Source organism: Bos mutus, chromosome 14 (assembly GCF_027580195.1).
Source record: "Bos mutus isolate GX-2022 chromosome 14, NWIPB_WYAK_1.1, whole genome shotgun sequence".
NCBI classification, from domain to species: Eukaryota; Metazoa; Chordata; class Mammalia; order Artiodactyla; family Bovidae; genus Bos; species Bos mutus.
In genome coordinates, this window is record NC_091630.1 from 42665420 (window position 1) to 42737508 (window position 72089).

The 72089-nt window shown below is 38.0% G+C and overlaps 1 non-coding gene across 1 annotated transcript; it reads left to right on the forward strand.

Moving 5' to 3' along the window:
- Positions 1–32877: 32877 nt before the first annotated feature.
- Positions 32878–32980, forward strand: LOC138990825 (U6 spliceosomal RNA). Its single transcript, XR_011466938.1, has one exon. It is a non-coding gene; the product is annotated as a U6 spliceosomal RNA (small nuclear RNA).
- The last annotated feature ends 39109 nt before the right edge of the window (positions 32981–72089 follow it).

Sequence of the window (72089 nt, forward strand, 5' to 3'; positions counted from 1 at the left end):
TGCAAAGCAACTGAAAATACTAACTGTGGTATATATAATATTTGAACATCTTTAATTATCTAAAAAAAATGATCAACTTTATGCATTATGTAATACTTAAAATACCTATTTTCAAGTGGAGCTATAAAGGAGCAGGAGAATCTTATAATTGTCAACAATTTACTCTACATAATAAATCTTGCAACAAACATAACTACAAATAATATACTATCATATATATATATCAGTGATAATTTTACTTTTCACTGAAATTAAACTAAAATTAATCATTAGTGACTAAAATGCAATATGCAAGATCTCACTCTTCACTGAACAATCAGTATTTGTTTCAAATTCATTAAAATTGTAAGAAATATATGTATTAGACAAATGTCTAGTCTTTTGCTCTGAATCTGCAAAAACACAATCCTTCTTGTGACATATTTCTGTGTTGTGAGTTTATATTTTTAACTAACTGATAATTAAGCAAACTCTGAAGTGAGACTTAAAGATTTCAGACTCCCACAAATTTATCACACTGTGCTGTTGACATATTAGGGAAACACATTGTTAATAATTTTTCTATAGACATTTCCATCTTAATAAGCTTTGTTTATTAAGACAGGGATCAAGACCATCCCCAAGAAAAAGAAATGCAAGAAAGCAAAATGGCTGCCTGAGAAGGCTTTAAAAAGAGCTGTGAAAGGAAGAGAAGTGAAAAGCAAAGGAGAATCTTTCCTTTTCTCCTTTGCTTTTCACTTCTCTTCTTTTCCCAGCTCTGCAGAGTTCCAAAGAATAGAAAGGCAAGATAAGAAAGCCTTCCACAGTGATCAGTGCAAAGAATCAGAGGACAACAATAAAATGAGAAAGATAGAGATTTCTTCAAGAAAATTAGAGACACTAAGGGAAAATTTCAAAAATTTTCTTTGCAAAAAATGTGCAAAGAGGGGCACAATAAAGGACAGAATGGTTTGGACCTAACAGAAGCAGAAGATATTAAAAAGAGGTGGCAAGAATACACAGAAGAACTATACAAAAAAGACCTTCACAGCCCAGGTAATCATCATGGCATGATCACTCAGCTAAAGCCAGACATCCTGGAATGTAAAATCAAGTGGGCCTTAGGAAGCATCACTATGAACAAAACTAGTGGAGGTGATGGAATTCAGTTGAGCTATTTCAAATCCTAAAAGATGATGCTGTGAAAGTGCTGCACTCAATATGTCAGCAAATTTGGAAAACTCAGCAGTGGCCACAGGACTGGAAAAAGTCAGTCTTCATTCCAATCCCTAAGAAAGGCAATGCCAAAGAATGTTGAAACTACCGAACAATAGCACTCTTCTCACACACTGGTAAAGTAATGCTCAAAATTCTCCAAGCCAGGCTTCAACAATACTTGAACCCTGAACTTCTAGATGTTCAAGCTGAATTTAGAAAAGGCAAAGGAACGACAGATCAAATTTCCAACATCTGTTGGTTCACTGAAAAAGCAAAAGAACTCCAGAAAAAACACCTACTTCTAGTTTATTGACTATGCCAAAGCCTTTGACTGTGGATCACAATAAACTGTGTAAAACTCTGAAAGAGTTTTGAGATTGGAATACCAGACCACCTGACCTGCCTCTTGAGAAATCTGTTTGCAGGTCAGGAAGCAACAGTTACAACTAGAGATGGAACAACAGACTGTTTCCAAATAGGGAAAGGAGTATGTTAAGGTTGTATATTGTCACCCTGCTTATTTAACTTATATGCAGAATATATCATGAGAAACGCTGGGCTGGATGAAGCACAAGCTGGAATCAAAATTAATGGGAGAAATATCAATAACCCCAGATATGCAGATGACATCACCCTTATGGCAGAAAGTGAAGAAGAACTAAAGAGCCCCTTGATGAAAGTGAAAGAGGACAGTGAAAAAATTGACTTAAAACTCAACATTCAAAAAACTAAGATCATGGCATCTAGTGCCATCACTTCATGGCAAATAGATGGGGTAGAAGTGGAAACAATGAGAGACTTTATTTGATGGGCTCCAAAACCACTGCAGATGGTAACTGCAGCCATGAAATGAAAAGATGCTTGCTCCTTGAAAGAAAAGCTATGACCAACCTAGACAGCATATTAAAAAGCAGAGACATTACTTTGCCAACATATATCTGTCTAGTCAAAGCTATGGTTTTTCCAGTAGTCACGTATGGATGTGAGAGTTGGATTATACAGAAAGCTTAGCATTGAAGAATTGATGCTTTTGAATTGTGATGTTGGAGAAGACTCTTGAGAGTCCCTTGGACTGCAAGGAGATCCAACCAGTCCATCCTAAAGGAGATCAGTCCTAGGTGTTCATTGGAAGGACTGATGCTGAAGCTGAAATTCCAATACTTGGCCATCTGATGTGAAGAAAGGACTCATCTGAAAAGACCCTGATTCTGTGAAAGACTGAAGGCTGGAGGAGAAGGGGTTGACAGAGGATGAGATGGTTGGATGGCATCACTGACTCAATGGACATAAGTTTGGGTAGGCTCTGGGAGCTGGTGATGGACAGGGAGGCCTGGAGTGCTGCAGTCCATGGGGTCACGAAGAGTTGGACATGACTGAGCAACTGAACTGAACTGAGTGAGTGAATGTGATATTCACCCAGTCGTGTCCAACTCTTTGCACCCCATGGGCTATACAGTCCATGGAATTCTCAAGGCCAGAATATTGGAGTAGGTAGACTTTCCCTTCTCCAGGGGATCTTCCCAACTCAGGAATCAAACTCAGGTATCCCACATTGCAGGAGAATTCTTACCAGCTGAACCACAGGGGAAGCCTGAACTTAACTGAAGCTTTGCCTTAATATGAAAACAGCAAGAAAAGAAAAATAGGGAATATATACATTATATATGCTTTGTTTTCAGTGTTTGCTTCAGTTGGTTGCTATAACAAAATATCATAGAATGTGCAGCTTATATGCACAGAAAAGCATTTCCCATGTGGAGACTGGGAACTTAGAGATCAAGGCACTGGCTAACTTGATAATGGTGTAAGTCAGTTTCCTGATTCATAGACAGCCTTCATTTTACTGTGTGCTTACAGAGCGGAAGTGGGATCTCTTTTAAAAGTCACATCATCAAATCTCAAATAAGATGTCCTTTTCATTATAGGGGACTGGAATGGAAAATTAGGAAGTCAAGAAACACCTAGAGTAACAGGCAAATTTGGCCTTGGAGTACAGAATGAAGAAGGGCAAAGGCTAATAGAGTTCTGCCAAGAGAACACACTGGTCATAGCAAACACTCTCTTTCAACAACACAAGAGAAGACTCTACTCATGGACATCACCAGATGGTCAACACCGAAATCTGATTGATTATATTCTTTGCATCCAAAGATGGAGAAGCTTGATACAGTCAGTAAAAACAAGACCAGGAGCGGACTATGGCTCAGATCATGAACTCCTTATTGCTAAATTCAGACTTAAATTGAAGAAAGTGGGGAAAACCACTAGACCATTCAGGTATGAACTAAGTCAAATCCCTTATGATTATACAGTGGAAGTGAGAAATAGATTTAGGGACTAGACTGATAGACAGAGTACCTGATGAACTATGGACGGAGGTTCATGACATTGTACACAAGACAGGAATCAAGACCATCCACAAGAAAAAGAAATGCAAAAAAGCAAAATGGCTGTCTGAGGAGGCCTTACAAATAGCCGTGAACAGAAAAGTGAAAAGCAAAGGAGAAAAGGAAAGATATAAGCATCTGAATGCAGAGTTCCAAAGAATAGCAAGGAGAGATAAGAAAGCCTTCCTCAGAGATCAATGCAAAGAAATAGAGGAAAACAACAGAATGGGAAAGACTAGAGATCTCTTCAAGAAAATTAGAGATACCAAGGGAACATTTTATGCAAAGATGGGCTCAATAAAGGACAGAAATGGTATGGCCCTAACAGAAGCAAAAGATATTAAGAAGGGGTGGCAAGAATACACAGAAGAACTGTACAAAAAAGATCTTCATGACCCAGATAATCATGATGGTGTGATTGATCACTCACAATACCTAGAGCCAGACATCCTGGAATGTGAAGTCAAGTGGGCCTTAGGAAGCATCACTATGAACAAAACTAGTGGAGGTGATGGAATTCCCGTGGAGCTATTTCAAATCCTGAAAGATGATGCTGTGAAAGTGCTGCACTCAATATGTCAGCAAATTTGGAAAACTCAACAGTGGCCACAGGACTGGAAAAGGTCAGTTTTCATTTCAATCCCAAAGAAAGGCAATGCCAAAGAATGCTCAAAATACCTTGCACTCATCTCACATGCTAGTAAAGTAATGCTCAAAATTCTCCAAGCCAAGCTTCAGCAATACATGAACTGTGAATTTCCAGATGTTCAAATAGTTTTAGAAAAGGCAGAGGAACCAGAGATCAAATTGCCAACATCCACTGGATTATCGAAAAAGCAAGAGAGTTCCAGAAAAACGTCTATTTCTGCTTTATTCACTATGCCAAAGCCTTTGACCATGTGGATCACAATAAACTGTGGAAAATTCTGAAAGAGATGGGAATACCAGACCACCTGATCTGTCTCTTGAGAAATCTGTATGCAGGTCAGGAAGCAACAGTCAGAACTGGACATGGAACAATAGACTGGTTCCAAATAGGAAAAGGAGTACATCAAGGCTGTATATTGTCACCCTGCTTATTTAACCTACATGCAGAGTATATCATGAGAAATGCTGGACTGGAAGAAGCACAAGCTGGAATCAAGATTGCCAGGAGAAATATCAATAATCTCAGATATGCAGATGACACCAGGCTTATGGCAGAAAATGAAGAAGAACTAAAGAGTCTCCTGATGAAAGTGAAAGAGGAGAGTGAAAAAGTTGGCTTATAGCTCAAGATTCAGAAAACTAAGATCATGGCATCCGGTCCCATCACTTCATGGCAAATAGATGGCGAAACAGTGGAAACAGTGGCTGACTTATTTTGGGGGGCTCCAAAATCACTGCAGATGATGATTGCAGCCAGAAATTAAAAGACACTTACTCCTTGGAAGGAAAGTTTTGCCCAACCTAGACTACATATTAAAAAGCAGAGACATTACTTTGTCAACAAAGATCCATCTAGTCAAGACTATGGTTTTTCCAGTGGTCATGTATGGATGTGAGAGTTGGGCTATAAAGAAAGCTGAGTGCTGAAGAGTTGATGCTTTTGAACTGTGGTGTTGGAGAAGACTCTTGAGAGTCCCTTGGACTGCAAGGAGATCCAACCAGTCCATCCTAAAGGAGATCAGTCCTGGGTGTTCATTGGAAGGACTGATGTTGAAGCTGAAACTCCAGTACTTTGGCCACTTGATGTGAAGAGCTGACTTATTTGAAAAGACCCTGATGCTGGGAAAGATTGAGGGCAGGAAGAGAAGGGGAGGACAGAGGATGAGATGGTTGGATGGCATCACCGACTCAAATGACATGGGTTTGGGTGGACTCTGGGAGTTGGTGATGGACAGGGAGGCCTGGCATACTGCAGTTCATGGGGTCGCAAAGAGTCAGACACGACTGAGCGACTGAACTGTAACTGTAACTATAATCAACTCTCAAACCCCAATTCCAAGTAGCATTACGCTGGGGACTGGACTTCAATACCTAGTTGGGAAACTAAGATCCCACGTGCCACTGAGCAACTAAACCTCCATGCCTCAACTAGAGAGGCCATGGATCATAATGAAAGGCCCTGCATGAGGTAATGAAGACCCCATGCGCTGCAACTAAGATTCAATGCATTCAAATAAATACTTTTCAAAATATGAGCAAAGCAGATTAGTGAAGTCTAAATGATGGCTTGAAGATGGTTGTGGAGTAATTGCAAGTGTTTGGAAAGAATTTCTGGAATAGGAAAGACATAATGAAGGGACATAAACATTCAGTCTATAGCAATATTTTATCTGCTATTCAAAAAACATAACAGCAGGGCCTGTATATGAAATAGTTGTACCATTAAAAATTAGGTATGTTCTTTAGAGCTAAATGAACAACAAATATCCTTCTATTACTGATTATTGAATAGAAAAAGAAAATGTATTAAGCCTTGATTTGAAGCAGGCACCATACAGTATTAGAGTGCTTCAGAAAAATATCATGATATTTTTTATGCACTTGATTTAATAGAAGTTTAAGAACAATAGTTGTATGTGGACACAATAGCCATTTTCTATGCTGTAATATTTAACAGCATTTTAAAAAGCTACTTTAAACGTATTAAGTGGGTACATGTATGTGTATGGCTGTTCCCCCTGAAACTATTACAACAGTGTTATTTGGCTACATCCCAATACAGAACAAAAAGTTCAAAAGAAAATAAAAAGGTATCAAACAATGTTACTACAGATTATGTGTTAGCATGCATATACAAACTGCTGAGAGCTGGGAATTAGCTGCACTTTACCTTTTAATAGTAAAGCGAAACTAATCCCTTTAACTCTGCTGAGATGCTGCTCACTGCCTAGTTCCTTTTGTAATATTTACAAATAATAGATTAGTAGTTCCCACTTAGTAGGTGCATGTGTTATACTTTCAACATATGTTTAGCAACTAAAATTTTACTTTAATTCTATTTTATGTAATCAATTGTAGGATAATTTTCTAGCCTACTGTTTAAAAATCATGTCCATTTTGAAATGCATAGTAATTGCAATCCTTTTGTTGTTCAGTCGCCAAGTCGTGTCCAAATCTGTGATCCCATTGACTGCAGCACACCAGGCTTCCCTGTCCTTCACCATCTCCTAGAGTTTGCGCTGGTTCATGTCCACTGATAGCATCATGTCAGTGATGCCATCCAACCTTCTCATCCTCTGTCTTCCACTTCTCCTCCTGCCCTCAATCTTTCCCAGAATCAAAGTCTTTTCCAATGAGCTGGCTCTTTGCATCAGATGGCCAAAGTATTGTAGCTTCAGCTTCAGCATCAGTCCTTTCAATGAATATTCAGGGTTCATTTCCTTTAGGATGATGGGCTTGATCTCCTTGCTGTGCAAGGGACTCTCCAGAGTTTTCTCCAGCACCACAGTTTGAAAGCATCAATTCTTAGATATCATCCAATAGGAAAAACAGATGTGAGAGTATCAAGACCTGACCATCCCTGAAGAACCCTTTGAACTCCAGAGCTCCATGTGTTTATCAATCAGACAGGAATCTCTTCTGTACACTCTGGCTTCCTTCTCCTCTTCTCCATAAGTGTTGGTTCCAAGGCACTCCTTCATAAATATCCTGAATGTGAGACTCTCTCATAGTTGACTTTCTGATTAATCCATCCTGTATCTGATTGCTTATTGTGCAAAAGTATTTAAGATAGTAGGTACATAGGAGAGGATTCAAACTCAAGTTTATACAGCTCCAGATCAGCTCTTTTATACTATACTCACAGCCTCCTCATCCCACAAACTAGAATTCTGTTTCATTTGGTCTTCAATCATTTCAGTTCACTCCCTCAGTCGTGTCTGACTCTTTGTGACCCCACTGACTGCAGCACAACAGTCTTCCTTGCCCATCACCAACTCTTGGAGCATGCTCAAACTCATGTCCATAGCGTCGGTGATACCATCCAATCATCTCATCCTCTGTTGTCCACTTCTCCTCCTGCCTTCAGTCTTTCCCAGAATCAGGGTCTTTTCAAATGAGTCAGTTCTTCGCATCAGGTAGCCAAAGTATTGGAGCTTCAGCTTCAGCATCAGTCCTTCCAATGAATATTCAGGACCAATTTCCTTCAAGAATGACTGGTTTGATTACCTTGCAGTCCAAGGGACTCTCAAGAGTCTTCTCCAACACCACAGTTCAAAAGCATCAACTCTTCAGCGTTCAGCTTTCTTTATACTCCAATTCTCACATCCATATGTGACTACTAGAAAAACCATATCTTTGACTAGATGGACCTTTGTTGGCAAAGTAATGTCTCTGCTTTTTAATTTGCTGTCTATGTTGTATGGAGAAGGCAATGGCTACCTACTCCAGTACTCTTGCCTGGAAAATCCCATGGATGGAGGAGCCTGGTAGGCTGCAGTCCATGGGGCTGCTAAGAGTCGGGCATGACTGAGTGACTTCACTTTCACTTTTCACTTTCATGCATTGGAGAAGGAAATGGCAACCCACTCTAGTGTTCTTGCCTGGAGAATCCCAGGGATGGCAGAGCCTGGTGGGCTGCCATCTATGGGGTCACACAGAGTTGAACGCAACTGAAATGACTTAGCAGTAGCAGCAGCAGGTTGGTCATAGTTTTTTTTTCAAGGAGCAAGCATCTTTTCATTTCATGGCTAAAGTCACCATCTGCAGTGATTTTGGAGCCCAAAGAAATAAAGTCGGCCACTGTTTATACTGTTTCCCCATCTATTCGCCATGAATTAAGGGGACTAGATACCATGATCTTAGTTTTCTGAATGTTGAGTTTTAAGCCAACTTTTTCACTTTCCTCTTTAACTTTCATCAAGAGGCTCTTTAGTTCTTCTTCACTTTCTGCCATAAGGGTGGTGTCATCTGATCTGAGGTAATTGATATTTCTCCCAACAATCCTGATTCCAGCTTCTGCTTCATCTAGCCTGGCATTTCTCATGATGTACTCTGCACATAAGTTAAATAAGCAGGGTGACAATATATAGCCTTGACATACTCCTTTCCCTATTTGGAACCAGTCTGTTGTTCCATGTCCAGTTGTAACTCTTGCTTCTTGACCTGCATACAGATTTCTCAAGAGGCAGGTCAGGTGGTCTGGTATTCCCATCTCTTTCAGAATTTTACACAGTTTATTGTGGTTCACACAAAGGTTTTGGTAGAGTCAATAAAGCAGAAGTAGATGTTTTTCTGGAATCCTCTTGCTTTTTTGATGATCCAACAGATGTTGGCAATTTGATCTCTGGTTCCTCTGCCTTTCCTAAATCCAGCTTGAACATCTGGAAGTTCATGGTTCATGTACTGTTGAAGCCTGGCTTAAAGAATTTTGAGCATTACTTTGCTAGCATGTGAGATGAGTGCAATTATGCAGTAGTTTGAGCATCCTTTGGCATTGCCTTTCTTTGGGATTGGAATGAAAACTGACCTTTTCCAGTCCTGTGACCACTGCTGAGTTTTTCAAATTTGCTGGCATATTGAGTGCAGCACTTTCACAGCATCATCTTTTAGGATTTGAAATAGCAAAACCAGAATTCCATCACTAGCTTTGTTCGTAGTGATGCTTCCTAAGGCCCACTTGACTTCACATTCCAGGATGTCTGGCTCTAGGTGAGTGATCACACCATCATTGTAATCTGGGTTATAAAGACCTTTTTTTGTATAATTCTCCGTGTATTCTTGCCACCTCTTCCTAATATCATCTTTTCTTGAAGAGATCTCTAGTCTTTCCCATTCTATTGTTTTCCTCTGTTTCTTTGCACTGATTACTGAGGAAGGCTTTCTTATCTCTCCTTGTTATTCTTAGGAATTGTGCATTCAAATGGGTATATCTTTCCTTTTCTCCTTTCCTTTAGCTTCTCTTTTTTTCTCAGCTATTTGTAAAGCCTCCTCAGACAACAATTTTGCCTTTTTGCATTTCTTTTTCTTGAGAATGGTCTTGATCACTCCCTCCTGTACAATGTCACAAACCTCCGTTCACAGTACTTCAGGCACGCATCACATCTAATCCCTTGAATCTATTTGTCATTTCCACTGTATAGTCATAAGGGATTTGATTTAGGTCATACCTGAATGATCTTGTGGTTTTCCCTACTTTATTCAGTTTAAGTCTGAATTTGGCAATACAGGGTTCATAATCTGAGCCACAGTCAGTTCCCGGTCTTGTTTTTGCTGACTGTATAGAGCTTTTCCATCTTTGGCTGCAAAGAATATAATTCAGTCTTCAAGATGTTGCCAAATTCTAAAGCATTTCAGTGGATGACTAAGTTTTCATGGACTTTGCCATACTCAAATTCTCACATAACTGCCTAATTACAGGGACATGGCAATTTCAGTTCTAATTCAATTACTGTCTTCCCATAGCCCCATTTCTAATTAGCCTTCTCATTTCTTTGAAGCTTTATTTTAACTTACAAGTGGCTAAACTGTAAAATAGTTGTAATTGTGCACACAAATTTAGTGCGGTCTAAAGAGATGATCAAGAAACGTGCTTTTTAAATACATCAAACACATATTATAGATATTATATTTTGTCATTTGTACTTTATCATTTCAAGACTTACTAGAAAAATCTCTGGCACTCTTTAATAACCGGATTTGTATTTTCTGTAGCCTGACAGCTCTCAAAATAAGGTTTTAAATATAAAAGCAATTTCTAAGCTTTCAGCGAGATCATAACAATAGATCCATTTGCCTGTGGAATTAACATCGTACCTCAAGGCTATCAGTATGTCTGCATAGGTTAGCAAAAACATATCTTGATTGCAATGAATGTTCCACATCTCAAAATGACTGTTACTTTGCATGCATCATGACTAATGAATACATGCCTCTTAGCAAAGAGCATTGTTTCTGGAGGAAATAAACTGTCGCTAGTAATGTGTGTTGATTGCTCAGATCCCCTATTCAATGAAAAACGTCAATGGTTTTTATTTGTTATTTGTGTCTGATAGAAAATAATCCCAGAAGCCACTGTTCCTCAGATTTCTTTCCCAGAAAGTCTCTGCGAATACAGCAGCATCTACATGGCTAAGTGCCCTGTGATCTGGGAAGTATTTTACCAGAGCTGCTGCTGCTTCTTTTACAGGGAATGGGCGGGGAAATTCTTTTAAATTAATTCTTTGGGCTGTTCTGAACCCAGACCTCAGCCCACCTTCAGATGTGTGCCTCTGTCCTGGACACTAGAAGGGCTGTTTGAATTTGGACTCAGCTGTCAGCTTCTCCCCCTGGTGTCATCTCTTTCTCTTTTTCTCTTTCTTTTCTTTTTTTTTTCCTTTTTTTTTTTTCTTTTTCCTTTTCAAAGCCCCATTGTTGCAGAAGCTCAGCAATGGGCAGGGACCGAGGCACTCTCTGAAAGGAGACCTAGCTCTACTTTGCCACGGGGCTAAGTTGCGCTAAGCACAACCCACCCCACATCTGTCTAAATCACACTGGAGCGAATGAACTTTTAAACAAATGAGCTGCGTGTTTTTCTCTAATGCTTATTACTAGCTGTGCAGTGAGGCTGCACCGATTTCAAAGGCTTTTCAGTTCCTGCACAGAACTGAGAGACTGTAGCACTGGTTCTTTGAAGAGAAAACACCACTGTTGGGACAGGCGTGCAGCTTGGGCTTGGCTCAAAGACCTCCAAAAGTGACAGGGAACAGCAGAGGGGATGGTTCTGGCGACAAGCAGCTCAAGAAATTAATATAAAAAAGACTTTTCTCTGTCCCCTACTGCAAATATTTTCTCTTGCAAGAAGAATCCTTGGAACCTGTCATATATATGAAGTCTCTTTCAACTCCAAGGGGCCAGCTTTCATACCTGCCTTTTGGCATCTCTCTGGATTTTAGACATTTTAATCACTACCTTTGATTTAAAAAACAAAAAAAAAACAACTTTTGCTGCAGCTAAGCCTCTCTGTTTTTGCTTTTCCTGATTTGACATTTGTTAAGCATTTCTAGGAGAGGATGATTTATTTTTTATTTTATTCTTTTTATTCTCCAAAAGTCGATTCCTGAATCAGGTATAGTATATATATTTTTAATTTAATTTATGGATAAAAAACTAAATAAAACATTTTGGTGTGTTTCACATGAAAAGAATTCACAATACAAGGTTCAATCAACAGGATTTTGGAGAGTGCTTTGGTATGTTAATTAGAAATCATTCTAATCTGTTCAACTACAGAACTTCTATTAGGTGGCCTTGATTAGGACAGTTCAAGTTACAGTCTTTGCCTAGAAGTGATGAAGCTATATTTCTTCAAGAATATCTTATAATTTGGACTTTTCACTCATTTATCCCAACTATTATCTCTTTGATCCAAATTAGTAAGGTTTAATGTTGAAATTTTGGACAATTCAGAAATTCTGATCTAATTGGGATGGGGGGAAGTCTAAAGAAAAATATAAAAAACCCTTGTTAAATATTTCTAAAACCTATAACTGCCCAAATGGTTCATAGAAATCCTGGGAACCCAGCACATTACTTCATATTATAGAGAACATTCATAAAAAATTCCAAGTTTAAATGAATCACTTTGTGGAATTAAATAGACAGCTTTATTGCTAGCTCTGTCACTTTACAAAATGGAGATCTTGGTCAATTTTCTTAACATCTCTGAGTCTTGAATGTTTCCTTTGTAAACTAGGGAAAAGATTTGTGAGGGAAAATGTGAAAATAATTCACTAGATAGTACATAGTCAGTAAATATCATTGCTCCATTTTTCCCTTTTAATTGAACTCTTTAGAGTTAGAATTCAAGGATTTCGCTGGTGGTCCAGTGGTTAAGACTGGACTGCTTTCCGGTGGTTTGCTTTCCAATGCAAAGGACAGGGGTTCAATCCCTGGTGCAGGAAGATCCCACATGCTGTGGGGCAATTAAACCTAAGTACCACAGCTACTGAGGCCACACTCTACAGCCCATGAGTCACAGCTACTGAAGCCTGTGAGCCTAAAGTCTATGGGCCACAACAAGGGACACCAGCTTCAATGAGAAGCCCACACATTGCAACTAGAGAAAGCCCTCACACAGCAACAAAGACCCAGTGAACTAGAGAAAGCCCTCACACAGCAACAAAGACCCAGTGCAGCCAAACATAGTAACAATAATAATAAAGCAAAATAATAAAATTCTTTAAAAAACAGTTCAAATGTATTTCACTTAAATTCTCAGAAAGTGAGTTTGTCTCATGTTTTATAGTCTCTGTTCAACTTCTTCAGAATTGTCCCTGATGTTCTCAGATTGTTGTAATTATTGTTACTATATCACAAAATTTTTGCAACTTTGAAAATCAATTCTACTGATACCTGCTGCTGCTGCTAAGTTGCTTCAGTCTGTCCCACTCTGTGTGACCCCATAGAAGGCAGCCCACTAGGTTCCTCTGACCCTGGGATTCTCCAGGCAAGAACAATGGAGTGGGTTACCATTTCCTTCTCCAATGCATGAAAGTGAAAAGTGAAAGTGAAGTTGCTCAGTCGTGTCCAACTCCCAGCGACCCCATGGACTGCAGCCCACCAGGCTCCTCCATCCATGGGATTTTCCAGGCAAGAGTACTGGAGTGGGGTACCATTGCCTTCTCCGCATTTCTAATACTCCTCAAATTCCCTCATCCCCCTTCCCCATCAACTCCCTACCTCACGATCGACTGAATGTATACCCCCAAAATTCTTATGTTGAAATCTAATCCTTAATGAAGTGGTGGTAGGGAGTAGGGTTTTTGGAGGTGATTAGGTTATGAAAATGAAGCCCTCATAAAGAGGATTGAAAGTGAAAGAAAAAACACGAAAGTTGCTCAGTCGTGTCTGACTCTGTGACTCCATGGACTATACAATCTGTGGAATTCTCTAGGCCAGAATACTGGACTGGATAGCCGTTCCCTTCTCCAGGGGATCTTCCCAACCCAGGGGTCAAACCCAGGTCTCCTATATTGCAGGCAGATTCTTTACCAGCTGAGCCACCAGGGAAGCCCAAGAATACTGGAGTGGGTAGCCTATTCCTTCTCCAGCAGATCTTCCCAACCCAGGGATCAATCCCAGGTCTCCTGCATTGCAGACAGATTTTTTACCAGCTGAGCCACATGGGAAGCCCAAAGATACTGAGTGGGAAGCCTATCCCTTCTCCAGTGGATCTTCCCAACCCAGGAATTGAACTGGGGTCTCCTGAATGCAGGCGGGTTCTTTACCAGCTGAGCTTAGTGCCCTCAGAAAAGAAATCCCAAAGGACCTCTCTCACCTCTTCTGCTATGTGAGGACACAGTGAAAACATGGCTGTTTTTGAACCAGAAAGAGGGCTCTCACCAGAGACCACGGGTGCCTTGATGTAGGACTTCTCAGCGTCCAGATCTGTGAGAACGAAACTTCTATTATTCATAGCTTCCAGTCTATGGTATTTTTTATTATAGCAGCCTGAATGGAATAAGATACCCCAAACCTAGGAATGATCTGTTTTCTTTCACAGAAGATTAGTTTTGCCTATTCTAGAATTTCATGTAAAAGTAATACTACAGATTCTCTTCTGTATCTGACTTCATTCATTTGGCATAATTTGAAGTGTTCAAAATTGTTATGTTTATTAGGTTTCCTTGGTGGCTCAGACAGTAAAGAATCTGCCCACAATGCGGGAGAACTGGGTTCAACCCCTGGGTCAGGAAGATCTGCTGGAGAATGAAATGGCAACCCACTTCAGAATTCTTGTCTAGAGAATTCCATGGACAGAGGAGCCCAGCAGGTTAAGTTTATCGCTTTTTAATTTATGTTTACTATATTATATTTATTATGGAAAAGATCCTGAAGCTGGGAAAGATTGAAGGCAGGAGGGCAAGAGGGAAACAGAATAAGATGGTTGGATGGCATCATTGACTCAGTGGACGTGAGTTTGAACAAACTCTGGGAGATGGTGAAGGACACGGAAGTCTAGCATGCTGCAGTCCACGGAGTCACAAAGAGTCGGACATGATTGAGTGACTGAACAACAACAGCAACAAGTTGTTATGTGCATCAAAGGACTTGATTACTGACTAGTATCCCAGTACTGTATATAAGTACACACTTATTTATCTATTCACATGTTGAATATTTGTAATGCTTTTAGGGATTTTATGAAATAAAAATACTCTGAAAATTTTTGTACACTTTTTTGTAGACATATATTTTTGCTCTCGTGGTTAAGTATATAGGAGTGGAATTGCTAGTGTGCATGGTAAACTGTTAGATTTTTCGAGAATCTGCCAAATAGTCTTTCAGTGATTATAACAGATTGTGCTCCCACCACCATTGTGTAAGTGTCCCATTTGTGCTAACCTCAGATGTGGAGGATTTATTCATTCATTTCTCAAATCATGGCATAATATTAGTATTGTTCCATTTTATTTGTTATTTACTAGTCTGTTTATTATTGCTGATGTTTATTTATTCTATTTTATCACCATACCTCAATCCCCTTATCCTCCTCTTATGAAGAAAACCACTTTATTATGTTTAATGTGTATGTTTTGTGTTTGTATTCTAACAAGATTTCCTGTTGCTTTCTTTGCATGTATTTTTAATTTGTCTAAATCATTTCATCTGATGTGACTTTTCTTACTTTTTTCAAACCACAATGTATTTTTTAAGCTCTCTCCATGTTGCAGGTAGCTTGAGTTGCCTTACTCAACAGTGTGTATTCATGACATTTAGTTTACTCTCCTCCTGAGAGACACAGAGATTCTTTCTAATTTCTGCCACTACAAATGACATTTTCGTGAATATCCTGCACATGATCTGGGTTTGCATCACTTTTCTCTGGAATATGAATATTCTGGGTAGAGTTGCTCTCCTCTCCCTAAGAATGGTAATGATTAATCCAATGTGCTCCCCAGGCTAACTGTACTGGGCTATACTCTCATCAGCAACACGAGGGTTTCTTACTCCCCACACCTCCACCAACACTTGGCATTAGCCATCTTTCCAGTATTTTTCAGTCAGTTGATGTAAAAGCATATCTTCTTTAAATTTGCATAATAATAGAAATTTATAGTGATTTCACGGAGAAGGCAATGGCACCCAACTCCGGTACTCTTGCCTAGAAAATCCCACGGACGGAGGAGCCTGGTAGGCTGCAGTCCATGAAGTCGTTAAGAGTCAGACATGACTGAAGTGACTTAGCAGCAGCAGCAGCAGCAGCATAGTGATTTCAAGCATATCTTCATGAGATGTTTTTAAGTTTGTTTTTTTTTTTTACCACAATTCATCAAAAGATAAACAGAATTAAAATGACATTTGATAACTTTTTAAATGAAGATAACCAAGCCCATCCTCCAAATTCACCATAGACTTTAAGTCAGTACTACTATTTCATTTTTTAAGCTTCACTTCACATACAAATTTAATTAGAGAATATTTAAGTTAAAACTTATCTCAGTCACTTAGACCAAGCTTTTGGTTTTAAGCATGGGGACAGTTTCAGATTTGGCGGGAAATTTTGGAATTATAATAAAAATCTAGAGGAATTTTGTCTTGGAGAATAATATCACTACTGATATAACTATGTTCCAGTATTTCTCAGTTCTTTGCACTTCTGTCTAATCTACTAGTTACCTACTCTTTAGCAATTAGTCTATATAATCGACTCTAGTTGCCCTCTTAATTTTTTCAAGTTTTTGGACAGACTCACTTTTTTAAAACCTACTTTTAAACAGCAATTTTAAAACAGACATCAATATTTCACTTCTGTCACACTCATTTTGAAAGGTATGTGCTATAGAAGTGATTTTTTGAAAGAGTTCTGACATCAGATGGTGGGCTCTTTGTCATATACCTAAAGGTGTTATGGATAAAAACGCAAAGGTAGATACATACTTGCAGTTTTCTGTTTATGGGGTAGATTGAATTTCAGTTTGGAGTGTAATTTACACCTTTCTAATTTATTGAAGCAAAACACCCCAAGCAGCAAGGAAATCTGGTTTGCTTGATTTCTTGCTACTCTTCTGTCCAATTAGCTTTTTATTTATTTCTTCCCCATAGCCTAAACACCACACAATTACTTAATTTTATTTTCTAACTCTATTTTTCTTTAGTAGATTCCAAAAAGGAAAATTTCTCACTCTGAATGTAGGATCTTCATAAGTTTCTGATGGATTTTTGTTTGCCCAGTATGGTCTATAATAAATTATATGTTTTTAATATGTATTTAATTCTTCACCAGTTTAACTAGCAAGATGTTCTCTCTATAAATGTCAATGATTCATTAGATGTAACAGCTGCATCATTAGGCTTGTGGATTTTGTTTTGTTTTGTTTTACTTTTTCTCTAAACAATAGAATAATAATTGTGTAAAAAATTATGTCAAGAATTTATTCCCTCTAGTTTCCCTCCCTATCATCTTTTGGAGGGGTCCAACTCAAATTCCTACAGATACTAAAATTTATTTTATACTGTTGACTGTCAATATATGTGTTGATTGTGTATAATTGTACTATTGCTTTATATATTTTATAAGTTTCCTGTCAACCATTACTTAAATTCCAAGTAGAATTACAGATGACTTGTCATGATACAAATAGAGGTGTCTCTCAAAGAGATAATTCCCAATTGAAGTACTTCATCAGTAATAGAAGTAGAGGACTAAATCTGTTTTAACTTTCTTACTATCACTTGGGGGTAAAAGAGAATAGTGAAGACCAATATCTCAACAAATAACATGAATCTCTATTTTTTAAATAATTTTACGTATACTGTCAAATCATAAAATCCAAATGATAGAAAATTTATTTTAAAAATAGTTACTCAACAGATTAGAACAGAAGTAAGTAATATAAATTCTATTTTAAAGTGTTCAAAACTTTCTGCCAACCCAAAGACTGTTGATTGAAAGAGTGTTTCTATAGATCTTTATGAAACTGGACAGTTGACGTAGGCTTGGATCTGAGTTCTGATGCAGTTTAGTTCAGTCACTCAGTTATGTTTTTTTGTGACCCCATGGACTGCAGCACGTCAGGCCTCACTGTCCATCACCAACTCCTGGAGTTCACTCAAACTTAAGTCCATCGATTCCCTGATGCCCTCCAACCATCTCATCCTCTGCCATCCCCTTCTCCTCCCACCTTCAATCTTTCCCAACATCAGGGTCTTTTCAAATGAGTCAGTTCTTTGCATCAGGTGGCCTAAAGTATTAGAGTTTCAGCTTCAGCATCAGTCCTTCCAATGAACATTCAGGACTGATTTCCTTTATGATGGACTGGTTGGATCTTCTTACAGTCCAAGGGACTCTCAAGAGTTGTCTCCAACACCACAGTTCAAAAGCATCAATTCTTCAGCACTCAGCTTTCTTTATAGTCCAACTCTCACATCCATACATGACTACTGGGAAAAAAACCATAGTTTTGATGAAGTTTAGGGCCTCAAAAAACAGGTAGAAGAGGAACAGCTTCCAGTTCACAGTTTCATCACAACTGAAACCTCTACATTTTGCATAGCACACTCCATTCAATATTATCATGAAGAGACATGATATTATATTGAGTCATGGTTTTTCCTGTGGTCATGTATGGATGTGAGAGTTGGACTGTGAAGAAGGCTGAGCACTGAAGAATTGATGCTTTTGAACTGTGGTGTTGGAGAAGACTCTTGAGAGTCCCTTGGACTGCAAAGAGATCCAACCAGTCCATTCTGAAGGAGATCAGCCCTGGGATTTCTTTGGAAGGAATGATGCTAAAGCTGAAACTCCAGTACTTTGGCCACCTCATGTGAAGAGTTGACTCATTGGAAAAGACTCTGATGCTGGGAGGGATTGGGGGCAGGAGGAGAAGGGGACGACAGAGGATGAGATGGCTGGATGGCATCACGGACTCGATGGATGTGAGTCTGAGTGAACTCCAGGAGTTGGTGATGGACAGGGAGGCCTGGCGTGCTGCGATACATGGGGTCGCAAAGAGTCGGACACAACTGAGCGACTGAACTGAACTGAAGAGGATCCAAGGAAAGAGAAGTGTTTTGTGTCCTAAACTATCTATCCCACACTCATTTATTAACATATTGCAAGTTCTAGTAGACATAAAATCACCAAGTCTCTTCTCTTCTGTTATCAGGACTCTCAAAGAATCAGGTTTTGTTTTTGTTTTAGTATTTAAATGCATGTCTTTGATATGTATACAAGCCATAAGGTAGAACATTTAGTGTCAACCGGTCTGTGATAATCCAGATTTTATACATAAATATTGTTATATTTTATTTCAGTGAAAAGAATTCTTATGTCCTTCTGTATTAATCTGGTTACAATGAAAACAATGATGTCTTTTTTTTATGACTTCTTATCTCCAGTATTCTTGCCTGGAAAATCCTATGGACGGAGGAACCTGGTGGGCTGCAGTTCATGGGGTCGCTAAGAGTCGGACACGACTGAGTGACTTCACTTTCACTTTTCACTTTCTTGCACTGGAGAAGGAAATGGCAGGCCACTCCGGTGTTCTTGCCTGGAGAATCCCAGGAATGGGGGAGCTTGGTGGGCTGCCGTCTATGGGGTCGCACAGAATCGGACACGACTCAAGTGACTTAGCAGCAGCACTGCCTTTCCTCAGGCTTCCCTAGTGGCTCAGATAGTAAAGAATCTGCCTGCAATGCAGGGGACTAGTTTAGAACTTTGAGTCAGGAAGATTCCCTGGAGAAGAAATGGCAAACACACTCCAGTATTCTTGTCTGGAGAATTCCATGGACAGAGGAATAGTCCGTGGGGTTGCAAAGAGTCGAACCTACTGAGTGACTCTCACACACTCACATACATAGCCTTTGTCTTAACTGGTTTTTGAAGATTAAAAAAAAATCATTTCTGAAACAAACAAATAAAAGCATTTTTGTCTTCCAACAGAAAATGGCTCTTTGACAATGAAATTAAGCTTATTAGATGTGTCAAATATTCTCTACTATGATGTTTTCATTTTTGTATCCTTTAACTGAGAATCTATGCTACTGTTGATTTGTAGAAAATGTTCTTAAAATATTGCTGTCAATATAGAAATCCAGAGTCTGACCAGTACTCAGAACACTTAATGGTGCTAGAGAACCCTCTGGGTAAATATCTGTATCTGTACTTCATAATTCAGGCAATGTTGACAAGTTCATTGAAGCAGACATTTTTACTGTACTTAATATGTTTGCTTCTTTCCATCTCTATGTTCATCCATATATTTTTTGATAATAAGAGCTGAGGGAAAGCTATGGTTTCAGCCTGGGTAAGTCTATTCTGAGTGACCCATTTCACTACAATCCACATGTCCTTCTAGTTACCTTCATTGTGTCATTAGACTTCCCAGGAGAAAACTGAAGGGGGTACATTTCCTGTCTTCTGAGTTACAGTAGATATGAACTAACTCTCATACCATCATCTTGTTTCCAGTGAAGATGAACTTGAGTGGTATAGTTATGGAGTGGCTCTTGTGGGTTAATTAAAATCTAGATGAAAGATGAAAATTTGTATCTTTCTCATCTGTGAACAGGGAGAAAAATGAGTACTCTTTAAGTTTGATTATTAAGGCTTTTAAGCTTTGTCAGATAATAAATCTTTATTCTTTTAATACATTCTACATGCATTGGTCAATACTTTTTTCATGAATTAAGAAGACATTCACAAACTTGATAATATACTCAATCTTGGTATTTAACTGTTAAGTAAATACTTAACACTGTTAATACAGCTGGTTTCCCTTTGTAATTAGTAAGAGCATCATTTTATTAGATGCTTAAAAGCTGCTTCTGCTTCCTCAGAATATAAATAAATTTATTTTTCAAGTTGATTGGCATAATTATCTTTTCATATTTGAAACAACACCAGCTACTGTTTTAAGCTTTTAGTTCTCTGTAATATATCCTGGCAAAACTCTTGACAATATGTTATAGTTACAATACTTCTCACTTTGGTATTAAAATGGAATTAATCCCAAATATGCTAGGATTTTTATTGTGTGTAATGAATGAATTTCTATGTATCTATTTTAGAAAGTGAAAATGTTAGTCACTCAGTCATATTAGACTTTTTGCAACCTCGTGGACTGTAACCTGCCAGGCTCCTCTGTTCATAGAATTCTCCAGGGAAGGATATTGGAATGGGTAGCCCTTCTTTTCTCCAGGGGATCTTCCTGACCCAGGAATCAAACCTGGGTCTCCTGTATTGCAAGCAGATACTTTCCCCTCTGAGCCACCAGGAAAGCCCATCTATTTTAAAATGTTACTAGTTATTTCTCATTCTGGAGATAGCTGAGAAAATAATCACTCAAATAATATCCAATAGAGCTTAATCCTTTGTAAAAATCCATTTGAAAAAAGTTGGATTTAAGTATTTCCAAACTTTTTTTAAAAATCAGAATAATTTTTCTTCAAATAATATGCTATGTTAAAGCAGAACGGAAAACAGATAAGGGCTGGGTAGTTCTAGCTATACTACAAGAGGGGTGCTTGGAGATTCTGTGGGTACGTTTGAGCAATGTCCGTAAGTATATGTTATATCATTACAAACCTGTGATATTTTGAGTGGTATAATTCCCTTAAATAATGATAACCAGGAATATTATGCAGTGTATACCTAAGAGACTTCTATCATGTCCTTTTGGAACAACGAGTTAAATTTTCTCGGAAAAAGAAACACAATATATATTCACAGCTCCAGAAAGATAAATCTAGTGGTAGCTAGTTCTGGAATTATGGAATAGATATACTTTTTTCCTCTTCTTTCTATTAAGTACAATTCAAAGCTCTAGATATTACATGTTTAAAAAAGAAACATAGAAAGACTGGAAGCTGGAAAGATGAAGGCAGACGAGCTAGTGGCATTGGGACCCAAATAATGACACAGTGGTGCATTTACCAGATATTCTTTTTTGTTTCATATAACCAAACCTGGAGCTAAAGAAGGTGGTGACCTGGAAACACCAACAAATACAAACCATAAAGTGTCCATTGAAAGGCTATTCTCACTGCCAAATATAAGCAAAATGGTACCCCAGTAAGGGTCTTCCCAAGTAGCTCAGTGGTAAAGAGTCTGCCTGCCAATACAGGAGATATTGGTTTGATCCTTGGGTCGGGAAGAGCCCCTGAAGGAGGAAATGGCAAACCATTCCAGTATTCTTGCCTGAGAAAGCCCACAGACAGAGGAGCCTGGCAGCTACAGTTCATGGGATCACAAAGAGCTGGACACGACTAAGCGACTGAGCACACAACCCAGTAAAACAAAAAATGTTTAGGCAGTAACCACTATATGCCAACCAAAAGATCACAGAACAAATGACACACCCCCAGTCATGCTAGCCAAGGCTGATTGATGACCCTAGACTTCCACACTTACCAGAATAAAATGAGGTGCCTCAATCCACCTGCTACTGTGATGTCAGACAAGACCAGGTAGAGGGCTGTGGATCATTCCTGACAGTTGGTAATGAGTCCTCTAACACTTTGGTATAAATACTGCGCTGAGGGAATCCTGGAATTCCAAGGTTATATAGCAGTAACAAGGTACTTCCCCCTCCATAGTGGACAATAGCAAAGGAGGAATAGTGTAAAGTCAGAAATTTTGCATTTGTTTAGTGTTAATGAAGTCACATCACCATTTCTGCGGGGCTAGTGTAATGATGTTAATGAAGACCCAACAAGGTGCTCCTACTTCTTCCATTCAAAGAGGGGCCAGTGGAGGCCTAGTGAGGAACATGAACTCCCAACCCTACCCAGCAATAATGATGACCCATTTCCTTGAGTCTCAAAGGAGGCAACAGGGGAAGCTGTACTGCATTTACTGCCACCTGGCAAGCAGGAGCTTTTGTCTTCTTCTCTTGTTAGAGAAGTGTCAAAGGAAGGCATCCAAAACTGATTTAAAGAAGATCCAGAATCCCATTACATAATGCCTAAGTGCTCAGGCTTCAGTATGAAACTGTCAGACAAGAACTAAGAAGATCTCAAACTAACTGGGAAAAAGAAAAAAAGGCACTCAATAGATGCCAACACCTAAATGACAGAGATGTTAGAATTATATGTTAAAGCAGTCATCATAAAATTCCTTCAGTAGACAATTAAAAGGTGTTCAAAACAAATCTGAAAAATAGGAAATGTCTACAAATGGATTTTTTTAAACTGATAAACACAATAATTGAAATAAACACTCAAACAGATGTGCTCAAAAGCAGAAGGGGACAGAGGAAGAATCTGAGAAGTCGAAGAACAATAGAATTTCCCAATGTGAGAAACAAAGAAAATACACTTAAAAAATGAACACAGTTTCAGAGATCTCTGAGACTTTGATAATAGAGTTAACATTTGTGTCATTAGAGTCCAAATAGAAAAGGGGGAAGCTGGGAATTGGAAAATAATGGCTGAAATAAGTTTCCAAATTTGGCAAAAGACATATGAATACATTTACAGATTCAAGAAGTTGAGCTAAATGGGATAAATCCCCCACATCCAAAATAAGACACACTATGTTCAAACTTCTGAAAACTAAATCCAAAGACAACATTTGAAAACATCAAGGGAGAAATGATACCTTATCTAAAGAAGCAGAACAGTTTGACAGCAGTTTTCTTGTTAGAAACTATGAAAGTTTAAAGGAAGTGGCACAACATTTTGCAAATGTTGTGAGAAAACTGTCAGCTAGTTATCTTAAGTCCAGTGACACTGTCCTTCAGAAATGCAAGGGCTATCCAGACAAAGGAAAACCAGAAGAATTTTTGCCAGCAGACCTACACCAAAAGAAGGACTAAAGGAAGTTCTATAAACAGGAAAGAATGATAAAGAAAAAAATTTGGAAATAATGGAAAAAGGAATAGAGTAGGCAAAAATATGAAATTATATAATAAACTTTCCAAATAATGCTTGATAGATGGAACAAAAGTTATAATACCACTTGACATGGCTCTAAATATATGCAGAGGAAATATTTGACAGTTATAAATGAAGGAGGATAAAGAGATGTAAAGTGAAGTAAGGATTCCACACTTCATATGAACTGGTAAAATGATACCACCAGTAAACTGTAAGTTATGTACATATAATATTTTGAGAAACCATTGAAAAAAACTACAAAAAGATATACTCAAAAATCCCATACATAAATCAAATTGAAATTCTAAAAAAGAGTTGAAATATCCCATAAAAAGAACATTCAAAAAAAGGAGAGAAATTAAAAAATAGAAAAAAACAAAAAATAAAATGATAGACTTAAGCATAAATATATTAATAATTAAATCAAACAAATGATCTAAATGCATCAATTAAAAAAACAGAGACTGGCAGAATTCATTTTAAAACATGAGGCAACTGTATAATGTCTATAAGAAACTAATATAAATATAACAATGCAGGCAGGTTAAAGTGGAAGGATGGCAAACGTTATATCATTAAATATTAATTAAAAAAACAGAATTGACTAAATTAAAATTACTAGAGATCAGGAGGGATATAATATAATGAAAAAGTGCCAAGCTATCATGAAGAACAGTAATCAAAAATGTGTATGCACTAGGAACAGAGCTGCAGAATATATGATGTAAAAACTAATAGAACTAAAAAGAGATGCAGACAAATTCACAACTATAGGTAAAGACTTCAGAGGCCTTCTCTCAACAGTTGATAGAATAGTCAGCAAGAGATAGAAAATCAGCAAGAGAAAAACTCAGTGGTGCCCATGGAGCATATACCAAAATAGTCCATACACTTACCATAAAAAAAAGCATCAGAAATTTAATTTGAGGTTTAATAATTGATTTCATTTGTAGTGTGTCCAAAACTGAGCATTCAAAAAACAAAGATCATGGCATTTGGTCCCATCACTTCATGGCAAATAGATGGGGAAAATGGAAACAGTTCAGTTCAGTTCAGTTCAGTTCAGTCGCTCAGTCATGTCTGACTCTTTGCAACCCCATGAATCGCAGCACACCAGGCCTCCCTGTCCATCACCAACTTTCAGAGTTCACTCTAACTCATGTCCATCGAGTCAGTGATGCCATCCAGCCATCTCATCCTTTGTTGTCCCCTTCTCCTCCTGCCCACTATCCCTCCCCCTCCTGCCCACAATCCCTCCCAGCATCAGAGTTTTTTCCAATGAGTCAACTCTTCGCGTGAGGTGGCCAAAGTACTGGAGTTTCAGCTTTAGCATCATTCCTTCCAAAGAAATCCCAGGGCTGATCTTCTTCAGAATGGACTGGTTGGATCTCCTTGCAGTCCAAGGGACTCTCAAGAGTCTTCTCCAACACCACAGTTCAAAAGCATCAATTCTTTAGTGCTCAGCCTTCTTCACAGTCCAACTCTCACATCCATACATGACCACAGGAAAAACCATAGCCTTGACTAGACGAACCTTCATTGGCAAAGTAATGTCTCTGCTTTTTAATAGGCTATCTAGGTTGGTCATAACTTTCCTTCCAAGGAGTAAGCGTCTTTTAATTTCATGGCTGCAATCACCATCTGCAAAACAGTGACAGACATTATTTTCTCAGGCTACAGAATCTCTGCAGATGGTTACTGCAATTATGAAATTAAAAGACACTTGCTCCTTGGAAGAAAAGCTATGACAAAACTAGTCAGCATATTAAAAAGCAGAGACATTACTTTGTCAACAAAGGTCCATATAGTCAAAAATATGGTTTTTCCAGTAGCCATGTATGGATGTGAGAGTTGGATCATAAAGAAAGCTGAGCACTGAAGAATTGATGCTTTTGAGCTATGGTGTTTGAAAAGATTCTTGAGAGTCCCTTGGACTGCAGGGAGATCAAACAAATCAATATTAAAGGAAATCAATCCTGAATATTCATTGGAAGGACTGATGCTGAAGCTGAAGCTCCAATACTTTGGCCACCTGATGCAAAGAACTGACATTGGAAAAGACCCTGACACTGGGAAAGATTGAAGGCAGGAGGAAAAGGGGATGACAGAGGATGAGATGATTGGATGGCATCACTGACTCAATGGAACTGAGTTTGAGCAAGCTCAGGGAGTTAGTGATGGACAGGGTAGCCTGGTGTGCTGCAGTCCATGGGGTCTCAAAGAGTCAGACCCAACTGAGCAATTGAACTGAACTGACTGATAATGTGTTCTCTGACCACGAATGAACCAAACTAGAAATCAATGGTAGAAGTATAATAGGAAAATATCCAATCACTGAGAAACTAACCAATACACTGCATCAAAAAAGGAACAAAATTTTTAAAAATATATTGAAGTGAATGAAAATACAATATACTAACATTTGTTTGGCACAGCTAAAGCAGAACAGAGAGTGACATTTATATCACTAAATTCATATATTAGAAAAGCTTATAATCTAAACTATCTCAAGAATCTAGGACAACAAAAGCAAAATAAACCCAAAGCAAGTCACTAATCATGCCTAGTGTCATTTAATATGGATGTGTGCCAAAATTAAATACTATCTTACTATGATGTATAATTGTGTTCCCTGCTGAAGAGTGAGTCTCACTAAACATATCTAGTGATAGAAGACAAATATTACTAATTGTGTCATCAACTTACATTTAACTCACACACATTTTTCTATTGCCTTTTCAGAGATAAAATGTTTTCAAAGTACAACATCGTATATACACTTTCCCTGATGGCTCAGTAGTAGAAAATCTGCCTATCAGGTAGGAGACTCAGATTCAATTCTTGGGTGGGGAAGATCTTCTGGAGAAAGAAATGGCAACTCATTCCAGTATTCTTGCCTAGGAAATCCCATGGATAGAGAAGCCTGGTAGGCTACAGTCCATGGGTCACAAAAGAGTCAGACATGGCTGAGCAACTAAACAGCAACACACATTTTCACTACATATGTACTTGTCTATTCAATTAGTAAAATGCATTGAACATGCAGTACACACTTGTGTAGGCAGAAAAACAACCATTGTATTTAGGCTTCTTTAGTTTACAGATAATAAAAAAGTCAATGATGCTAGAAATATACCATTTTAACCAAATTAAGACAAATTAAACAATAAAGTTTTGTACTACACAATGAATTAATTTTATTTTAGCAAATCTTGAAGAAAGTATGTGCTATGATCTCTAGACTAAAATATACTTTAAAAATAAAAATAAAGACATTGTCTCACATTTTGAAAATTGATGTCAAATTAAGCGACTAAATTAGAGTTTCTATGATTACATAATTTTCTACTTCACATATTCAAGAGCAATGTTATGGCATAGAGGAAATTTTTCTTTGAATACTTGAAAAACAATATGGCATTTAATGCCTTCAAAGTTATCCCTTTATCTCTGACCAGGGTATGTGCCAAAGAAGATTAAAGGAAGAAAGTAAGTGAATACCACCATGGGCAACATGATTTGGTAAAGATCACAATTTGAATTAGATCAGTTATGCCCTATTGAAAACCATAAGACAATGGTAAAGCTATTTACATTTGAGCATTGCTGAAACATTCTTCTTCAGTTTTCACTGGATTCTAGGGAAAATTATGTAATTATTAAGTATAATGGTGCTTTTTTAATAAGAAACTGTTTCATAGGATCAAAAGACAGACTGCTGAATTTCTTATTCTTTCCTTTTTTTTTTTTTGGTCCATAAAGCAAAAGTAATTGCTTTCTGTATTCTTTGCCTATTCTATGAAACTTATTTTGAAGGTAGTCATACAAAATTCTGGCATGGACAGTAAGAGGTACTTTGTAGGGTAGGTGTTATTTAATTAAATATAAAAAGCAAATTTAAAATAATACTATGCTCACAATAATGAGACAGCTCTAATTGAAGGCCACTAGAGTGCTTTTAGCACACTCCTCAGCATCGAGCAGCCATGGCAAAGTAGTTGTTCCTTCACAAATCATCTTTCATCAGTTCTGTCTTATCCTCTTATCCTGAGAGACATATTCAATATAGTTATATCTTCCATTTCCCCATTTGTCTTTAATTGGTTAGAATACTATCAATTGTCTGAAATGAGGGTACTTTAAATATATATATATATGTTTAATTTATGTATTAATATATATACATAAATTTGTGATGTAGAAGAGCCAGAGAGAATATTACAATCTCAAATTGGATCTTTCTTTTATTAAGACAATAAAATACAACTCAGAATATTTTTGAGTCACCATCATTAAATTATTAGCTCAATATTACAGGAACAATAGAGCAGAGCACTGAGGTTATTAAACAGTATAGATCTAGATTATCAACTTAATAATAAAATCAAATTTTTGTTCAAAATTAAAGAACTATATAAATCGGTTTTCTTTGCCAAATTCTACTACATCCTCTTCCATGTTCTGAGTTATATTTGTCAGTGTAGGAAAATATTTAACACCAAATTTAGACATCTTTGAGTTATGCTGTCTCGAATACTAATATCTCTCAGCCAATTTGCATTTAGATACTACTATTAGCCACAGAGTTATTGATCTATGTTAGGTATTAATTCAATGATCAACATAAATACTCTAAGTAGAGCTATAATTACACAGCTAAGTGGATGCTTTCTCTTGAAAAGATTTTAAAACTATTTTAGAGTTATAACAGGATCAGCACAATACCTCTAACCTAGCACCTTGGGACATTAATAAATGTAAAGTTTTAAAAGATTCCATGGGCAAATAAGTTAAGCAAATACAAAATTAAATACACTCTTGTTTTAGCGTAGTATGTCTCAGCATTTTTATTATGTTGATGAGTATATTAAGTGGGGCAAACATTTAGAAATGCTAATCTTTCAATAGGATTAGTGAAAAGATTTCTGTAAGTAAATATATATAAGAAATATTCTCTTTTCCAACAGACATAAACAGGATTGTCTGACAAAGTCGTCTGGCCCAGGACATAAGAATAATGCATTTAAAAGAATCATCTGCTGCACGTTTTTCATTTGTTGTGATATTTGATCCAAACTATTTCATGTTTCCCATTTAACTTTTGAATAAAAAATTAAAGCTAAAAGCAGGTTTAGTACAGGAGAAGAGCTGCAGAGGGCCAGAGCTAAGCCAGTGGGCTCTATTTTTGAAGCAGCCTTTTATTTCTGCATCTCTGATATCCAAGGCATAGCTTTCAAAAACACTTCTCTTGTGACTAGGTTGCTTTTATCTTTCCCATTTTATTAAAGGAGTTAAATGGAAGGTATTCTGAAACTCCAATTTAGCTTTTATTTTTCAATAAAAATGACAGTCGAAAAACAGTATAACCACAGGAGAGGCAGGGCAACCTGGCACAGAGGGGGTGGATGCCCGCTGAGCTGGGACTACAAAGTGTTTGGATAACACACTCACCAGGCTTTCTAAATACCTTGGTGAGACACTGTCAGAGGAGGGCAAATAATGGTCTTTATCTTTGAATTCACCCCAGCTCTTTTTACTGTCATGAAATTTTTATTTAAAGAAATCTAAAAAGAAGACCATTTGAATATGGTTCTTAAATACTCTAATGCACTTATTTGGGTTTGATGTGCCTTTATGCCATAACTTAGAAAGTATAAATTTCTCATCTTCATTATAAGTAGAATAGGCTATCCCCAGGCCTCTCCCATTAATCATACTGCTCATTCGACAGTATATCCTTAAGTAATATTTACTGAATTTATAGTGAAGTCCTAAGTTGTGAGCATGAACTGCCTCCATAAATAACCTTCTAAAACATCATGTATTTAGAAAAGGTTTAGATTGTAAAAAGTGCCATAAACCTTGACTAGTTTTAAAATAAAATCTCAAAACAGGCAGCAATTTCTAAAATATACCATAGATACATTAATATAACTGATAGAGAAGAATGTGCTTCATTGGTTTATTTTACTTTTTGCCAGCATCATGCAGGGTTAAGGTGCTCCTGTTCACTTATTTATTTTAAGGATGGTGTGTGTTCATTGATGATATGATGATACTAATACTTGGTAGATTATGGTGTGGAGGTTTATATTGAATCCAATATAACAATATAACTTGGAATTACACAGAACAAATTATGTTAATATTGTTAGTCTTATTTTTCAAAATCCTAAGTGAGAAAGGAATTTACGTTAGTATTGACCAGTAGAGACCTGGAGGTAAATGATAGAGGTTGAGGTGAAAGAAGGGGGAGCTTTCCATAGTATATTTTGGGAGAGGCACAGAGTCAACAGCTCAGATTTGTGGGTCTACTATCCTAAGCTGTAAATTCCATGATCTGAGGAGCAGATCTTAATATTCTGCCTGGTTTTGCCTTGGTCCCGGGTGGAGATATTCTGAATTGATTTAAAGCTGAATAGCACTGGGTTTTGCAGTGAGTGGTCCCCTCCAAGTCTTTTCACTTAGATGAGTCAAGTTAAAATATTAGTGAAAATGATTTTCTATAAGAAACATGAAATGAGATACTTAAGAAGCTTCAGAAATGGTAATGTGTGCCCTAATTGTTAGATGCTATTAAAATGTGATATGGAAGTTCTTTTCCATATTCACACGGTTATCAGATTAATACATTAGCGCATTGTCCTCTCAATCTGAAATAGTAGTAGCTGCTCTAGAGGCATAATGCTAATCTAGCCTTCTTTTTACCAGTAGTTACAAGTTCATCAAAATACAAAAATAACTAGAAGGTTAAAATAGATAGATTTGGGCTGAGGGCATGGGAAGTTCCATGATAACAATGTCTGAATCTTCAGGGTGTCTTCACATCACTTTAGAGGTATGTTTTCCTGGTTTTCCATTGGTTTCCCTTTTATCATGAACCAGATTAACCAATAGATTTCATTTGATAAACTTCTGTTGAATTTGTGACCATATAAATTGTTTTGATAAGTATGCTTTATGAAAAGTATTTAAAAAGTGGCTTTATATTTACAACAAAAGAACCTGTCCCCATATTTAAAATATAGTTATAAATCTGAATATTTAAAATTTACAATTAGTTGAATCACATTACTGAAACTCATAATGCATCAAGAAAAAAATTTTAATATGTTGTTACATTTTGGGTAACTATTTAAAGTTAAAGAAAACAGACATGCCAAGTAGATAATACCTAACTTCCATTTAAGAAATAAGATTAACTGTTACACGCCTTTTTTCATAATGAAGAAAGCCATCTGCTTTATCCAAAAAGATTCCTGGAATTGTAACTCTTATTGGACTCCTTTATTATAGTTTCCATTTGGTAACATTGACTAATTAATAGATTGATTGCATTTTGTCTATTTTGACTTTACAGAAAGAAAGCTTCTTGAGAGATGTGATAACACCAGAAATGGTATTCCAAAGGCCCTGTGATTGCATGACCTGGAGATAACTCATTACTGAGGCAGAAAGAGTTGCTTTTAAGGATGGAATATAAGATGCAGAACCTTTATGACTATGTTAAAAACGTTTATACTTCAACATATCCTACTGCCCACTGTCCCAGGAAGTGGAAAAATAGATTTATCATCTAGATAATTCAGAGTAACCTTTCCCTTTGCCAGAATTGTTTGGAAAATTATATCAATTTTCTTTGCTCAAATTAGAAAGCTTTTTTTTTTTTCCCTGAAATTTGAGATGCTGTTTTGACCAGTTGAAGACATTCAGAAACTTCTCTGCCCTCTTTAAATTCAACATCATTATTAGAAAGTGTGCTTTCTGTTATATCTATAGCACTTATGCTGAGCTAAATTTCTAAACATGTTCAAGTTTTATTTTATTATGAAAATAATATATGGTCATTGGAAAAATTCAATGAATGCAGGCATGTATAAAGTAAAAATGCATGTGTGAATTGTCACTCAGTTGTGTCTGACTCTTTGTGACCCTATGGACTGTAGACCACCAGGCTCCTCTGTCCATGGGATAATCCAGGCAAGAATACTGAAGTGGGTTGCCATGCCCTTCTCCAGGAGAACTTCTTTACTTAGGGATTTAACTCATATCTCCTATGTCTCTTGCATTGGAGGCAGATTCTTTACCCTCTTAGCCATTTGGGAAACCAGACTTCCCTGGTGGCTCAGACGGTAATGAGTCTGCCTACAATGTGGAAGACTGGGGTTCAATCCCTGCATTGGGAAGATCTCCTAGAGAAGGAAATGGCAACCCACTCCAGTATTCTTGCCTGGAAAATCCCATGGACAGAGGAGCCTAGTAGGCTACAGTCCATGGGGTTGCAAAGAGTTGGACACAACTGAGTGACTTTCCTTTTTTTTTTTCACTTAGGATAAAAGTAAAGGCAACCATATTCAAACACCCTTACTCTGATACTGTTCCCAAGTGGCACAATGGTAGAGAATCCACCTGCCAATTCAGGAGATGCAAGAGACAAGGGTTCAATCCCTGGGTCAGGAAGATCCCCTGGAGTAGGAAATGGCAACCCATTCTAGCTTTCTTGCCCAGAAAATCCCATGGACAGAGGAGCCTGGTGGGCTACAGTCCAGGGGGTCACGAAGAGTCAGACATGACTGAGCACAAAAAAAAGAAGAAAAAAAGACCCTACTACTCTCCCTAGAACTAGCCACAGTCAGCATTGTTAAGATCACTTCTCTAGACATTCGACACTTCAATATATCTTCATGGGTGTATACTATATAGTTTATACATATAAATGGGTACAGATATTTTTCTACTTCTGGCTTTTTTTAGATAACACTATATTTTGGAGATCTCTCCATGTCAGCACAATGAAAACCGCATAAGTGCCAAAGCATTAAAGTACCAAAATTTATTCAACAACTCTGTATTAAGTTGTGCTAGAAGGCAATGTCACCCGGCTCCAGTCCTCCTGCCTGGAAAATCCCATGGACAGAGGAGCCTGGTGGGCTGCAGTCCACAGGGTCGCTGAGGGTCGGACATGACTGAGCGACTTCACTTTAAGTTTTCACTTTCCTGCATTGGAGAAGGAAATGGCAACCCACTCCAGTGTTCTTGCCTGGAGAATCCTAGGGACTGGTGAGCCTGGTGGGCTGCCGTCTATGGGGTCACACAGAGTTGGACATGACTGAAGTGACTTAGCAGCAGCAGCAGATAAGATAAACCACTCTCTAGGATTCAATATATTATCTGCTCTTGGCATGCTAATTTAACCCACAGCCGAAGAGGCAATAGTTTTCCTTGGTTATGCAATGTTTTAGCCTAGAGGAAAAAGTAAAGAAAGTAGGAATAATATCTGAATGTTGAAAGGTAGTTTCTGTTTCTTCAGGATTCTGGTTAATCCATACCAGTTTTCAAGTGCGTATTACTGAATTTAAATACAGTTGGGAGAGATATCCCTTTGAGATGAGATGTAGCCATTGGTTCCAATTTCAAAAGGATCTATTCCTTCAAGAGGAATCCACTACAGTGCAATTGATTTCTTTCCTATATTCTAATCTGCTCCTGTCAAAAAAATAAAACGAGGTTGCTTCGGCAGCATATATACTAAAATTGGAATAATGCAGAGAAGATTAGCATGGCCCCTGTGCAAGGATGACATGGAAACTCCTGAAGTGCTCCAAATTTTTATTTGCGTCATTGTAAGGCAGAAACCAACACAACACTGTAAAGCAATTATCCTCCAATTAAATATTTTTTAATAAAAAATAAAAATAATTGTCAAAAACAAAACCAAATTACTGAGAACTTTACAAATTGTCTCTCTTTCTCCTATTTTAATATCTTTTGATTTCCATTCATAATGTGTTAGGAGTCCATTCATGTGTCCCTATACCTTTTTATACTACTGCTGCTAAGTCGATTCCAATCGTCGTGTCCGACTCTGTGTGACCCCATAGACGGCAGCCCACCAGGCTCCCCCGTCCCTGGGATTCTCCAGGCAAGAACACTGGAGTGGGTTGCCATTTCCTTCTCCAATGCATGAAAGTGAAAAGTGAAAGTGAAGTCTCTCAGTCGTGTCTGGCTCTTAGCGACGCCATGGACTGCAGCTCACCAGGCTCCTCCATCCATGGGATTTTCCAGGCAAGAGTACTGAAGTGGGGTGCCATTGCCTTTTCTGATACCTTTTTATACACTCACCTCCATGTTCATTTCAGCACTATTTGCAATAGCCAAGACATAGAAACAACCCAAGGGTCCATTAATAGATGAATGGATAAGAAAGGACACAGTATATATACACAATGGAGTATTACTCAGCCATCAGAAAAGCTGGAAAGTCAGGAAAGAAACTGCCATTTTCTACAAATGAATGGACCTTGAGCACATTCTGCTGAGATAAGTCAGACAAAGTAAAACAAGAACTGTATGATGTCACTTGCTTCCCAGGTAGCTCAGGTGGTGAAGAATCTGCCTGTAATGCAGGAGACCCAGATTCAATCCTTGGGTTGAGGAGATCCCCCAGATAAGGAAATGGCAACCCCCTCTGGTATTCTTACCTGGAGAATTCCATGGAAAGAGGAGCCTGTTGGGCTAAAGTCCACGGGGTTGCAGAGTTGGACATAACTGAGTGACTCACACACACATGCATACACTCATACACCCAAACACAAGATGTCACTTACACGAGACATAAAAAAGTCAAACTTATAAAAAAAAACATAGAGTAAAACAACATTTAGCAGAAGATGGAGGAGGGGGAGTATAAAACTGATGTACTTTAAGGGTACAAACTTGGCAAAGAGTAGTAAATAAGCCGTAGAGGTCTTTCTAAACTCTTGTATTCCTACTTGCTAAAATCCTGAATTAAGTGTGAAATCTGACTCCAGTGAGAACAGCTTCAATCAGTATTATTAAAAAAATAAAATCTATGACTTTGGCAATTTCATCCTTCTGTTTCTGTCTGATGTATTTCTCTAATTTCATCAGCATCTTAAAGTCATCTAAGTTTTGTGTTACTCTTTGTATTAATTTTCTCCTGTTTCTGACCTCTTTATGTCTGTAATTCTTTTAGGAAAAGGGATGTGTTGCTATTCTCGCTTTCATCATATTTACTGCAAAATTCCACTCTAAGGTTTCTTCACTTGTCTCTTAAGATATTTACCAGTCTAGGACCTTAAAGTTTCCAAAGGTAACAAAAACTTCTCCTTTAAAAATTAGTGCTTCCTTTTTAGAGTAGGAAATTTCTACAATATTGCTTTTATTTGATATTTGCATTTTGCTAATATGGAGTGATAGTGACAACGAAAGGTGCATTTTTACTATGATCTGTGTTTCCTGCTGTAATGCTTGTTGCTTCTTTCTCTTTATCCTTTTATTTATTTATTTTTAAATTTTTGATATGGACCGTCTTCCTACTTCCTTTCAGTGCAGTTCAGCTGAACTTGTCAAATAAACCTTTCTTGCTACTGGTGCTAAATCTAACTGGACTCAACCAATTCAAATGTTTTGTTCCCCTTTTCCCCCCTTCCCAAATCTCCTGTTTGAAATGCAGTAATAAAGCATAATATTTAAAGTTGGTTCCATTCCTCACTGACTTGTTTTTCATCAGAATCCAAGACAATCTTATGAATAATTATTTTAATACTGTATGAATTGTATAATGGCTATCGTGATTTGCAAATTGGGCTATAAATACCCTTGAGAACGTAGCTTCTATAGTAGGAATACTAAAAGCTCTTGCAACACCTTAGAGAATTAACTCTACTCAAAACTTTGGGAGAAAATTATTTAGTATTAAAAAAAATAACATTGACATATTATAGGAAATGTCATAAAATTATTTTAAAGGGTAAAGATGAGGTTTTAAAGAAATTTTATGACTACATTTTAGCAGTTTTGATCTAAGCTCAACAAATGAGTGAAAGTTTACATCCATTTTTCTCTGTCCTTATTGACAGATGCTGCTAAGAAGTACTGACCCAAATGTTTTGAAATAGTTATATCAAATAAGTATTTTCATTGCCCCTGAGCAAGCAAAGATGCTTCAGCATGAGACACTAACTTAATTAGGTTAAAATATATACAAACACACATAGACATTAAAAACTCAAGTTTTCAAAAAACATTTAATAACATTAGAAAAGTTCATGGACTTTTTAATTAAGTGAAAAATAAAGCTGGCTATGAAGCTTATTGATGATGGGAATTCAACTTTGGTTACAAAATACATATATTTTATTACGTGTGTATTAGCTGCTCAGTCATGTCCAACTCTTTGTGATCCCATGGACTTTCACCCACCAGGCTCCTCTGTTCTGGAATTCTCCAGGCAAGAGTGCTCGAGTTGGTTGCTATTTCCTTCTCCAGGGGAACTTCCCATCCCAGGGACTGAATCCAGGTCTCCTGCACTGCAGGCAAATTCTTCCCCATCTGAACTGCCACTATACATATAAACTAAATGCAAATGAACACAACACATAAACATTTTAAATGTCAAATGCTCTGTTATGTTGGTGGGATTTGGTGATTTTTATTTTCTTGTTTATATTTTTCTCTTTTTATCAATAATTAAACATTCTATAATCAGAACAAATCTGTTTTAGTATTCAATACAAACTTTCATATTTGATTATATGTTCTTTTAGAATAGTGATTATATCCTATTTAACTTTGAGTCACTCGAATGAAAGCTGAAACCACCTACAGCACACAGCTTATTCTCTACATTAACATAACTGTACTCCACCATTAGGCTGTCTTCACCAATATCACTTTACTATTCCATTGTCTTCATCAACCAACATACGTTTACTATTCCAGGAAACTCGTGACCGGGAAGATAAGTTGAAGGTAACTTTATTGTTCATTTAGAAGCTTCCAGGAAAAATCATTTAAATGAACATCAAGCCATCAAGACTTTTCAATACATAGCATTAGACGACTATTTAGTCTTCTAGTCTCTTCTCTTTGTACACCCTCACCTCAAGACCTTCCCTTTGCAGTGTCCACCAATACACATTATTACATCATAATGATTTTTCAGTGCTAGTCACCCCTTCCCCCATCACCCCTACGTCGAAAGATCTTCCATAAACTGACTCCAAAATCTCATAAATATCCTAACTTTGCCTTCTTTTTTCTCTGAGGCAAGGAAATCTCTGTCAGAGTAGTGTCCTCACTTATAACATAAGAATAAACTTACTTTTGTTTTATCATCAGGTTTGTCTGGTGAAGTTCCTTTTAGGGAAGGGAAGTTTCTTTTAGATGACACAAGTGTGAGCAGCACAGAGCCTTATACCATAACAGGTGTTCAGCAAGTATATATTGAAGTAATATTCAAATGTAATTCACTAAATTATTGTCAGTGTCTTTGTATCTCTAAGGATACAAATACTCAATCCACCTTGTGATTGTGGACTCCTGTGACTCAATCCACTTTGAAGACAAACATGAATTGTACCGTACTTACCTTTTGGTGTCAATGGGCACATTTCATTAGAGAAATTTAATCTATACGTTGATATTTGCTCTCATTTCAAAAGCATATTTCAGTAATATTGTTCAGTATGAGAAAATGTTTTTCATACTGTTCTTTTTCTTTACTTCCCATTGAAAATGTAATTTTTAGTTATGATTTGTTGTGTTCAGTCGCTCAGTTGTGCCCAACTCTTTACAACCCCATGGACTGCAGCACGCCAGGCTTCCCTGTCCTTCACTGTCTCCCAGAGTTTGCTCAAACTAGTGTCCATTGAATTGGTAATGCCATCCATCCATCTCATCCTCTGTTGTCCCCTTCTCCTCTTGTCTTCAATATTTCCCAGCATCACCGTCTTTTCCAGTGAGTCTGCTCTTCGCATCAGGGGTCAGAAGTATTGGAGCTTCAGCTTCAGCATCAGTCCTTCCAATAAATATTCAGGACTGATTTCCTTTAGGATTGAATGGTTTGATCTTCTTGCAGTCCAAGGGACTCTCAAGAGTCTTCTCTGGTGCAACATTTTGAAAGCATCAGTTCTTCGGTGCTCAGCCTTCTTTACTGTCCAACTCTCACATCCATTCATGAATACTAGAAAAACCATAGCTTTGGCTATATGGACCTTTGTCGGCCAAGTGACGTCTTTGCTTTTTAATACCCTGTCTAGGTTTGTCATAGCTTTTCTTCCAAGGAGTGTCTTTTAATTTTAGCTATGATGGATTAATGTAACTAATTAATTTTATTATCTGAGTTTTCTTGTAGACCTAAGTTTTGAAATATTAGCCTAGTAACAGAATTCATTAGCGCTATTAAGAAATGCAGTGGGTGCTTGATTTCTGGAGGTGTGTTCATAATCGTTATTCCTTGGCTTTCAGAAGGTAAGTCTTCTCCTTTCTTTGCCAGTTTAGAGCTGAAGAACTTAAGAATATAATAATCAGCACAGACTTGTGTCAAGTCACTTCAAAGGGAACGTGTATAACAACATTTCCTTTAGAAAGTATTGACATATGTAAAGACAGAATGTTTCAATGGATAATAGTTGTGGTGAATTCCTATTATGAAAGCAGAGACAGAGGACACTACTAGAGACAAGTGGCCTACCTAGGCAAAGCACTTTTAGGCTCTGAGGCACTATCATAGCCAGTGTGATCAAACTTTAATGTACATACAAATTATTTGAAAATCATAGAAAAATTCAGACTCTTGTTTGAAGGTCTAGAATGAGCCTTGAAATTCTACATATTAAAAAACTGCCAGGTTATGTTAGCACATTTTGAATAGTAAAGATTTAACTGAAAGAAACTATGGCAAGTGGACTTGTCTTGTTTATCTCTGCTTTTTTGATTTTACATCCACCCAATCAAGTTCTGATTGTAACATGGGTTCTTTTTTGGTTTATCTAAATAAGAATATCATTAATCCCAAGGTTGTACTTCTAATTGTAAGTTAATATGTGAGCATTTTAAATTTATGTACTTATTTCTGTGATTCATTAACATGCATTTGCATCTATTACATGAAATTAACACAAACGATAATAGTTGATATTTATTGAGTATTTACTCTGTGACAGTTGTTATGGTCCTCTATATACACAGTACAACCTAATCTTATCCTAACAACAATCCTACAAGTTCCTATTTTGAGCATGACTTCACACATAAGAAGATTTAGGCTTGGGAAGTTTAAGTAATTTGCCTTAAGAAAAAACAGCAAATAAACAGCAGGATTGAAACTGAGGCAATCTGCCCTGTGGTAAACAGAGTAATGGTCTCCAGAGATATCCACTTCCTGATCCCCTTGAACCAGTGAATATGATACTTTACGTGCTAAAAAGGACTTCGAGGGTATGACTAAGTTAAAGACCTTGACATGGGGAAGTCATCTTGGATTATCTAGGTGGACTCAATGTAATCTCGAAGTATTTACAGGAAAAAGAGACAGTGATACTGGAATCAGGAAAGTGAGATGTAATGATAGAAATAGTTGGAATGATGTGAGTTGAAGATGAAGAAAGGGGCTATGATCCAAGGAATGCAGGTGGTCTCTAGAAATTGGAAAAGGTATGTAAATAGATATACCTGTAAAAAAGGTATGTTTACAGACAATCTGTAAACAGATTGTCTTCCAGTGTCTCCAGAAGGAATATAGCTCTATGAAAACCTTGATTTTAGGGTTATATCTTGATTTTGAACACAAAATAAAATCGTGTTCATACAAGTCACCAAGTTTGTGTTGATTTGTTAGAGCAGCAATAGGTAATTAAGAAAGGCCCTGAAGCTCAGGCTCTTCAATCAGGTATTATGGTTTCAGAATAAGAAAAAGGCAGAGAAAATAGAAAAGAGGAACTGAAAGCAGATTTTAGAAAAAAGAAGCAATAAACTTCTTTATAGCAATAAACTAGTGACCAATGAGGAATAACTATTTATTTAGCAATTGCTTTGTATACAGCACAGTGCTTGACTTTTATACATGATATCTTGTCTAGCTTTACGACAATTTTCTGCCATCTTTTGTTTTATTTTTAATTGGAGGATAATTATCTTTAGATCAGTTCATTCTGCCTTCAACTGAGTGACATGTATGACACTAAATGATGAGAGTACAAGGGAGAGAGCAGAAATCAGGGAGCTGAGCATGGGAACCTGGAGCCACCACTCACTAATGCACGGCTGTGGCCAAGTTACTGATCTTCTAAACACTTCAGGGTCCCTCTTTGGTAAAGAGAAACACTATTAATTATATCTCTATTATAACATTATGAGAATTAAATAAGAGAATTTCCTAAAACATATAGAATGCTTGGAGTATAACAAAACACTATTTAAATATTTGTAAATAAATTGAAATTTTCCAACTCTGAGCAATATAGAAACAGTCCAATGTTCTGAGCTAACAGGATATGCCTAGAGTTTAGAGAAAAACAGGGGAGTTCAAAACAATCAGAATTGTTTTAACTTTAAAGTTCATTGTAGTCTTTCCTAGCTGATCTTTTAAAGATGTGTTTAAAATGTTAAGTGGGAGGGGAAAAGTTGGAATCCTAAGTCACTGAATGTTTGAAAATTATTCTCTCATCTGTGCATCCTTAGATATGACATCCTGTCTTTGTTCAAAATTTAATTACATTTACTATTTGTTTACTGTAATATTCTGACCTTTCTGATGGGTAATATCCTTTAATACAAAGACAGAAATATATCGTCTTTCCTAGGTTTTTGGTTGTCTTATCCCCTTTCCATACAACAGCAATTAATGATCTAAGGCTAGCACTGTTCTCCAAATATTTCAAGTTCAGATTGTCCCCTCATCCTTCATTTCACCACTAACCATTTTCATTAGCCTCCAATTTGGAGTAAATTTGTCCAAAATTTTCTGTTTTTAACTTTCCAATCATTTTGCTAATAATAATCCATGATTGTTTCCAGCTTAATTTTTTACTTTAGTCTCAATTATGAATTACTCTCTTCCATTTAGTTGGAGATCACTTGAGACTTATTAGTTAATGATTGGGCTCTCTTCGCATTCAGTAGTACTTTAGATTTTTACCTTTTATTTGACAATATTGATTAAATGCAATCCCTGCAACATTTATTGAAGACCTATTCAGAACTAGACGTAGTGCTAGGTTCAGAGGTGGATGTAAAAGGATGATCAAAACATCCTTTGTCTAAAGGAGTGTACCGTCTGATCAGGGAGAATGACAGGTACATAAATAGCTTTTTGAAGAGATTAGTTTGGAATCTGTACAACTGACAAAAGATGGCATATAGCTTCCTTGAATCCCATGTCCTGATGTACTGCAATCACTACTCTTGGCTTCTCCTATGTCTCTTGGTGACAATTAGGTCCAATAGCCTCATTTCTATGTGAAGGATCAGAAGCTGAGCACAGGAGAAAATATTTTAGACCTTTCTATAAAACGTTATTTTTCTTCATATGCTACTGAATTTCCTGTAGTTGTTCATTTCCCTTTACTTTCTAAGAGAGTTTATAATATGTATCATGTAAAGATCTTTATAATAATGCACTTTGGAATTAGTTACCCGTACTTCTAGAATCAAAGAAGACGATGGCACCCCACTCCAGTACTCTTGCCTGGAAAATCCCATGGACGGAGGAGCCTGGTAGGCTGCAGTCCATGGGGTCGCCAAGAGTCAGACACGACTGAGCGACTTCACTTCCACTTTTCAGTTTCCTGCATTGGAGAAGGAAACGGCAACCCACTCCAGTGTTCTTGCCTGGAGAATCCCAGGGATGGGGGTGCCTCGTGGGCTGCTGTCTCTGGGGTCGCACAGAGTCGGACACGACTGAAGTGACTTAGCAGCAGCAGCACTTCTAGAATATTAGAAATACATGAATTTTTTAAAGAAAAAACTCTGAGTCTGTGCTCCCACAGAATTACTCCTAGTCAGCTGAGGAATGTGGGTTTTATTTTAGGCTAACACACGTTTTGTGTTTTCATAAAGTTTATAATAATATTATCGAATTTGCTTTCTCAGTGTTATTCTTAGATTCCAAACATTTGAAATCTGGTTTTAAATATGAAACTTGGTGAATGCACTTAAGAATTTCTAGATTTAATTGATTCATTTTTACTTAATTCCTTAGTGTAGAATTCCAAGTAGCAGCATGTGAATGAGCTGTTCATGTTGTTCCTTAAAACCTACTGTACTGTTTTGGGTAGGAAAAAAATCCCATGCTGAACAATAGAGCTAATACTAAATTTCCCTTCTACCACTGAAGAACAATATGTGCTTAATATTCATCTCTGCTAAGTGACTATATAGATATATTTAAATTATACAAAATATTAAGGTAATAAAAACCCTATTTACTTCAGAAAATTTGCTTTAGCCCCAGCTATAAATACAAAAGTTTCTTTTTCCTTTTCTATTCTTAAAAATGTAGTTTCCTTGCTACCATCTCTTATATCACCAGACTAAAGAAAATTGTACCACCAGCTAATGACCCAAGTAGTCCCATTAATTTGGAGAATTTTGAAGAAGAGTGAAAAGAAATAGTGAAGTACAAAAAGATATTAAAATGATTAGATGTTTTGGTGACAGTTCTTCAAATACCTTAATTAATCCCCAGGAGACTTAGTGATAAAGAATCTGCCTGCCAATGCAGGAGATGCAGCAGACCCAGGTTCAATCCCTGGTTTGGGAAGATCCCTTGGAGGAAGAAATGACAACCCACTCCTGTATTCGTGCCTGGAAAATCCCATGGACAGTAGAGCCTGGCTGGCTACAGTCAATGGGGTCATGAAGAGTCAGAAATGACTGAGCAACAGAACACCCACACATTTTAGATCTTGGTGCTATCCTCAAATGGCACCCCACTCCAGTACTCTTGCCTGGAAAATCCCATGGGCGGAGGAGCCTGGTAGGCTGCAGTCCATGGGGTCGTGAAGAGCTGGATGTGACTGAGCGACTTCACTTTCACTTTTCACTTTCACGCATTGGAGAAGGAAATGGCAACCCACTCCAGTGTTCTTGCCTGGAGAATCCCAGGGACAGGGGAGCCTGGTGGGCTGCCACCTACGGGATCTCACAGAGTTGGACACGACTGAAGCGACTTAGCAGCAGCAGCAGCAGCTATCCTCAAAATATTTTGAAATCACCCTGGAAAGAGATTGCTACCTTTTTCATATTCTCTGCAACTTCCTGTGGTTGCAAAAAAAAGACAGGCAGCTAGTTGCAGAGGTTTAACCTCCACCCACTGACCCCCTCACCCCATTCAGCTTTGATAATGGAATGTCACTAACAGCACATCATTCTTCTCCTATCCCTCCCTGGTTCTCCTGAAGGAAAAGATTAGTTCCACTCATAAAAGTGTAAGGATTTATGCTGTTTCTGGTTTCATGTGATTACATCATCAGTTAGTCAACAGCCAAAAGTCAATAAATATTTACTGAACACATATTACATGGTAGGCACATTGCCACTTAATATCAATGCGGATTAGATTCCAACAGTTATGGGTTTCTTGGCTATACAAGAGTCGGGCACAAAGAAATAAATAAATGCAACATTTCTATGGAAATATTCATTTATATCCTCTTATTTAATGGGATTTAATGGTATCTGAGGCTGTCCTGAGAAAAATAATTTGAACCTTGTTTATTATTAAAGATGAGTGAAAACAGGCCTGATGGATTGTGGGAGCCCTGGCTGGCTGGCTGGCTGAATTCGCTCAGTCATGTCTGATTCTTTGCAATCCCACAGACTATAGCCCACCAGGCTCCTCCATTCATGGGATTCTTCAGGCAAGAATACTGAAGTGGGTTGCCATTTCCCCCTCCAGGGGATCTTCCTGACCCCGGGACTGAACCCAGGTCTACTGCATTGAAGACAGACGCTTTAACCACTGAGCCACCAGGGAAGCCTAGTATATGTCAGATGACATTAGCAAATAAACGGTCTTGACCTTCAAATATCAGAGAAGAGAGACCCCATTCATATATGACTCTGGTAAAGAATCTCCTATCACCAAGAGAATCTGACTTTCAAAGATTTCATTCTCTGAGCACAACCTATTACTTTCAGCTAATGCTCTTTTAGTAGTGCACTCATATCATTCTTTGATCTGTTTTGGTCCTACAAGTGATTTATCCTACCACTTTTTATTATTTCTCATCAACTCATATGTCTTCTTTTCCTCACCCAACTTTACAATCATTGACTTTTATTAAACAAAATATTAGGTGCATAGGTGCATAGGTGCCTGCTAAGTCACTTCAGATGTGTCTGACTCTTTGAGATGCTATGGACTGTGGCCCACCAGGCTCCCCTGTCCAAGGAATTCTCCAGGCAAGAACACTGGAGTGGGTTGCCATTTCCTTCTCTAAACACTAGGTAGTCTTAGAAAAATTCTATATCTCAAAAATTCCACTGCCACATGAAATATACAATTTAATATATAAGACTCATTTAATTTAATTTATTTAATCAAGATATTCAGGAGGAGGGCAAGAGGAGAAGGGGACTACAGAGGATGAGATGGTTGGATGACATCACCGACTCAATGGACATGGGTTTGGGTGGACTCTGGGTGATGGACAGGGGGGCCTGGCATGTTGCGGTTCATGGGGTCACAGAGTCAGACACGACTGAGTGACTAAACTGAACCAAACTGATGCGAAGAACTGACTCATTGGAAAAGACCCTGATGCTGGGAAAGATTGAAGGCAGGAGGAGAAGGGGACGACAGAGGATGAGATGGACTGATGGCATCACCAACGCAATGGAAATGAGCTTGAGCAAGCTCTGGGAGATGGTAAAGGACAGGGAAGCATGGCGTACTGCAGTCCGTGGGGTTACAAAGAGTTGGGCACGACTGAGCAACTGAACAACAACCATTTAGTTTAGTATAGAACTGTACCTGTCTACCATCTTATCCATAGCACCTAGTGTGATATCTGACACATAATTGGTACTCTGTCATTACTTGCTGAATACTTAAGTAGATGAACACATATAAAATGTATTTGAGAACCACAGATTTGTAAAAACCTAAATTTAATAAAAATTATCTGAAACTATAAATATTTCTGGTTTTATGAATGACAAAAAGACATTTATAATAGATACAAGTTAATTCTTATACATTTCCATCAAAGTAACTAGAAAATAATAAATATCATGAAATGTGCAGGTTATATGAAATTTGTAGTTGTCTGTTCTATCAAGTATGCTGTGTTATGAACCTGTTATTATTTTTGGTAACTCTACAACGGATGGTGTACATTCAAGTACATGTGATCGTGCAGTCACCCATGTAGTTTGTCGTGACTGTATCGAGCATTATGTTAGTTCTTTTGGTTCAGTCTAAGTTCCCTGGATTTTGAGAGGTAAAATAAAAAACTTAATTTTTAGTTTAAATAGAAAATTAAAAAAAGACACTCATGCTGTGTCATCATAATAAAAACTGTTCATTCAACTTCTACCTTCAATATTTTCTCTCAGCTCTGAAAAAAAAGTGAAAATGAAAGTGTTAGTCACTCAGTCGTGTCTGACCCTTTGCGACCTTGTGGACTGTGTAGCCTCCCAGGCTCCTCTGTCCATGGAATTTCCCAGGCAATAATACTGGAGTGGGTAGTCATTCCTTTCTCCAAGGGATCTTCCCAATCCAGGGATTAAACCTGTGTCTTCTGCACTGCGGACAGTTTCTTTACAATCTGAGCCACTGGAGGACCCACAAACTGTATTGCTGAGAATCTATGTACTTTTCTAAAGCAGCAACTTATTATTCAAATATATTATTTGAACTTATTAGTATTATTTCCTTGAAATCATACAAATCCTAGTGTTATAATAGATATTTGGGGTTCATTTTGTCTAGCCTCTGATTATTGGTGCTGAAGGAATGAAGCAGGGCAAAGGCTAATAGAGTTTTGCCAAGAGAACGCACTGGTCATAGCAAACATCCTCTTCCAACAACACGAGAGGACTCTACACAAGGACATCACTAGATGGTCAACACTGAAATCAGATTGATTATATTCTTTGTAGCCAAAGATGAAGAAGCTCTATAGAGTCAGCAAAAACAGGACTGGGAGCTGACTGTGGCTCAGATCATGAGCTCCTTATTGCCAAATTCAGACTTAAGTTGAAGAAAGTAGGGAAAACCACTAGACCATTCAGGTATGACCTAAATCAAATCCCTTACGATTATACAGTGGAAGTGAGAAATAGATTTAAGGGCCTAGATCTGATAGAGTGCCTGATGAACTATGGAAGAAAGTTCGTGACATTGTATAAGAGACAGGGATCAAGACCATCCCCATGGAAAAGAAATGCAAAAAAGCAAAATAGCTGTCTGGAGAGGCCATACAAATAGCTGTGAAAAGAAGAGAAGTGAAAAGCAAAGGAGAAAAGGAAAGATATAAGCATCTGAATGCAGAGTGCCAAAGAATAGCAAGGAGAGATAAGAAAGCCTTCCTCAGTGATCAATGCAAAGAAATAGAGGAAAACAACAGAATGGGAAAGACTAGAGATCTCTTCAAGAAAATTATGATACCAAGGGAACATTTCATGCAAAGATGGGCTCAATAAAGGACAGAAATTGTAAGGCCCTAACAGAAGCAGAAGATATTAAGAAGGGATGGCAAGAATACACAGAAGAACTGTACAAAAAAGATCTTCACAACCAAGATAATCATGATGGTGCGATCACTCACCTAGAACCAGACATCCTGGAATGTGAAGTCAAGTGGGCCATGGAAGCATCACTATGAACAAAGCTAGTGGAGGTGATGGAATTCCAGTTGAGCCATTTCAAATCCTGAAAGATGATGCTGTGAAAGTGCTGCACTCAATATACCAGCAAATTTGGAAAACTCAGCAGTGGCCATAGGACTGGAAAAGGTCAGTTTTCATTCCAATCCCAAAGAAAGGTAAAGCCAAAGAATGCTCAAACTACCGCACAATTGTACTCATCTCACATGCTAGTAAAGTAATGCTCAAAATTCTCCAAGCCAGGCTTCAGCAATATGTAAACCGTGAACTTCCTCATGTTCAAGCTGGTTTTAGAAAAGGCAGAGGAACCAGAGATCAAATTGCCAACATCTGCTGGATCATGGAAAAAGCAAGAGAGTTTCGGAAAAACATCTATTTCTGCTTTATTGACTATGCCAAAGCCTTTGACTGTGTGGATCACAGTAAACTGTGGAGAATTCTGAAAGAGATGGGAATACCAGACCACCTGACTGGCCTCTTGAGAAACCTATATGCAGGTCAGGAAGCAACAGTTAGAACTGGACATGGAACAACAGACTGGTTCCAAATAGGAAAAGGAGTACGTCAAGGCTGTATATTGTCACCCTGGTTATTTAACTTATATGCAGAGTACATCATGAGAAATGCTGGGCTGGAAGAAGCACAAGCTGGAATGAAGATTTCCAGGAGAAATATCAATAACCTCAGATATGCAGATGACACCACCCTTATGGCAGAAAATGAAGAGGAACTAAAAAGCCTCTTGATGAAAGAGCAGAGTGAAAATTTTGCCTTAAAGCTCAACATTCAGAAAACTAAGATCATGGCATCTTGTCCCATCACTTCATGGGAAATAGATGGGGAAACAGTGGAAACAGTGTGGTAATGGTGTTCACCATCACTGCAGATGGTGATCGCAGCCATGAAATTAAAAGATGCTTAGTCCTGGGAAGGAAAGTTATGACCAACCTAGATAGCATATTCAAAAGCAGAGACATTACTTTGCCAACAAAGGTCCATCTAGTCAAGGCTATGGTTTTTCCAGTGGTCATGTTTGGATGTGAGAGTTGGACTGTGAAGAAAGCTGAGTGCTGAAGAATTGATGTTTTTGAACTGTGGTGTTGAAGACTCTTGAGATATACTTGGACCGCAAGGAGATCCAACCAGTCCATCCTAAAGGTGATCAATCCTGGTTGTTCATTGGAAGGACTGATGCTGAAGCTGAAACTCCAATACTTTGGCCACCTCATGCGAAGAGTTGACTCATTGGAAAAGACCCTGATGCTGGGAGGGATTGGGGTCAGGAAGAAAAGGGAATGACAGAGGATGATATGGCTGGATGGCATCACCGACTCGATGGACATTGTTTGAGTAAACTCCAGGAGTTGATAATGGACAGGGAGGCCTGGCGAGCTGCGATTCATGGGGTCTTAGTCGGACACGACTGAACTGAACTGCATGCGTGAAAAGCAAAATCACTTAAGAATCACACTGGTCGTGAATATGCTGATTAAAGAAGAGAAGCAACAGCAATCAAGAATACTCTTTAATGCATTAACTCTAACAGATAGTTTTTAGTCTCCTAAATGGCATTTTTCATCAAACTAGAACAAAGAATTCTAAAATTTGTATGGGAACACAGAATGTGCTAAATGCCTGTAACAATCTTGAGAAAGAGCAAAGCTGGAACCACATTTCCTGACTTCAAAGATAGTACACAGCTACAGAAATAAAAACATATGATGCTGGCACAAAAAGAAACATGTAGATCAATGGAAGAGAATAGAAAACTCAGAAATGAACCCACATTTACACTGGCAATTGCTCTCTGACAAAGGAGGTAAGAATATACAGAGGGGTAGATAGCTTCTTCAATTAACGGTTTTGGGAAAACTGAACAGATATGCAAAAGAATCAAACTTAAGTTTAATATGGATTAAAGACAAATATAAGACCGGAAACCATAAAACTTTTAGAAGAAAACATAGGCAGTGGGTTCTTTAACATTCGTCTGAGTAATATTATTTTTTGGATTTGTCTCCTCGGGCAAAGGAAACAAAAGAAAAGTAAACAAATGGGACTATATCACACTAAAACCTAATTAGAAAATAGTTACGCATCTCTCTGTTCATTGCACCATATTTGCAGTAGCTAAGATATGGAGGCAGCCCAAGTGTCCATCAGCAGGTGAATAGATAAAGAAGATATGGTACATATACACAATGGAATATTACCCAGTCATAGAAAGAATGGAATCTTTCCACTTGTGGCCACATGGGTGGATCTAGAGGATATTATACTAAGTAAAATATGTCAGATAAAGGCAAATTCCATATGATTTTGCTTATATTTCAAACCTAAGAAAGCAAAGCAAATGGACAGATATAACAGCAAAAAGTCTTACAGACACAGAGAACAAGTGGATGGATGTCAGAAGGGAAGGGGGGTGAGGGAGGGAAAGAAATAGGTAAGAGAGATTGAGAGGTACAGACATTAAGTTGCAAAATGAATGAGTCATGGGTATGAAATGCACAGTGTAGGGAAAATAGTCAATAACTACACAAAGTCTTTGTATGGTGACATATTGTAATTATACTTATCCTGATGATCATTTTGGAAATTTTAGAAATATAAAATAACTATGTTACATAACATGAACTAACCTAGAGTTATAGGTTAATCATATATCAAAACAACTCATACAAAGAGATCAGATTTGTGGTTACCATAGGCAGTGAGTGAGCTGGATGGAAAAAGTATAACTTTCAGTTATATGATAAGTATTCAAGTTGTAATGTGTAACATGGTAAATATAATTAATGCTGTTATATGCTACATATGGAAGTTGTTAAAAGAGTAAACCCTAAGAGTCTTCATCAAAAGGGAAAATATTTTTTTTCTATTTCTTTAATCTTGTATCTGTGAGATTATGGCTGGGGAAGGGAATGATAAAACACTCCAGGATTCTTGCTTGGAGAATTCCATGGACAGAGGAGCATGGTGGGCTATCGTCCATGGAATCGCAAAGAGTCAGACACAACAAAGTCACTAACACACACACACACACACGAAATGATGGATATTCACTAATCTTGTGATAATCATTACATGCTGTATATAAGTCAAATCATTGTGGTGTACAACTTAAACAGTGCTGTATGTCAATTATATCTCAATAAAACTGGAAAAAACACTAATGGTTTCTGTCTAGTAATCTTTATATGTAATTTTTAGGTTCCCCAAAGCTTGATACTTAATGTTTACAATAAATATTTAATGAATGGCTGAATGAACATAATCATAATCTTCAAAGAATACATGCAATACTTTATTATCATAAATTCCAATTCCTTTGAAATAGATTTATTAATATCAACTAAGGAGTTCAGTAATATGCTTGGCATTTCTTTTTTCCAATCACTATTTTTCATCTCTGTTCTGTCAATCATCTTTTTCTACCTCTTAATGGTTTAAAACCTTTTTTATCACACTCTTTGATTAAAATTCAGTTTGGCTTGGATAAAACTCCTGTATTCTGACTGAATCAGAGTTAATAAGCATTCTCTTTCCCACTAGGTAAATTCATGGCTGGAATGGAGGTCTTTCTGCTTCCCAGTTCTCACATTCCTTGAAAGTGAAAGTCCCTCAGTCGTGTCTGACTATTTGCAAATGCATGGACTGTCCATGGAATTCTCCAGGCCAGAATGCTGGAGTGGGTAGCCTTTCCCTTCTCCAGGGGATCTTCCCAACCCTGGGATCAAACACAGGTCTCCTGCATTGCAGGCGGATTCCTTACCAGCTGAGCCACAAGGGAAGCCCAAGAACACTGGAGTTTTTAGCCTATCCCTTCTCCAGGGGATCTTCCTGACCCAGGAATAGAACTGGGATCTCCCACATTGCAGGTAGATTCTTTACCAACTGAGCTATCAGGGAAGGCCCCACACATTCCTTGAGTCATTAGCATTTTCCATGGTGGACCATGCCTTCCTTCTTAAAACAATTTATTCACTTGACTTGGATGCTGCATTCTCTTGGGTTTGCCTTTCTCCACTGACTGTACCTACTCAGTTGCCATTACTTAATCCAGTTCTTTTGCTGCTCTCGCTGTGGTCCATGGGGTCACTAAGAGTCGGACACGACTGAGCGACTTCACTTTCATGTTTCACTTTCTTGCATTGGAGAAGGAAATGGCAACCCACTCCAGTGTTCTTGCCTGGAGAATCCCAGGGAGTGGGGAGCCTGGTGGGCTGGCGCCTTTAGGGTCGCGCAGAGTCGGACACGACTGAAATGACTTAGCAGCAGCAGCAACAATGGAGTACTACAGGGCTTTGCTTGCAGTTTTCTTCTCTTTTCTCACATTTTCTTTCAAGATAACTTCACCATAGCATAATGTTAAGTGCCATTCATATTCATATGTTAATCATTTATATGCATATGTCTGTCACTCAGTCTTGTTTGACTATTTGAGACCCCATGGACTGTAGCCCAACAGGCTCCTCTGTCCATGGGATTTCTCCAGGCAAGACTATTGGAGTGAGTTGCCATTTCTTTCTCCAGGGAATCTTCCGGACACAGAGATTGAACCTGGGTCTCCTGTACTGCAGGCAGATTCTTGACCCTCTGAGACAGAAAGGAACAGCAAAAGATGTTTCTTCCTTATTTTCCTTATTTCCAGTTATTTAACTATCTCATATCTAATCACTCATGTTTCAAACTTCAGTGACAAAGACAGAACTCCTACATTTCCTTCTTCTTTTCATCATCCTCACCTCAGGAAATGACCTCTGTTCATCCACATGATGAGACCAAAAATTGGGAGTCAACCCTGACTTCACTTTTTTCTTTACATCCCAAACTAGTAAAATATTCTCTCCTAAACCAGTGTAACATTCAAGGCTTGCTCCATCTTTCAGTTCAGTTCAGTTCAGTCGCTCAGTTGCGTCCAACTCTTTGCAACTCCATGATCCATCTTTAGCCTACTCTTATTCCAGAGTACTTTCCTGTCCCCAGAGGACTGAGACTGAAGTTACATTTTCCAATGAAAATGGGGCATTTTGAAGCTAGGTTTCTCAAATGTGAATTTGTTTTTAAAATTATATATACTTGCTCAAAATTTGAAAGGCAGAAGTAAGGTAGAGACTATATTCTTCAATCTTAGATTTTATTATTCCTTCAGTTCAGTTCAGTTCAGTCACTCAGTCATGTCTGACTCTTTGAGACCCCATGAACTGCAGCATGCCAGGCCTCCCTATCAATCACCAACTCCCAGAGTTTACCCAAATTCACGTCCATCGAGTAGGTGATGCCATCCAGCCATCTCATCCTCTGTCGTCCCCTTCTCCTCATGCCCTCAATCCCTCCCAGAATCAGGGTCTTTTCCAATGAGTCAACTTTTCACATGAGTTGGCCAAAGTATTGGAGTTTCAGCTTCAGCATCAGTCCTTCCAATGAACACCCAGGACTGATCTCCTTTAGGATGGACTGGTTGGATCTCCTTGCAGTCCAAGAGATTCTCAAGAGTCTTCAACACCACAGTTCAAAAGCATCAATTCTTCAGCGCTCAGCTTTCTTCACAGTCCAACTCTCACATCCATACATGACCACTGGAAAAACCATAGCCTTGACTAGACGGACCTTTGTTGGCAAAGTAATGTCTCTGCTTTTTAATATGCTATCTAGGTTGGTCATAACTTTCCTTCCATCTTTTAATTTCATGGCTGCAATCACCATCTGCAGTGATTTTGGAGCCCAGAAAAATAAAGTCAGCCACTGGTTTCCCATCTATTTCCCATGAAACGATGGGACCGGATGCCATGATCTTCATTTTCTGAATGTTGAGCTTTAAGCCAACTTTTTCACTCTCCTCTTTTACTTTCATCAAGAGGCTTTTTCATTCCTCTTCACTTTCTGCCACTACGGTCGTGTCATCTGCATATCTGAAGTTATTGATATTTCTCCCAGCAATCTTTATTCCAGCTTGTGCTTCTTCCAGCCCAGCGTTTCTCATGATGTACTCTGCATATAATTTAATTAAGCAGGGTGACAATATACAGCCTTGATGTACTCCTTTTCCTATTTGGAACCAGACTGTTGTTCCATGTCCTGTTCTAACTGTTTCTTCCTGACTTGTATACAGGTTTCTCAAGAGGTGTGTCAGGTAGTCTGGTATTCCCATCTCTTTCAGAATTTTCCACAGTTTATTGTGATCCACACAGTCAAAGGCTTTGGCATAGTCAATAAAGCTTGCTTACTAGGTATTCAGTATGTGTTTACACTGGCTACACATGTTTGAATGTTAGGTTTATGGGTCAAAATAGTCTTAAAATACAACTTTAAAAATTTTAAATACTAGTTTTTTTTTTATGGCTGATTCATGTTGATGTATGACAGAAACCATCACAATATTGTAAAGTAATTATCCTCCAAATAAAAAATAAAACAAACACATCTTTTGATGTGGAGAGGACCTACTCTCAAGCTGTTGGCTTCACACACACACACACCTCATTCAGCTTCATAACTAACATCTTCTTGAGCTCAGCACAATGATGCAAACACACCTTGTGGGGCCTGATTCCACCACTCTTATTAAAGTCATTAAGGGCTTTGGAGGGGGTGGGGGATGGTAGTGGGGAGTATGGAGGAGCCTTTTAGTGTAAAGACTGGCTGCAAGGTCAAGCCCAAGACAACTACTTTACTTGGAAAATGAGAAACACTCTAAGGTGTAAACACATAATGTACACTTTCAAATATCCAGAGATAGTTATTGCTACTGTGTGAGAAGGAAAGAGTATATTATTAAAAACATTGTAATCTTAACTAGAGAAAGAGAAAGGCTATCTAAGTCCTTGGCTTTAGTTGAACTTTATTTTGTTTTATACTTTTTTATACATGATTACTGCAGAAACAGTTCAACCAAAAAGACTACTGCCATTCAGGCAACATTCCTTTTGTTATTTTTATTGGTGTTATTTCATCGAACAACAAAACTTCAAGACTTCGTTTATTTATTCAATATGTAAATATTGTAGTTAACTCATGCCAGGAAGAAAAAATATATAACAGATATTACTATGTAACAATGATTAAAATAGTAAGACTTTTTGTTAAAGTATTTTGACAGAATAAATTTGTGTTCCAGTCAGTCACCTTAATGTTTATCTCCCAGATCAAAATGTTTATTTTGCTTTTCAAAACACTATGTATATACATGTCCTAAACGGTAGGAATATAAGCATCATTGTTTAGTTTATATTATAATATTATTAATTCTGAATGGATTCCAGTAAACAATGAAAATTGTTCTTTAAATTATTGTGCTAAAGAACTGCTTAGCATCATATGGGTCAAAAATAAAACAGTTGTTTTCAGCTGACATTCTCCAGTGTTCAAACAGGCAAAACTACATAACCATTTCCCGCAGATCAGTTATGCCATTATTTGAGCCAGTGGTGAGCTGTTATGATACTGAACTATTTAAAATCAATTAACAAACAGGTGCCAAAATGAAACTATTTCATGGTTAGCTAACAATTGGAAAAATTACTAGGAAAATACTTATTGAGATTTAGATCTTGGTTGCATCAATAACTGTAAGAAAAATGTTCTTCCTTTTTCACCACCAAAGACTGAAATTAAAGACTGGAAGCTTTAAATTAAAGGCCAACTGGGACTACTTGATTATAGATGCTGCTTCTTAAACTTAGGTGAAAATACTGTGGGTCAATTGGAAGAATTTTATAATTAAACTTATTTTGAGGTTCACAATTTGTTTTCATCTTTCCTAATTGCATTGTTTTTGTTTTTGTTTTTTGGTAAAATTCACAGTTAAGTGCTCAAAGAGTCAATTCACAAATCATAAAGATACTAGAAATACCCAAATAACAAAGATACTAGAACGTTTTCCTTATTCCTAGAAATACCTTCTTGCCCTTTTACCTCCTTCTCAACATCTATAAGGGAGAAGGCAGTGGCACCCTACTCCAGTACTCTTGCCTGGAAACTCCAACGGATGGAGGAGCCTGGTAGGCTGCAGTCCATGGGGTTGCTAAGAGTCAGACATGACTGGGTGACTTCACTTTCACTTTTCACTTTCATGCATTGGAGAAGGAAATGGCAACCCACTCCAGTACTCTTGCCTGGAGAATTCCAGGGACGGGGGAGCCTGGTGGGCTGCCGTCTATGGGGTCACACAGAGTCGGACACAACTGAAGTGACTTAGCAGTAGCAGCAACACCTATAAGCAAAGATAGTTTCAACTTTTGCTAAAGTTTTAAACTTAATGTAAACAAAAATCAAAGAATATGCATTTGTGTCTGCTTTTTTTTTTTTTAATTTCCATTGTGTTTATGCTATTGATTTCAGGTCTCTCTTCTTATAGCATTTAAAGTCATAAAATTAATGAATTTGGCCTACTTTATATGCATATGAACATTTCCTTCTTCTTTTTTTCCTTTTTTTAAATAATATTCAGTTGAAATATTTTCGAGTTTTGTTTGTGAACTATATGTTATTTAGAAGTGTGCTGCTTGGTTTCTAAGTATTTGGAAGTTTCTTAGTATCTTATTGCTGTAGATTTCTAATTTAATTCCATTACAGTCACAGAATACACTCTGCAAATTTCAAATTTTTCAAAATTTGTTGAAAATGTATTTTTGCCCTAGGATAACATTTGTGTTAACAAATATCCCATGTGCACTTAAAAATATTGTGCACATTATAGATTTGGGGTGTAATATCACATAAATCTTGGCTCCCCAGGTGGCACTAGTGGTAAAGAACCCACCTGCCAGTGCTGGAGACATGGGAGACATGGGTTTAATCCCTGGGTTGGGAAGATCTCCTGGAAAACGAAATGGCAAGAAACTCCAGTATTACTACCTGGAGAATCCCACGGACAGAGAAGCCTGGTGGACAACAGTCCATAGGGTCGCAAAGAGTTGGACATGGCTGCTTGACACACATCACATAAATCTTAATTAAGTTAACTTGGCTTATCATTTTGTCCAAAACCTTTATCTTTACTGATTTTAATCTCCTTGTTCAATCAATTGTGTTTCTTCTTGTGTGTATGCTCAGTCATGTCTGACTCTTTGCGACACTGGAATATAGCTCACCAGGCTCCTCTGTCCATGGGATTTTCCAGGCAAGAATACTGGAGTGGGTTGCCATTTCCTCCTCCAGGGAATCTTCACAAACCAGAGACTCAACATGCGTCTCCTTAGTCTCCTGCACTGCAGATTCTTCACTACTGAGCTATCAGGGGAGCCCTATCAATTATGAGAGTGGATGTTAAAACTTTCAGCAATGATTATTTGACTTGTCTAATTTTACCTTTAGTTATGCCAATTTTTGCATCATATGTTCTGGCATTTACAATTTTCTATCTTTGCTGTGAAAGTGCTGCACTCAATATGCCAGCAAATTTGGAAAACTCAGCAGTGGCCACAGGACTGGAAAAGGTCAGTTTTCATTCCAATCCCAAAGAAAGGCAATGCCAAAGAATGCTCAAACTACCACACAATTGCACTCATCTCACACGCTAGTAAAGTAATGCTCAAAATTCTTCAAGCCAGGCTTCAGCAATATGTGAACTGTGAACTTCCTGATGTTCAAGCTGGTTTTAGAAAAGGCAGAGGAACCAGAGATCAAATTGCCAACATCCGCTGGATCATTGAAAAAGCAAGAGAGTTTCAGAAAAACATCTATTTCTGCTTTCTTGACTATGCCAAAGCCTTTGACTGTGTGGATCACAAAAAACTGTGGAAAATTCTGAAAGAGATGGGAATACCAGACCACCTGATCTGCCTCTTGAGAAATTTGTATGCAGGTCAGGAAGCAACAGTTAGAACTGGACATGGAACAACAGACTGGTTCCAAATAAGAAAAGGAGTTCATCAAGGCTGTATATTGTCACCCTGTTTATTTAACTTATATGCAGAGTACATCATGAGAAACGCTGGACTGGAAGAAACACAAGCTGGAATCAAGATTGCTGGGAGAAATATCAATAACCTCAGATATGCAGATGACACCACCCTTATGGCAGAAAGTGAAGAGGAACTCAAAAGCCTCTTGATGAAAGTGAAAGTGGAGAGTGAAAAAGTTGGCTTAAAGCTCAACATTCAGAAAATGAAGATCATGGCATCCGGTCCCATCACTTCATGGGAAATAGATGGGAAACCAGTGGCTGACTTTATTTTTCTGGGCTCCAAAATCACCACAGATGGTGACTGCAGCCATGAAATTAAAAGATGCTTACTCCTTGGAAGGAAAGTTATGACCAACCTAGATAGCATATTCAAAAGCAGAGACATTACTTTGCCAACAAAGGTTTGTCTAGTCAAGGCTATGTTTTTCCTGTGGTCATGTATGGATGTGAGAGTTGGACTGTGAAGAAGGCTGAGTGCTGAAGAATTGATGCTTTAGAACTGTGGTGTTGGAGAAGACTCTTGAGAGTCCCTTGGACCGCAAGGAGATCCAACCAGTCCATTCTGAAGGAGATCAGCCCCGGGATTTCTTTGGAAGGAATGATGCTAAAGCTGAAACTCCAGTACTTTGGCCACCTCGTGCGAAGAGTTGACTTATTGGAAAAGACTCTGATGCTGGGAGGGATTGTGGGCAGGAGGAGAAGGAGACGACAGAGGATGAGATGGCTGGATGGCATCACTGACTCAATGGACGTGAGTCTGAGTGAACTCCGGGAGTTGGTGAGGGACAGGGAGCCCTGGCATGCTGCTATTCATGGGGTCACAAAGAGTCGGACACGACTGAGGACTGATCTGATCTGATTTGATCTTCCTAATAAATTATCCATTTATCTTATCAGTAGTCACTGTTTTTCTCTGGTTAATATCCTTTGTTCTGACATCTAATTTACCTAATATTAAAATAGCTAGAAAACTAGGAATAAAACCACCATATAACCCAGCAATCCCACTCCTAGGCATATACCCTGAGGAAACCAAAATTGAAAAGGACACATGTATCCCATTGCTCATTTCAGCACTGTTTACAATAGTTAGAACATGGAAGCAGCCTACATGTCCACTGACAGATGAATGGATAAAGAAGCTGTGGTACATTTGCACAGTGAAATATTACTCAGTCATAAAAAGAAATGCATTTGAGTCAGTTCTGATGAGGTGGATGAACCTAGAACTGATTATACAGGGTGAAGTGAGTCAGAAAGAGAAAGATAAATATTGTATTCTAACATACATATAGGATATCTAGAAAAATGGTACTGAAAAATTTATTTACAAGGCAGCAATAGAGAAATAGACATAGAGAATAGATTTATGGACATGGGGGGAGGGGAGGAGAGGGTGGAGATGTATGGAAAGAGTAACGTGGAAACTTACATTACCATATGTAAAATAGATAGCCAATGGGAATTTGCTGGCTCAGGAAGCTCAAACAGGGACTCTGTATCAACCTAGAGGGGTGGGATGGGGAAGGAGATGGGAGGGAGGTTCAAAAGGGAGGGGATATATGTATACCTATGGCTGATTTATGTTGACGTTTGACAGAAAACAGCAAAATTCTGTAAAGCAAGTATCCTTCAATAAAAAATAAATTTAAAAAATTTAAAAGCTAGACAATTTTTTCTATGCTTAATATTTGCATGTATGCCTTTTACCTTCCTTTTCTATTCAACCTATGTCTTTAGAAGTAGACCAAATATGGATAAGCCTTCCTTTTACACATAGTCTGACTCTCTCTTTCAATAGCAGTATTTACTCCATATCTATTTACTGTAATTATTAATGCTATTTTATTCAGGTCTACAATCTTGCTATTTATTTATCACTTGTCCCATCATTCAATTCTTTTTTAACTCTTCTGCTCTCTTTTTGTATCAATGTAGTATTTTTTTTTGTATTTTATTTTATCTTCACTGTTGTCTTATATGCTCTTTGATTTATTTTTCAGTCATTACTCTAGAGATTGCAATGTGAAATCTTAACATGTTACAATATAATTATAGTTAATATTTACCCTTTATTTTAAATATTAAAATTTGAAAAGTACAATCTATTGTTTTCACACTTTGTCACTTTATTTATTAATACATACATTATAAAGTTTCACGATGCAATGTTACCATTTTATTAAAATATCCAAGTAATTTTCAAAGAACTAAACAATAAAAAGAAAGTCTTTTGTATTTACCACTTACTGTTTTGGGGTGCTTTTTAGTCTTTCTTATAGACTTCAGTTTGTTGATATTTCCCTGTAGTCTGAAGAATTTTTTTTAACATATCTTACAGCAAAGTAAGCTTAACTCAGCTTTTATTTATCTGAAAAAATGTTCTTATTATTTTTCTGGATAAGTAATATTCAGTTGACAGAACTTTTCAGTTATAGATGACCTAAGAGACATAGTAATCATTTATTCTTACAGATGTTCCATGTATATCTATATGAATTCAAGTCCTGGTAATATCTATATTATTAGCTCATTACAAATTGTCTTCATTCAGTTAGCCATTGACATAATATCATTGACTTCTACATTCCTAAAAATCTTAATTAAGAAATTGTTTTACATCTTCTATAAAAGTTCTACTAAAAATGTTGTTTATCAATGTCCCTCACATTCAGATCCAAAATTTTATTAGGCTTTAGAAATAGAACAAAAGTTTATCTGACTAGGAATATAGGTTTTCTTTAATTAAAATAATTATATGAAAATACATCATATTTCCCTTTTTTACCTTGAGAGTCAAAACAAATCTTATGGAGCAGTTTGAGTAACTGAATTAGCATAGATGCAGAACATAAAAAGCAAATTGCATTTTTGTATGTGATAATTTTCTATTTTAATTTTATTTTTTAAAGTAGCCAGGATATAGATATTTTACAAATTATTATCTTACATATGACAGAAACAACATAAATCAAAAATGTTTTATATGTATAAACTTATGTTGGCCATTAAGCTCATTCAGGCTTTTTGCAGAAGCTGGTACAGAGAACTCAAATGAACTTTTTGGCCAACCCATATATACATATATATTCAGTTCTTTTCTATTGGCGTGGATATCTTATCAAGTTTCAACCCCTACCCTTTGCACTTTCCTGCCCACACCACACCGTGAGGAAAGCTTTCTGAAGGCACATCTCTTGTCTAGAGCTATGGTTATGTCACAACTAAAAGAGTTGAGAGTTGAAAGGTAAATAAATGACTACAAAGGAATCATTAGTACAAAGAGAGAGTGGAATAACTATAGGTTTTGAGGATTGGAGTACAACACAGTGAACTAATAATAGGAGCACTGAAATAGGAACAAATAGGAGGCAGATGTAAAAAAAAAAAAAAAAAAATACTAAGAAAACTGTCTGCTACTTGTACCTGCTTCATCATGTTCTATCTGATATGATGTTTAGTACTTTGACTCCTTAATAAAAAGTTGATGGTTTACAAATAGAAAAAAATAAAAGAAATTATAGATACGAAAAAGAGTTTTTTTTTAAAGTGGTGCTTATTTTAAAACATATTGACAAATAGAGTAAAAATGATTCACTGTCCATCCTTGAACTTTTGCTTTTTTATTTACTGAAATATATTTACTGAATACATAACATAATTAGTTCAATTCAGTCGCTCAGTTGTATCTCTTTCCGACCCTATGAACTGCAGCACCCCATGCTTCCCTGTCCATCACCAACTCCCAGAGTTTACTCAAACTCATTTCCATTGAGTCAGTGATGCCATCCAACCATCTTGTCCTCTGTCATCCCCTTCTCTTCCCACCTTCAATCTTTTCCAGTATCAGGATCTTTTCAAATAAGTCAGTTCTTTGCATCAGGTGGCCAAAGTATTGGAGTTTCAGCTTCAGCATCGGTCTTTCCAATGAATATTCAAGACTGATTTCCTTTAGGATGGATCTCCTTGCAGTCCAAGGGGCTCTCAAGAGTATTCTCTGACACCACAGTTCAAAAGCATCAATTCTTTGGTGCTCAGCTTTCTTTATGGTCCAACTCTCACATCCATACATCACTCCTGGAAAAACCATAACTTTGACTAGACAGACTTTTGTTAGTAAAGTAACGTCTCTGATTTTATTATGCTATCTAGGTTGGTCATAGCTTTTATTCCAAGGAGCAAGCATCCTTTAATTTCATGGCTGCAGTCACCATCTGCAGTGATTTTGGAGCCCCCCAAAATAAAGTCTCTCATTGTTTCTATCGTTTCCCCATCTATTTGCCATGAAGTGATGGTACCGGATGCCATTATCTTAGTTTTCTGAATGTTGAGTTTTAAGGCAACATTTTCACTCTCCTCTTTCACTTTCATCAAGAGGCTCTTCAGTTCTTCGCTTTCTGCCACAAAAGTGGTCTTGTCATCTGCATATCTGAGGTTATTGATATTTCTCCCTTCAATCTTGATTCCAGCTTGGGCTTTGATCAGCCTGGCATTTCATATGGTGTACTCTGCATATAAGTTAAATAAGCAAGGTGACAATATACAGCCTTGATGTTCTTCCCCGATGTGGAATGAGTCTGCTGTTCCATGTCCAGTTCTAACTGTTGCTTCTTGACCTGCATACATTTCTCAGGAAGCAGGTAAGATGGTCTGGTATTCCCATCTTTTTAAGTATTTTCCAAGTTCCTTGTGATCCACACACTTAACATAATGAGGGCATTTAAATTGCAATGAAGTAAACATAGACTTAATCTTAAAGTCATTTTGTTTTCACCAGTAGAGAAAGATAAGTCCATAAATATCTAGAGTCCAAGGTAAATGTGATCTATAAGAGATGTATAGAAAATATGCTGAAGAAGGTGACTAAAGAATGAAATTATTTCCCATGAAGACTTTATATATGGTTCAAAAATATCCTTGAATTTAAAGAAAAGATTGGTGATTCAAAGTCGAAGATATAGATGAAGAAAAAGCTTTAATGTTATGAATGTACATTTTTTTCTGTTTCTTTGGGTTTTTTTTTTAATAATGGTAATGAAGTGAAGGTCTAGTGGTGATCTTAATAACAGTGGTAAACAATGATTGCATAGAAAATTTTATAAAGAACATAGCACCATGTGTTCTCCAGTATATAGTTACTATTTTAGCAATAATGGTCATTATGTGTGCTGTTCTTGAATGTTTTAATTATAATTTTGTTTTATATAATTAGACTAAAAAACATTTTAGCTAATGTCTCTGTTGACTTAAGTGGCACAAATACCACCTTTTCTTCTCCTATAAGGTAGCAAACATTCCCTTTGCCTCACTGTTTGCTGTGATCCTTCAGAAGATTTGCCATGGTGGTGGATGGAAAAGTATTTAATCCAGTCATGGGACACTCTGCACTATTTTAGGGAAAGAACTCAGTAACTTGGGCTTACATAAAGGGCCTGCTGGCCAGCAACTCCCTTGCAGCTCATCCTGTAATCATAGGATGAATGACGTGCTCATTTATTTCTTTTGAAATACTTATTAGTCACAGCAGCAGGATTTTTCCCAGGAGCAAATAGCTGACCAATTCTTGCTGCAGTTTAATAGAACTTGTTGGCCTCGGGGATCTCTCTAACTGGGGATTCCACTTGCACAGGTACGTGACACAGCCAGGGAAGAAAGCAAAGGTGAGCTCTGCCTTCACCTGCCAAGGGCTCGTGGTTGACCTCTCAATAAAGGAGGAAAACGGTTTGAAACAGTGGTCGTGCCTGACTGACATAGTGACCAACCAAAGTCCTCAGAGGAAGGAAGATATTGGGAAAGGTGTTTAAACTCTGCCTGAATTGTTTTGTACTCAGGCAGTCAGCTTCTCTGAGAAATTATGAACCTGGATGGCCCTTGTGGAAAGTCTGACTTTCTGCTTTAAAAAAGATAATGTAAAAATGAAAGGTAAGCTTTTTAATCTTTGGACATTCTAACATGCCACATTTATGAATTTGTTAATGTCGTTTAGAAAAATCAGAACTTTGCAACTTGCAATGGGTGATGAGTCATCCTTCATAAACATGCTGTACATTATACATTTTCCTTTAACTGCTCATTTATGACACAAAATCCATTGTCTCAGGCTTAGGTGCTTTCCTGTTCCTGATGCATATAACACAAACACTAGAAGTTTTATGAAGGCAAGGATTTTATCTGCTTCATCTTTGTCTCATGAGGGTCTAACATAATGCCTGGTTTGACTGCCAATGCTTAGTCAATGTAAAATGTTTAATAAAATCACTCACCATATGCTCATGTATACTCATTGGTTTAGATGTTTCACAATGATTAAAAAAATTCCCAAATAAAACATCGTACTAGCAATACAAACAACTCTAGTCCTCTTATTTAATCTCTCATCACCACCTAGAGCGGTGATCCAAGTGGAAAACTTCAGAATCTTCTTTTCAGAATCATCAATGATTAGTATTTGAAAATGTCAGTTCACTTCTTCAACAAATATTTTGTGGTTTCTTATAGTTATACAACATGAATTATACTAAAATGCGTAAGTTATGTTCCTTCAGTCTTCCCAGAGTCATTCTGATACAGAATAAGGGCTTCATAATTAAGAGCTCACATTCATGATGCAATTATTCAAGTTGTTCTTTTAAACAGTGTAAGTGGTTTCTCTCATTTAATCAACAAAAAATTAGGTAACTGATATTATGAGGAAACTGAGTCACAGGGAACTTAATTGTTCCTCAATATTATTCAACTAAGTTTGGAATCCAGTAGACCCAGAGACTGAATTCTGAATGGCTGCTATGGTGGTTGTTGTTTTCATATTGCATACTGACTGAGTTTTTTTAAGACTATTGGTTGTATTTCTTTTAATAAGCTAAGATATCTTGAGCTAACTTTTTCTTTACTGGAGTTTCTTTCAGAGTTAGGTAATGTTGATTTTGGGGAACAAAGAGTTCAGATTTTGGGGAACAAGGAGTCAGATGATTAGTCAGAATCTGTTATTGAAAAGGGATTGATAGGCATGTATTGTAATGACTAATGGAAAGACAAATAGTAATGGTGGAGAAAAATCCATGCTTTTAGGTTTTTGCTCTCATGTCAGCATGGTGGTGGTGCTGGTTTATTTGCTAAGTTGTGTCCAACTCTTGAGACCCTATGGACTGTAGCCTGCCAGGCTCCTCTATCCATGAAATTTTCCAGGCAAGAATACTGGAGAAGGTTGCCACTTCCTTCTCCATCCCATCAGCATACTGGTGCCTATATCCTTTCCCTGCATTTCATCTCATTTTCACTTTTCTAAGTTTTCAGAAATGTTGGAAATATTTCTGTATTTCTGCATCCTTTCCCTTCAGCTTAATGATATACTTTCAGTGGTAATTTGAGTAAACAAATCTTTGCTCTTAAAGCTGTGAATTTAGTTGAAGTGCGTAGCATTTTAGACAATTTAGTGAGTTAAATTAACTTTGTAAAAGATCCAAAGGGTTTGGTTAGGACATCTGACATTCAGTCAACAACTAGAAGTCGGGGATCTGTTGACTGGCACTCAGATATCAAGAAAAGGCATCCAGGAGCTAGGGAAATCTGTCCTGCAATGGGCAGTAAGCATTCCAATATACAATTGGCAAAAATTCCACACTGGATAAGTTAGTATCTAGTAATCCAATTCAATTCAATTCAATTGAGTCGCTCAGTCATGTCTGACTCACTGCAACCCCATGGACAGCAGCATACCATGCTTCCTTGTCCATCACCAACTCCCACAACATGCTCAAATTCATATCCATCGAATCGGTAATGCCATCCAACCGTCTCATCCTCTCTCATCCCCTTCTCTTCCTGCCTTCAATATTTTCCAGAATCTGGGTCTTTTCTAACAAGTCAGTTCTTTGCATCAGGTGACCAAAGTATTGGAGCTTCAGCTTCAGCGCTGGTCTTTCAATGAATATTCAGGGTTGATTTTCTTTAGGATGGACTGGTTGGCCAACATTTTCACTCTCCTCTTTCACTTTCATCAAGAGTCCTTTTAGTTCCTCTTCACTTTCTGCCACAACGGTGGTGTCATCTGCATATCTGAAGTTATTGATATTTCTCCCAGAAATCTTGTAATCAGGTAAGTACCTTTCCTCAATTGACATGGGGATTTTTAGGAAGATATTTAGAGAGAAAATACCACTGTCATAAAAGAGGTAAGAAAAAGATCTGTTTAGTGCACTTATGAGTTTAGTTTTTGATGCACAAAATGGGAAGAGGTAGAAGATTTTAAAAGTTAAAGAAAATATACAAAAGTAATTGAGAGAACATAGTCACACATTATGGGGCCTTCCCAGGTGACACAGTGATAAAGAATTTGCCTGATAATGCCGGAGATGCAAGAGATGTGGGTTCAATCCCTGGGTCGAGAAGATCCTTTGGCGTAGGAACTGACAGTGTACTTCTGTATTCTTGCCTGAATATCCCATGGACAGAGGAGCCTGATGGGCTAAAATCCTTGGGGTTGCAAAGAGTTGGACACGAGTGAGTGGCTGAACTTACACACAGTCACATATTATATAGTGAGAGTTCTGTGTGCCCAGTCATTCAGTTGTGTCCAACTGTTTTACAACCATTTGAACTGTAGCTCACTAGGCTTCTGTGTTCATGGGACTTTTCAGGCACGGTTACTGGAGTGGGTTGCCAGTTCCTACTCCAGCTTATCTTCCTGGCCCAGGGATCGAACACATGTCTCCTTCATCTTCTGCGTTGCAGGCAGTTTCTTTACTGCTGAGCCATCAGGAAAGCTCCACACGAATAATACAACATGATGTCACATGAGTGGTTAAGACTCACTGAAAGAGTGTTAAAGGGATAGGAAGAGGTAGAAAATGGTGATATAAAAGTTAGGGTTGGGACAATGCCCCAACATTTAGACAATGTCCCTAGTTGGCAGGAAGAGAAAGAAGAGCAAAAAGTAAAAGTGATAAACCAAAGAAATACTAGAAGGAGTTAAATGACTCTGTTTGTTACTAAGTATTAATACCACAGCTGGGTTTTCTGTTTGTTTGATATTTTTAAAATAGTAACCCTTACATCTGACCCTCTCTCTCTATTCATATAATGAAATCTCTGTTACTGCTGGCCTTTATACTGAACACTTGATTACCTCTTCATTTATGAAACTGGTTAACTTTATTATGCCCTTTTGTTCTATTCATCTCTGATTGTATGATTCACATAATTAATTTTGACTGTGTGGTTACTATATATGTGGCACTGTAAGAGTTTTTAACAGTGTTATGTATTTATTTATTTTCCAGGAGAACGTCACACAGTCTCAAAGATTTGGAAGAATTCTGAACCCACCGTGTCCTTGATTTTGTGCCTAGATTGTCCACAAATACATCCATCCTAGTTCTAGTTCCCAAGAGAAAAGAACCCTGGAGCAATGGTTAAATGCTGCTGCTTTCTTTGGAAAGTAAAATCTCAGAGCACTGAGACTGAGAGGAAAAGGGAGCAAGACAGAGAGGAATGTAAAGTAATGTCAGGCAACATGTTGTTGTGCTGCCCTCTGCCTTATGCCAAACCACAAAGATCAGCCAGCATTGACACACGCATCTGCCTAGCCACTTGTGACTTCTTTGGGTGCACTGTGTGACTCAAACACTGCTCGGAGAACTCTATGGAAGGGAGAAAGGAAAGGAAATTTATCCCCCCATCTTCTGTTTTCCATTTAATGAATCTTGACTATCGGACAATTAACTGCCCCACATTTCAGAGCTGTATTTTCCAGTCCCTATGGTAGTTGTTTGGAAAAATATGCCTGTATCCAACCTGGAAGTGATGGGGAAACCTGTCAGGGCTTGTGGTTGGCTTGGGCCTGAGGCCGAAGGGGAAAGACCTCAGACCTTCTGAATAGCCCCAGGTGCTGGCACTGAACATCCCCTGGGCTGAGTCAGTAGGCTGTGACTGCGGAAGTGTGGGCAGTTCCTCTGGGAGGATCTGCCACGGTGATCGTTGAAGAGGGACCAACCAATGAGGGGTTGGAAGACATATAATCAAGAGGATCACAGAAGATGCGCTAACCTGTGCCTGCTATGGTATCTAAGCATCACTAGCTTCTGCTTATTCAGTTTCTATTCTATCATCTCTTAGGGTGACAAGTGGGGCTTCTCCAGTGGCTCTAGCGGTAAAGAACCTGCCTACCAATGCAGGAGATTTAAGAGACACAGGTCCAACTTTTGGGGAAGAGAGGAGCAAAGGTGTAATTTAAGGTCCCTGAAGAATGATTGAGGGTGTGTGTGTGCACATGCTAGTTGCTCAGTTATGTCTGACTCTTTGCAACCCTATGGACTAGCCCACTAGGCTCCTGTGTCCATAGGATTTCCCAGGTAAGAATACTAGAATGTGTAGCCATTTCTTCCTCCAGGGGATCTTCCCAACCCAGAGATTGAAACTGGGTCTCCTGCATTGCAGGTGAGTTCTTTACTGCCTGAGCTACAAGGGAAACCTGATTGAGGGTGTAGGAGATGGTTAAACCTTCGGACCAGGAATGAAAGGCTGATTGTTTCGGGAACAAACCTCTACCCTGAACTGACCCATTCTCTACAAAAATTGAAAGAGTGGTGTTCAGGAGAAAAAATAGAAGGAAGAGTTAGGTGGATTGCCTAGATGAGCTCACTAGACATTTTTATTCCAAAAGTTGTTTTTAAAAATCCACAATGTGCCAAAAAATGTTCAGTTTAAGCTCAGAATTTATCAGTTTTATTGCTAAGAAATGTTTTTTCACCAATGCCAATACACTCTGAAATATGTTGGTTGCCTTCTTTATTCATTTCATCAGGTGAGTGCATCACTATCTGGTGTTGGCCACTACAAGCATTTTTCTGTTGCTCTGTTCTCAGGGAGCATGATCAGTCTTTCAGGCAGAAATTGTAATTGTAAAGGTTTATCAAAGAAGTTCAGGATGGTGCAAAAATCTCAGATCCTGAAAACCTAATGCCATATCATAACTCAGTCAGTATGTGAACCAAAACACCTCTACAATTTCCAGATACTCTTTAAAGGGGCAGTACTATATGAGAAAAAGCTCTGTACTGTTCTGTGTGATGAGCATTTATGAGATCTTGGCTTCTTGGGGCTTATATTATAGTGAAATTTTTATTGGAGCAAGTTGGAAACATATTCATGTGATGAATGTGGACACTGTTGGACTCTATTAGCTCAGTTCAGTTCAGTTGCTCAGTCGTGTCCAACTTTGCAACCCCAGGGACTGCAGCGAGCCATGCTTCCCTGTCCATCACCAACCCTCAGAGCTTGCTCAAACTCATATCCATCAAATCGGTGATGCATCCAACCATCACACCCTCTGTTGCCCCTTTCTCTTCCTGCCTTCAATCTTTCCCAACATCAGGGTCTTTTCCACCTTTTCATATCAGGTGGCCAAAGTATTGCAGCTTCAGCTTCAGCATCAGTCCTTCCAATATTCAGGAATGATTTCCTTTAGAATTGACTCATTTGTTCTCCTTGCAGTCCAAGGGAAAGAGTCTTCTCCAACATCGTAGGTCAAAATCACTAATTCTTTGGTGCTCAGCTTTCTTTATAGTCCAACTCTCACATCCATACATGACTACTAGAAAAACCATATCTTTGACTAGACGGACCTTTGTTGGCAAAGTAATGTCTCTGCTTTTCTATATGCTGTCTAGGTTGGTCATAGCTTTTCTTCTAAGGAGTAAGTGTCTTTTATTTCTTTTCTTTTCTTTTATTTCTTTATTTCATGGCTGCAGTCACCATCTGCAGTGATTTTGGAGCCCCCCAGAATGAAGTCTCTCACTGTTTCCATTGTTTCCCCATCTATTTGCCATGAAGTGGTGGCACCAGATGCCATGATCTTAGTTTTTTCAAAGTTGAGTTTCAAGCCAACTTTTCACTCTCCTCTTTCACTTTCATGAAGAGGCTCTTTAGTTCTTCTTCACTTTCTGCCATAAGGGTGGTATTATCTGCATATCTGAGGTTATTGATATTTCTCCTGGAAATCCCGATTCCTGCTTGTGCTTCATCCAGCCCAGCATTTCACATGATGTACTCTGCATATAAGTTAAATAAGCAGGGTGACAATATACAGCCTTGATGTAGTACTCCTTTTCCTATTTGGAATCAGTCTGTTGTTTCATGTCCAGTTCGAACTGTTGCTTCTTGACCTGCATACAGATTTCTCAGGAGGCAGGTAAGACGGTCTGGTATTCCCATCCCTTCAAGAATTTTCCACAGTTTGTTGTGATCCACACAGTCAAAGGTTTTGGTGTAGTCAATAAGGTAGAAGTCGATGTTTTTCTGAAATTCTCCTGCGATGATCGAACAGATGTTGGCAATTTGATCTCTGGTTCCTCTGCCTTTTCTAAATCCAACTTGAACATCTGGAAATTCATGGTTCACATACTGTTGAAGCCTGGCATACTTTTAAAAATTCCTATTCCTCTCCCCAAAATTATCCCTCTTGATCATTGTGTCTAGACTCCTGTTATGGAGAAGGCAATGGCAATCCACTCCAGTACTCTTGCCTGGAAAATCCCATGGATGGAGGAGCCTTGTAGGCTGCAGTCCATGGGGTCGCTAAGGGTCAGACACAACTGAGCGACTTTACTTTCACTTTTCACTTTCACGCATTGGAGAAGGAAATGGCAACCCACTTCAATGTTCTTGCCTGGAGAATCCCAGGGATAGGGGAGCCTGGTGGGCTGCCGTCTATGGGGGCGCATGGAGTCGGACACGACTGAAGTGACTTAGCAGCAGCAGGCTCCTGTTATCATGGAACTATGAACCTTAAAATACAGATGTTTTATTCCTATAATGTGCAGTGCCTGATAATGAAGCCAACTCTGAGAACCTCAAGATTCAAAATGGAGTTTACGTGATATCATTTGTACTCTCTATTAAGTGGTAACTAATAGGAGATTAAATCAGTCCATCTTAAAGGAAATCAACCCTGAATATTTATCGGAAGGACTGATGCTGAAACTGAAGCTCCAATACTTTGGCCACCTGATGCAAAGAGCCAACTGATTGGAAAAGACCCTGATGGTAGGAAATATTGAGGACAAAAGGAGAAAGGAGCAGCAGAGAATGATATGGTTAGATAGCACCACTAACTCAGTGGACATGAATCTAAGCAAACTCCAGGAGATAGTGAAAGACAGGGTAGCCTGGCATGCTGCAGTTCATGGGGTTGCAAATAGACAAAACTTAGCAACTGAACAATACCAGCTATTATTAGATTTTTTTGTTAAATGAGCTAATAATCTCCTTTTACTTCTAAAATTATTTTATGGGCTTATCTTTGATACTTCAAAAATAAAAATAAATCATATTTGATGCATGGATAGTTTGATGGTATGCTTTTCATATGCGATTTAGCCACTTTCATGTGTTGAAAGGGTGAGTGAAGAGACCTAGTTTATGTCTCTGTTTGCCTATTTTCTCTCATATTGCCTGAATGTCAACTTGGAAACAAAAAAGAAGACAACTGACGGCAAATCTGGTATTCAGGCAGGCATTAAACTTTAGCTTTTTAATGTTGGGAACTCCCTGTTCTCATTAATATAATCAAAAGGACTTAGGCATTTTCAGTGAAGGTCGCTCAGTTGTGTTCGACTCTTTGTAACCCTATGGATCCAGGCCAGAATTCTGGACTGGGTAACCTTTCCCTTCTCCAGGGGATCTTCCCAACCCAGGGATTGAACCCAGGTCTCCCACATTGCAGGGGGATTCTGTATCAGCTGAGCCACAAGGGAAGCCCATTGTCTCTGTGGAGAGACACTTTTAAACATCATATTGTTAAAAATGCTTCATCTTAATATTCAATTCAAAGCATTTTGTAAAGATGGTGTGTGTGTGTGTGTGTGTGTGTTTAGTGTAAGGTAAAAAATTGCTTGTGCCTTAAACTTATGGGCTTCTCTGGGTGCTCAGTTGTAAAGAATCTACCTGCGATGCATAAAAGGCAAGAGATATTGGTTGGATCCCTAGGTGGGGATGATCCCCTGGAGGAGGGCTGGCAACCCACTCTATATTCTTGCCTGGAGAATCCCATGGACAGAGGAGCCTGGCAGGCTACAGTCCATAGGGTCTCAAAGAGTTGAACATAACTAAAGTGACTGAGCATGCACGTAATCTTATGTTACATATTTTGCTGCTTGAATTCTAGGATGGGGTTTTGGTGTCACTTTAATAAGTATGAATGATGCATTTTATTGTGCTGTGTATACTTAAGCTAAGTATTAGGAAGTGCTTAATCAATGTCTTGATGTCTGTTGAAAAGACAAAGTATAAAACTAATCCAAATAGTGTTTTCAAAAATAGTTTATTCGTAAGCAGCACTGCAGTTATATTGCTGGTGCCCATGAACTAGTGTGTTTTAGTCTAGTAGTCCCATTAGATCACATTTCACAGGTAGTTTTTACCAGTAACTTTATACAGCTGAACTTCACTTATGAAAAAATAAAACATCTATGTTTCTATAAAATCACAGCATTTATTTATTTATTTTATAATCAATAAATATTCATTGTACCTTTTCCATATTCCAGGTTATCTGCAAAGTGCTGCAGAAACAGTGAGGAAGGAGACAGTTATGGTTCTTGCTTTCAGCCAGAAAGATGGAGCTTCGAAGGTATTAAATAAAATGTAATTATAGTATGTAAGCTCTAAGAGGTCTGGAACTTTTGTTTCTTTTGTTTGGTGTTATACCTAGAACAGAACAAGGACTTCACATGTATTTGTTTAGTAAATAAATAAATCTAAAAAAAAAAAAACAGAAACAAATGAGTGTACTATAAGGTCCTATGGAACTGTATAACAGAGAGATTTAACTTAGTGTAGGGGTCAAGGAGGTCCCTCTGTTCAAGTGAAAAAGCAGAGCGATAGTAATTAACCTTATGGAAAAGAATCTGAGGATAGTCACCAGAGGTAGGCATGGGCTGGTAATGGATGAAAGCAGTCAATACTTACCCCAGATGACCTAAGGTAACAGAGCAAGAGTTGACAGGACACTTGATCAAGTGGATCAAAGGGATTTAGTGGGAACAGAATGAGGCACTCTCAAGCCTATGGAGAAGATTATGATTCTATGGATTCAAGTGTCTATCACTTACCATAATGCTTGATTAGAGGCTTGTCTCTAGGTCCCAACGAAAGAACACTGATAAATGATAATGGAGACTTTCACCCCAGTACATTCTAAAATACCTTACTAATTGCTTTCTTAAGTCTATTCTCTCCCTGCTTTAATCCATCCTACTTATGCTTGCAAAAACCTCCTCACTGGGCCTAGGAGCAAGGAAGCATTGTGGGAGAAATTATTCAAAAGCACAATACGTGATGATAACCCCAAAGTCCCCAATTCTTTTCTTTTGCAGGGGAGTATGGTGATCCATATTAATCATCTGTAGATTCCTATTATTATCCTTACACCAAAACAGTAATGGATGAAGGCTGGCCATTGCTAGCACCTCTCAATTCCTTCTGGAAACTAAATGGAAAGGAGGGAGGAGTTATTTGGGTTCTAATTTTGATAATAAGTTTGGCTTTTATATTTTTGTTTGTAAGACAGTATTCAGTGTGCAGGTATCGTCACTTTATAGTTCTTCATAAGGAAACATACTTGTTCCCCTATTCTTAACACTAACTTCATCATTCAAGTTTCTATTGTTTTGGTGAACACAACTGCTTTAGAAGACTGTGTGTATGTATACTGATTTTATAAATTCTCTTGAAGGAATTAAGAGGGTACTCAATTATAATTTTCTAAGAACTAATTTTGCCTTTAAAAAGTTGATATGTACTCACTGCATCTCTAGGGGCTTCCCAGGTGGCACAGTGGTAAAGATGCAAGAGACAAAGGAGATAGGGGTTCGATCCCTGGGTCAGGAATATCCCCTGGAGGACTAAATGGCAAACCACTCCAGTCTTACCAGGGAAAATCTCATGGACGAAGAGCTTAGTGGGCTACAGTCCTTGCGGTCACACAGACTCAGCCATGACTAACTGACTGAGCACACACACACACCTCTTACCTCTTCCTTCGTGATGTGAAAGAGTTAAAAGTCTATTTCCTGGAATTAAATAAGATGGTTGAAGGAGACAAAATAGCCAAAGGTTCTGTTTGAAAGCTGGGGAAACTTTATGGCTTCAAAACCCACCCCTCTCCCATACCCCCACCC